This window comes from Narcine bancroftii, chromosome 1, assembly GCF_036971445.1.
Source record: "Narcine bancroftii isolate sNarBan1 chromosome 1, sNarBan1.hap1, whole genome shotgun sequence".
NCBI lineage: Eukaryota > Metazoa > Chordata > Chondrichthyes > Torpediniformes > Narcinidae > Narcine > Narcine bancroftii.
Window position 1 is genome coordinate 268,466,756 of NC_091469.1, and position 69,837 is coordinate 268,536,592.

Sequence of the window (69,837 nt, forward strand, 5' to 3'; positions counted from 1 at the left end):
AATATCGGACAACAGGGTATGCTCAAGGAGGACATCTGGTGAAACAAAAGACTCTCTGCTTGTTTACTTATTTTGTGAGAATGGAAATTCAGAAGCATCTGTTCATAAAAGATGGATTTTGCTTGTGGCTTCAGCAGATAATTCGAAACTGTATCAACTCATACTTTTGGAAGAGAAGAAACTTCAAAGGCAGCAATAATGTCATTTCATGTGATTAAAGACATTTGAAAAACTATATTTTAATATTGCACCAAGAAACATCTAAGGTCAGAAATGCAGTTGCCTCTGGTTGGAGAGGTACTCTTGTGTTGTATTCTCTTTATTATGAGAGATACACAAAATCAGTAGTAAAGAATAACCACTTCAGCTGTCTCTTTGAAAAGAGGACAGTTTCACCATGTCCATTTTTATATGATCACTTCATGTTACCCTTGTCTGGGTTTATGAGATAATCATGCAGAGATCACAAGTACTGCAACCTCCAGCAAGAGAGGGCAATCGTTCGTATGAAGAAACAATTCTCTGAAAAACAACTCTACAAAAATTTTGTGAGTTTTGAGAAGTCTGAGGCCTCACATCTACTCGATAATTACTTTTGAGCAACAATTTAAAGAATCTGAGTTTCAACACAAACTGACTGAACTTTAAAAATTGATTCTTTTTACAATAGTGCCTAAACTGCAATGGTTTGGGAACCTGCCATGTGCGCGCGATACACACACACACACACAGACAGACACACACACACACACACACACACACACACACACACACACACACACACACACACACACACACACACACACACACACACACACACACACACACACACACAGAGTGAGGTTAAGTTAGAGTTATGTAAGAAGCGTTATGTTATTAATAAAAATTATTGTTTTGAGGATACCATTGTCTTGGTGAATTTCTTTTGCTGCTGGTCCAGGTCATAACAGTCATGTTCAAGAGCAAATGGTGAGTGTCTTTTGAATGTCCCCCCTTGATTAGTAAGCAGATCATATTGACCTGGTTATGTCCATGACCTCTGCATTGAAGATAGATGGATTGACTTCTTCCCCTAGTCAACAGGAGCAAATGGAACTGGAACAACTGCTTACTGCACCACCTTGTGAAGTGCCAGCATCTTCTTAATCGAAGATAGCATCGGCACCATAACAATCAAACTTATTTGGAGCAGCAAATAGCAGCACTGTCTATGCAGGTCCAGGCTTTAACATACAATGGATCGAGGGTCTCAGTTTGAGTTGGTGTTGTTCCAAACTGAATAATCTTCTGGGCACTACCAATATTTGCACTACAGCTTACCATCTGCAAGACAACAGCCTTGTTGAGCATTTTCATCAACAAATGAAGGCAGCATTACAGGAGGTGGTGATGCATCTACATGGAACGAGCATTTGCTCATGGTTCTCCTTGGAGTGCGTACTGCTGTTAAGGCAGATCTTGGATGTTCTCTGGCTGATCTAGTACATGGCACTACATTAACTTTGCCTGGCGAGTTTGTGAATCTGAGTCCAGGCGCAAAGCTCGTTATGTTGATCATTTTCCGGAAAACATGAGATAACTCCAACCTACTCTATGCAGCATCATCACCTGTAGTGTATGTGCTAAATGATTTATAACACTCTACTCATGTGTTCCTCCGGTATGATGCTACTCTTTTTAAAACAACGGCACAACATTAGCCACCCTCCAGTACTCCGACACTTCAGCCAAGGCAAACAACTATGTCATTATCTCAGCAAGGGCCTTCTTAATTTCTTCCCTATGGATAGGAGCTGCTGTACCAGCAGCACTGACACTGGTAAGGACCCTCATAGAGAGGGGAAAGGGGACACAGCACTCCTCTACAGGGTTCTACTGCCAAGTCCAACTACCAACAGCTCCTCTCCGGTTTTAAGCGGATTGTTAAAGGAGCCAACGGCGGTTTATTTTAAAATCCTGTGTCTGCTGGGTCTAGGCCCAAGATGGCGGCACCTGTGTTTTGTAGTGACTTCAAGGGGCTACAGACTCTGAGGAAGCAGAGGACTGGTGCAGGACACCAGAAAACAGGGAGACTGAGGTCTGTTTGAGAAGGAGAAGCAGATGAGACATCCTTATGGGACAGTGACCAACACAGTGGATTAGTAAGGGGTTTTACTGCTGGAAAACACACAGGAGACAGAGAGGCTATTGGTGGCTCAAGGCGAGGAACCCACACAGGCTGCTGGGTACTGAGGTCAAAGGTCTCACACCAGGCTGTGGGCTGCTGGAGACTGGCTGAAGAGGTACCAGGTATCAGATGTGAGAGGATGCTGAGGGTGCTGAAGGCTTCCTGATTGAGTCGGCGGTTAGGAACTGGAGCTCAGGTTGCCAATAGTTTGGACTGAAGTCTGCGGCTGCAGAGGCTGTGAGAGCGCTGCAGGCAAATCCACAGACACTACGACTCTGAATGGACTTTCTTTTGCTTCTCTTTCTCTAACTGTTAGGGACGCTGGGTAATTTCTGCTTATGGCAAATCTTTGTCTGCCTAAAGGAAGATTAAAAGCAGTTTTGTATAAAATTACATCTGTTTTATCACATGATAATAAAAGAATCTTGAATTTAAATTTCAAATTTCTGAAGAAATAAATTTCAACGCATTTCTTATTATGGTCTTTTAAAAATCAATAAATAATGCAGATGTACCAAAAGTTGCTAAATTGATTTGAATTTTGCAATTACTTTTATCAAAATAAATGCTGTCTCACTGACTATGGCAATCCATCTGTCAGATGTCCATCTCTGTAAATGATTGGCTGCGTTGAGATGAACAGCATTTAGAATGTTGGAAGCAGCGATGAATTGGCCAGAGGACATGACCTAAAATGTAGGTATTTAAAATGATTAAATAGCAGCAGGAATCACATTCACTTTTCCATCTCTTGTGACAGCTCAGAAATAGTAACTCTACTGGGGTTCTCCAGCATTACCTGTTTCATCACATTTACCTGTTCCTTTTATTTCATTCTTTTCTCCCAATTTCCATCCCTTCCTCTGCTCATTTTCTTATGGAGGATATTCCAGCTAATTCTTTCCCTGCTTGACAGCTAAATTTTCCAAACTGTACAGCAACCTTTTATAGGAGCTCTATCAAGAGCATTCTTGCTGGCTGCATCATGGTGTGGTATGGTTGCTGCAGAGAAAATGGATCGGAGGTCAATCCACAGGACCAGAAGAGTCTCCCTCCCCACTACTGACGTGACCTACCATGATCATTGTCTGAAGAGGCCGGGCAAAATCATTGAGGACCCTGCACACAGCATCTTTCAGCTGTGTGATAGTACAGATCTATCACCAATGTATATAGTGTATATAGTTACAGTATCTAGACTGTGCTTACAGCGATTGGCTGAGAGCTAAGCCACGCTGGGCCTTAAAGGCCTTAAAGGGTTGTGTCCCTAGCCAGGTCGGATCATTCCGGACTGGTCGGCCACCTGTGAAGAGCTCCTGTCTTTTGCTAATAAAAGCCTTGGTTTGGATCAACAAGTCTTTGATTCTTTCAACGAGCTCTACAAGCTGCTCACATCACGAAGAAGATACAGGAGGATCAGAGCCAACACTACCAGGCTGAGGAACAGCTTCTTCTCACGGGCACTAAGAATGCTGGATGACCACTAACCATCCAAGACTCTCATTTGTACAAAACAATAATATTTATTTTTTAGAGATATAACACGTCCTGCATTTATATTATTTGCAGGGGGTCTAGGTCTAGTGCTGCAGGAGGGCACGGGAGCTTTGCTCCTGTACATCTGGAAAAAAAAACGGCAACAAAGAGCGGGGAATTTGAAGGAGTGTAGTGGGGATTGAACAGTGGTGGCAGCGGTTGCATCTAAAGCACAGCAGGAGTTTCAGGGAAGCAAGTGTTGGGGTGGGGAGGGGAAAGCGGGGTGCGTGAGGCACATGTGCGTGATGTCTGATCCACCAAGGTTGGTTCTACTGCGAGTTTAGCACCATCGTCATTTCCAGCTCCTCTGACGGAAGCACATGGTCGGCAGCGGGAAAAAGAAAAGGAAGGAACTAAAGAGGAAAATTAGCACTGCACCCTTGATTATTTGTCTGCATGTGTGTTAGGTCTGGTTGTGTGCCTGCATGTATTGCACCGAAGACTGGAGAATGATGTTTTGTCGAGTTTTACTTGTGCAATCAGATGAGAATAAACTTGACTTAACATAATTGTTCCTAACCCATCTCTCCCTTTAATCCCAGTTATTCCACAGACAATTTCGAAAGAACCAAAGACTTGTTGGTCCAAATCAAGGCTTTTATTAACTAAAAGACTGGAGCATATCACAAGTAGGTCGACCAGTCCAGAATGACCTGGTCTGGCTAGGAGCAATCCTTTAAGACCTGCCAGTAGGTGTGGGTACACTCTCAGACAATCACAGTCATCCTACACTACCATCTGTACTTATATACATATACACATTGGTGATAGAATCTGTACTGTCACACAGTTTAATCTAATGATTTAAAAACTACTGCTGGAATATTTTTGGTTGCCTAAAATAAAGGTATTTCTAGTTTGTAATCAAGAGAATGGAACAGAAAGTGGAAATAAATGAACCATATTCAGACAGTAATTAATAATGAACAGAAAGGATCAGAGGTGGAGAGGGTCAGCAAATTTAGGTCCTTGAGAGTCACTGTCTCAGAGGATCTTTTCTGGACCCAACACACCAATGACATCAGGAAGAATGCACATCAGCACCTCGACTTCCTCAGGAGTTTGTGGAGGTTTGGTATGACTCCAGAAATATTGGCAAACTTCTACAGATGTCTGGTGGAAAGTGTGCTGACCGGCTGCACCATGGTCTAGTATGGGGACTTTAATACCCTGAGTATAAAGACCTGCAAAAGAAAGTGGAGTGTAATGTGGATTGTGGAGGGTCATGAGATCTCTCCAGAGACCCTGAGATCTGAAGTGATCTCGCCTACCAATCAAGGGTAGATTCTGCCCACAGGTGAGGCTGACAATTCCAAGCAAGCTATGTGAATGGGCCCTGCATTCAAAAGCCGTACATGGAGCCTGTGTGTTCCCTTTTTGCTGCTGCTGCCTTGAGACCAGCACTAAGTCTAAGCTGCCAGCCATGGGTGGGGATCGGATGGCCGACTGCAGTGGGCCCGTCTAAGATTCCGAGATGAGGTCGATGCTGGAAATCAGGTTCATTGGATATATTTGTTAGTTGTAATTAATTTACTGTTCATAGGTGTGTTGTGCTTGAGGGTGGATGGGCACTGAGTGTTTAACCTTTGCATTCCTGATTGGGAGTTAAGAATGTTTAGCAGATATTTATTTGCACCCGATGTGTTGTTATTTGAGTATTATTTGGGGTTAGTCTGTGTGAGTGTGTGCCCTTTGTGAATTCCCCTGTGTGTAAATAAGTCTATTGTTTGTTGATCATGAATGTCCAGCCTTGATTCACTTTGAACCCATAAAACCTATTCTGAACACAATATTGACCCACAGCCCAGGACATCACAGGCAAAACCATTGAAAACATCTACAGGGAACACTGCCTTTGTAGAGCAGCAGTAATCATCAAGGATGCACACTATGCAGTACATGCTCTGTTCTCGCTGCTGCCATCAGGAAAGAGATATAGGTGCCACGAGAATTACATCACCAGGTTCAGGAACAGCTGCTATCCCTCCACCATCAGACTCCTCAACAATAAATCAATCAGGGACTCATTTACGGACTCTTAATTTATACTCTTTTGATTTTTTTTTCCCCTCGCTGTATTGCATAGTCAGTTTGGTTACATTTCTTTATTTGTTTACATGTGTATGTTGTGTACAGTTTTTTTTGCTTTACCAATAAGTGGTCATTTTTCCTCACCTGCCGGAAAAAGAATCTCAGGGTTGTATGTGATGTCATGCATATAGTCTGAAATAAATCCAAGAGTCACTGTTTGGGGCCCCAACAGTTCACAGTATATTATCAGTGATTTGGATAAAGGATCTACATGTAATATTTTCAACAGAAAATGCTTTAACATAAAAACACAGGCCAGATAGCATATGTGGTAAGAGCTACAAAGTTAAAATTTAAGTTGAAATCACTTCATCAGAACTGGGAAAGTGAGGAAATAGAGATGGAAACCACAAAGGGAATTCCTGAAGGTTGCAGAGGTGATCCCAATGTTTGTGGAGACCTCTAGTTAATAGCTGAATGAAAGAGAGAAGCAAAGCTGTGAACATTTAAGCCAGAACTATTGCTGAACCTTAAAATCAAGCAGAGAATGCTGGAAACATGCAGCACATTAGGACATCTCTGTAGAGGGAGAAAAAAATGAATTAATGTTACGGGAGAATATTCTGACAGCAGAGATGGTGAGTGCTGATTCAGCTGGGAAGATGAACTACTGGAAATTGTTGCCTCAAGGGCATAGAAGGAAGATGAAGGACTATTCCTTTAGCTTTCTCTGAGCTTGGTAAAAAGAGCAGAGTGTGGGGAGGCACCAACAAAAGAGACAGGCATTTGGAAGCACAAGATAAACACTGTGTTCTGATTGGAGATGATCTGGAAAGCAGCCACACAACCCAGATTTTATTTCTCCATTGTAGGGGAGATCAAATCAATACATGCAATTAGCAAACATGCAAATGAATTGAGATTTCACGTGGAAGAACAGTTTGACTCTCTGAATAGTTGGAATCAACAAGATTCGAGCACAGTTGTGCCACTCCCCAGTGACCTGGGAATGTGCTGTGAATAAGGGAAAGGTTGGTGAAGATAGAAGAGTGGATCTAGAAGTTGTGAAGAAAACAGTCCACACCCACTCTGGTCAACCTGTCTGTGGCCTTCTACGCTGACCCAACAGCCCAGCATTATCTTGAGGAACAGCATCATCCACCCACATTGTAGCCTCTGGGGTTCAATTTTGAATTCAATGCTTTTGCAATTGTATCAGAAATAGTGTTCAACTATTAGAATATTCTTTTGAAATATTAAGTCCCCCCCCCACCCCCCCTTTCTGCTGGACATTTCTGGTATTATCCTTTTGGTTCCAACAACAGTTCTAAATGACACTTCACAGCATTAATGTGTCCCTTTATTCATTTCCTTTCTCTCCATCTTTAATGAATGAACCTGACACCAAAGTAAACATTGGGATCACCTCGGTGGCACTGGGATCACCCTTTGTTCAATCCACCTGTACAACCTGAAACTATAACTTTATCCTAGCTCTAACCCAGGATCTTTGACCTGAAATGTTCCCTCATGTCAGAGATGCTGCGCAAATCGCTGGGTTTTCCCAGCATTTCCTGTTTATATTTCAGATTTTCAGCAACTGCTGCTTTAGATTTTGATTGAAAGTTGCACATGGCCTTGTGAAAGCAGACCTGGAATACTGTGAGCAATCTCATCCTTGTTTGAAGAAATGATAGATCTGTGTGAGAGGGAATGCAGCAACAGTGCATGGGCTGATCCCCAGGATATCCATTGCGGAGAGATAGGGTATTCTTGCCTGTGTTCACTCAAGTTTAGAAGGAGGAGAGATTTCATTGAAATATATCTTTCTTGGTTGGGAATCTACATGTTGCTTCAAGAAACTCTCCTGGGAAAGGCCTAACAAATTGTGCTCCAACTGAGCTTTTGGCACTAAGAATCTCCCAATCAATATTGGGAAAATTAGGCTCCTACTAATGACAACCCTGTTGCTTTTGCAATTTTCCATAATCTGTCCACAGATCTGTTCCTCCACCTCTAGTGGCTATCAGAGTTACTGCGTCTTTCTTATCTCTCTCCGTATTGCCTCAGAAGTTGAGCCCACCATTAGGCCTTCTCTAAGTGCAGATCTGACACCCTCCCTAATCAGCAATGCTATGCTTTCACCTCTTTTACCTCCCTTACCATTGTAATATGGGAGAACCATGAGAATCACACAACCGTACCAGCAGGTACCCTGTTAGAAGTTGCATCAACTCATGATCAAGGTCAAGCCCCACCCAAAGGTTAGTGCAAACCTCGTCACTGGTTCCTTTAAATACTTAATCAATACCTGGGTTGGACTCTCTAGCCAATGGCACTATAAAGTCCACCATGTGTAGACCATTGGTCCCTTTGCTTCTTCCTCTGGGATGAACCCAGCTCGCAGCACCAACAGACAGCATTGGAAGGTGGCGGTGCTCCACAGATGAAACAATCATGCAAGAGGGTGGGGTGGGGGTGGCAGGGGTCCAGCCAACTGGTACTCTCCTTAAAGGAAACTACTGGGCCAGTCCACATCCACACAGACTCCTGGGCTGCTCGAAATAGCATAGGAGTGTGGATCATCCAGTGGCAGGCCACTCTGGGGACAGCTGCACTAGCAGTTGATTTGGGAGATAGCAAAACAAAGAATGGTCATGGTCCACCACATCGATGCACATACCTCCAGGAACACTACTGAAGCTGCCCACATGCCTCTATGGACCGAGCTGCTCAAATCTGCTCTGCCACTATTCATCTCGTGCAGAGCAACCTCAGCGCATTGGCATCCTGGGTGCACTATAAAAGTGGGCATCTGGGCCAATAGTACACGACAGTGGGAAGAAGTGCAAGGGGTCATACTGACCCATTATCAAGCCAGAACCATGATTTTCCACTGCCGTACTTGTCAACGAATGAGACCACATGGGTGGCCAAATCTCTAGGCCGCATTTGCCGGGATACAGGGACAGGTCAGGTATGGCAGATGAACTATATTGGGCCTCTCCCACACCAAAATAAAAAATAATACATGCTCACAATGTCCATTTCTTACTGTGGTGTCCTGGTGGGAGTGCCCTGAAAGTGGGCTGACCGAGACAGTGCCATTAAAGGGCTACAGTACCTTTCCTCCATTTATGGAGTGCTGTGGGAGGTACAATCAGAGCAGGGTTCACATTTCCATCAGGCAAAAATTCAGGACTGGGCGGCAGACTCTGGCATCTCATGGCCTGCTGCATATTCCCCATCACCCACAGGCACCTGGCTTTATTGAGCGAATGAATGGCCAACTCAAAGAGCCGATATGCACACTAATGTCCACCAAGGCCCTGCAGGGGTGGCTCAGTGTGCTGCAGCAGGAAGTGGACAACCTCAATTCACGTTCAACTGGCCGGGAGAGGGGGGGGGTGGGGGTATCCCACTCTCATGCTATCTGGCAGCCTCCAACATCCCCAAGTTGGAAGAGGGTGTGGTTGAGCACACCGAAGAATAGAATAGAGGGTGGGTACAGCAGCCACAAGGTTCACCTCAAAGGGTGAACCCAGGGATACACAGTGGGTTGTGACACAGGGCAAAGGTAATATTTCATATCATTTATACCCGCCAACTAACAAGACGAGTGAGTTTTGCACTCCCTCTCCCCCCCCACCCCAAAAAGGAGAATGATGCTGTTGAGAATCATTCCTGATCATTGCTGCATCAATCGGCGTCGTGGAAGGCTACAACATGTTGCTCAAGGTGGCCTACGAATACAACAGCAGCACCAACAGATCAAACGGGTGGATCTGCATCAGAATTCTGGCACACACTGCTGAGGGACTTCCACTCATGTTGATCCCATTTGATAACACTGAAATGGACTGTGTTGCATGAACTGGTTGATTCCCTGGCCTTCAGTATTCTGATCTGGGGTGGGGTGGGGGGGGGGGGGGGGAAACAAATGGCACCTAACTCCCTGTCACACATCATCTCCAGTGACCTCAGATGGAGTGAATGTTTCTTTTCCTCCCTACAATCTGGCAAGCTCTAGAGTCTCGACTCTCAGATTGATTCCCTGAACGGTGGACAGGGCGAGGGAAGGAATGTTGCTGCAATCTGTCAGTAGGGCACAGCAAGTGTGAATGAACCGTAGCTCCACTCCAGGTTGTGAACTGTGATAATGCTGGAGAAGGTGTGTGCTGACAAAGGGTTTGGAGCTGTAGTATTGTGTGTCTAGGAATCACTGTCCCTAATTTAGTTGTGAGCCATACTTGATTGTTGTGGTGGTACACCACGGCCTACTGCAGGGGGAAACCTCTGTATCTGCAGGAGTGTAAGGGGACAGGACAACACCTGGCCGGCTGCCAATCAGTCGGCCTGAATGGATCAAGCCCCACCCAGTTGGATGTTAATCGCCCTCTGGGATATAAGCCTGTGCCGGCCTCCCGAGGCCTCACACAGAGTTGCTGCAGCCACAGCCAGCCTAGCTCTGTGGAAGTATTTGTGGATTAAAGCCTGTTGTACAGTCTTTAACTCTGTGTGTCTGATTCTGTCTAACAGCACACCACAATTGTAAAGCTATCTCTCCGTGGATGGTTGCTAGTATTGGGTAGTTGTTACTTCTGATGTGAGCGTGTCATACAATCATGTGTTATTCTTGTCATAACTTCCTTACATGTGCAAATCAAGATCACTTTTTAACTGGGGCAGCATGGTTGGCATAGTGGTCAGCTTAACGACTTGACAGCAATTGGGACATGGATTCGAATAACGTGCTGTCTACAAGGAGTTTTTACATTCTCCCTGTGCCTGTGTGCATTTTCCCCAGGTGCTCTGGTTTCCTCCCACTGTTCAAAACGTACCAGGGGTGTAGGTTTATTGGGTGTAAATTGGACAGCATGGGCTCGTGGGCTGAAATGGCCTGCTACTGTGCTGTATGTCTAAATTTTAAAAATTAACCTGCTCTTGTGTCCTGTCAAATTTGTCTTTCCACACACAACCATCCCATCTAAAATAATGAACCAAGCAACATTGTGCTGCCAATCCTGTCCCTCTGGCAGCCTTGTCTCTAATGGCCATAACATCATAATTCACAAATTAAGATGAGCAAGGCTGACAATGTTATTTATATGGATTTTCGTAAAACTTCCCAAGTGATTGGTGCGTATGGAAAGTGAGGGCACAGCAGAGAGGAAGATTCAAGATTCAGTTTATTGTCATGTAATAAAAGGCAATGCAATATTGCGGGGAATTTGTTTTCTTCTGTTGAAAGGCAGACAGATTTGCCATTGGCAGTAATTGCCTGAAGCACCTCTTGCAGTCAAAGAGAAGCAAAAGAGAGTCCCCCCAATCTCACCATCCGTGGATTCACCTCCAACGCTTCCACAGCACCCGCAGTCACACAGAGTCCAGTCCAAATCATCGGCAACCCGAGCTCCAGATCCGAACCTCCAACACGATCAGGAACACTTCAGCACCCTCTCGCATCCCAGTTCCAATACCCAGTACAGTCTCAAGCCTATCTCCAGCAGTCCACAGCCTGATGTGAATCTGACTGCAGTTATCAGCAGTCCACAATCTGCATCACCGCCAGTGGGCTGATATCGCCTCAAACCGTGCATCTTGGCGCCTCACAGTTTGGCGGGCAGCAACCTCCTTTGAAGAAGACCGCAGAGCCCACCTCACTGACAAAAGGCAAAGGAGGAAAAACCCAACACCCAACCCCAACCAACCAATTTTCCCTTGCAACCGCTGCAACCGTGTCTGCCTGTCCCGCATCGGACTGGTCAGCCACAAACGAGCCTGCAGCTGACGTGGACTTTTACCCCCTCCATAAATCTTCGTCAGCGAAGCCAAGCCAAAGAAGAGACAATCTGCATGGGCAGCTAGCCAACGAGATAAAACATTTGAGAGTTGTTGTAGAAGGCAGCTTTTAATACTGGAGAACCGTGACCAGTGGAGTGCTTCAGGGTTTGGCACTGGAACCCTTGCTTTTTGATATTTACATTAAGGATTTGGACAAGTATGTTTGTGGCAAGATAAGTTTGCTGATGACATGAAAATATGTGCTACAGTAGATAGTAAAAAGGTTATCTCAGTTGACAACAGGATCTAGAACTCGGCTAAGGAATGCAGATCCAGTTCAACTTGGAGAAGTGTGAGATGCTATATTTAGGTAAATCGAACCAGGACAGGACTTACTCTGTTAACAACAATGCCCTAAAAGGTGTTATGGAGCCCCAGTGAACAGAGTAGTGAAAATAGTATTTGGGTTGCTTGCCCTCATTGGTTGGGACATTGAATACAAGTATTGGGATATCAAGTTGAAATTATGCAAGTCATTTGAGAGGCCACACTTGAAATATTGTGCGCTGTTTTGCTTGCCTTACCAGAGGAAGAATATTATACAGCTAGGAAGGGTTTAGAAGAGATTTACAAAATTGTTGCCAGGATTAGGGAGTTATTATGAGAGACTGTAAAAAACTAGGGCAGTTTTCTTCAGAGTGTAGGAATATGAGAGGTGATCTTATTGGTTTATCAAAATATTGTGGAGCACAGATAAGGTGAATAGTGACTGTAGAGTAAAATGTAAGGGCACAACGAAAGGTGAGGTGACCTAAATTAGTAATGTGCAAATTTGTTATTTGAAAAACCGACTAACTAGTTAACAGAAACAGTTGGCTAAGAGATTATTTTCACTAAGTATAATTATTAATCACAACATGATTTTAGGTAACCGACATTTTATGCACACATTAATTTTCTTTGTGTGCTGGTTGCAAAATGTGTGCGCACACATACACGCACAGCTTAAAGGGAACAGTGCCTACAACCCTGGTTCTGGTTTGAATGGTGGGAGGAAACCGGAGCACCCAGAGGAAACACATGCGGACAAGGGGAGAATGTGCAAATTCCTTATAGACAGCACTGGATTCAAACCCCAGTCAGTGGCACTGTAATAGCATTGCACTAATGGCTACACTAACCATGTTGTTTCTTTAAGGGGGCTACAGACTAAAGTCCTTAATAAAGTGGGGGGGGGGCAAGGTGTAAAGGAAATGGAAGTTTTAATTGCCTTTCCCTCAACATACTTAATTGAATATGGACTCAGCAAGGCAAAATCTAGGAACAGACTTGATGTCACAAGAGGTGGCCTTCGACTATCACTAACCAATATGGAGCTTGACATCAAAAAATTTGTTCAGGAACATCAAGTACAAGGATCTCACTAAAATTTTCATTTTTTAATAATTATTTTTTAAAGTTATTTTTATTAAGTTTTCACATCCTCGAGTTATGCCCATTTTCCACTGGCATCCCAGTTAATCGGCCATGCAGTGCCTTGAGATAGGAAGCCCATTGTGCTGGGCCACCCTTAAGTGGGACACTAATTGCTTTTCCACTGAACATATGGGGATCAGAGTGTTCTACCTTCAACTGGAAATGGATGACTTTCTGCTGTCCCTTTTCCATTGGATTCTGTCCCAGTAAATTCCCACTGGATTCCTGGGGCAGGGTGACAGTGGAAAAGGGCCTATTGTGTACAAATCATTGTGCACTAAGAACCTTTAAAAAAAATTGTAATATACATGTTCACCTTTTCTTTCTTTTTAAGATATTTTTATTGTATTTTGCAGTAATGCAAAAATTAAACAATATTATTATATATTGAAATACCAATTACAAGAAAAAGAAAAAAATGTGAATTCAAAACCCCTATCACTATGCAAGATTGGAAAAAATGAACTAATGTGTGGGTATCAAGTGACGACAACCTGGAAATAGACAGCGCAGCATCGACAACCCTATAACTCTAGATTATGATAATGGTCCATAAAAGTGCCCCATGTCCTTTTTAGTATTTAAATCTTTAATAGCATATCTAATTTTTTTTTCTAAACTTAAACAAGACATACTGTAATATCACTTAACCATTGTGTATGTGTAGGTGGAGTGTTATCGTTCCATTTAATCAAAATTGTACATCTGGCTATCAATGATAAAATTTATCAAAGATAAAATTTGATATTGGGTTGAAGCCAATAAAATGTCATTATCTTAAAATGATCCGAAAAGAGCAATTAAAGGCCAAGGTTCCGATTTAATCTTCAGAATCACCAATAATGTTTGAAAAATATCTTTGCAAAATTTTTCTAAGCTAGGGCAAGTCCAAAACATATGAATCAAAGAAACCTCAGCAACTTTAAATTTGTCATAAAGAGGATTTATATCAGAATAAAAACAAGATAATTTAACTTTATACATATGTCCTCCATGAACAACTTTAAATACCAGTAAGCAATGTCATATTAAACAGATTACAAATAGAGTCCCAAACGTCATCAGAGAATGAAAGATTCAAATCCTGTTCCCAGTCTCTCTTGATCTTAACTAACAAGGCCATTCTTAAATCAAGCAAATTGTTATAAATAAAAGATAATGAATCAAAAAGTAAATTAAGAATGTTTGTCTCGGGAATTCGCGGTAAGTCAAGGATCTGAGATTGAAACAAATGTCTAACTTGTAAATATCTTAAAAAAAAGTGTTTGGTAAGTTAAATTTTACCACAAGTTGTTCAAAGGAAGTGAATGTTCATGTTTTCTTCTTTCCTACATGAGAATGTTTTCCCATTTGTCTGTTTGTTCTAGAATCACAAGCCACTGTTGTTATGCTCAGAGTAAAAACCTTGTTTCTTTTCACCTCACATAACTTTTTGTTTTTCTGCAGTTGCTAGGAGAGATGTACATAAGAAACCAACTAAATGTGACTGCTTCACAGGAAAGGGGGCCCATTGACTTTGCGCCAAGTCCTAAGGGGACCATAGCTAAAAACAAAGATTGAGAATGGCTGCACTGTTGTGTTATCTGCAAACTTACTGCCATTGCCATCCAAGTTGTTAATATAGATAACAAACAACAGCAAGGGTGAAGAAGCAACATAATTTAGAAGAAAATAAGTCATATGCCTAGAGGATAGATCATAAACAGTGTGAATATTGAATATACAATTTCAGATAATCATCACATTCTGTGTTTTCCACTCTCTCTGCTTTCACTTTACCTTTGGTCCTCCCCTTTCTCAGACCTACCCCAGAACCTCATCACACCTCTTCACCCCTCCCCTCCAACTTCCATCCACTGACAATGTACAAGCTTCACCCATGGGACATGCCCCACTTATCTGATTCATTATGCCCTTCAATAGTAGCCATATCATCTTCCTTTCTTCTCAGATTCAATCATTCGTATTCTTTGTGTCCCAACAACATCACCCACACATCCCCAACTTGATTCCATTTACTCCCTTTTTTCCTTTATTCTCAGCTGCTTCCATCCATCACCCACTTGTCTCTACCTCCAATCTCCAGCACTCCCACTTCTCCAATTGGTCAATCATTTATCCCTCCAACAAAGATCTCAGAGCCAGCTAATTCCAAAGTTTGGTTTCTGGGAAAACATCTTTGATCATAAATCCATCAGGCAGTGGTCAGCATGGAACATCATGCAGACACTGAGTGACAAGCACTTGATGGATACTGTGGGGTGGTTTCCCTGAGCAGGCTTTCCTGATCTTCTGACAGAATGTCTAATTGCCAGAATTCCTTAACAAACACCAGGACCTGGCCTGCATGGCAGTGAGAAGAGCCCTCCTGGTAAGATCCTCCTGTGCCAATGGCATATCTACAATGAATGTTGTCCGTGATGTGGGTATGATGGGCAGGAGACAGTCACCCACTGTAGAAAACGGATTTCTAAGAGTAAGGGTAAAGGTTCCATTATTGTCAACAAAAGACTCAGGCCCAAAATATTGTTTATCTTTTACTTTTTCTAGATGGTGTGTGACCTGGTGAGTTTCTTCAGCACTTTTGTTTATTGCAAAGGAAAAAAAAAATGAGAGATTTCATTTCTGAGGTGTTGGTTAGAATCTCAGGATGTCCCAGAACATGAATGTCATTGTCAAGATGCAGGAACTGTAGGAGTAAAGTTTTAGAGAGCAAGCTAATAACGAATAGATGGTCTCTGGGATGAACTTGGTCAATGGGGAATTGTTTGTTTTCTGAATTCTGGGCAAATTCCTCTGTGCTTGTTCAAAGCAATGGTGTTCTTTCTGTATACTCACTTGAAGTTGTACAGGAGTGCCACGTTACCTTCAGTCCTCTGGGGATTAAGTTTTCAACTTTTTGACTCATTGCTACTCACAGAATTAAATCCAATTATTTCCAAGAGGTAACTTGTCTGGCCATCTTTGGGTAGTGAGGCATAACCTGGAGGGACATACCACACAGTAACAGGCCCTTCCAGTCATACTGTACAGTAACAAAATTAAAATGCAAATATGACATTAGGAATATGAAAAGACCTTGCACAGTATATTTGAGTAAAACACGAAAGTCTGCAGACACCGTATTAGAAGTGTTGATCAGTCACTCTTTTCGTATCCCGTATATTCAGGTTACTGGGGGATTCTTTATGCTGGCACTTTCCAGTGGCCATGTTCTATTACTTCACATCCTCGATGTATATAATTAATAATAATCCACTTGGTTTCATTTATCTCAACTCACAACATGGTGTTAGAAGTGGAATGGCCCTGACTTTTCAAGATTAATGTTTTTCATCCAGGCTTTCTTTTTTTCAAGCGAGGACAACTAAGCCAACCATGACAGCACAGCTAAATGGTGAATATGGCAGATGGATTCTGGAGGCCCGACCCTCTTGTCTTTGACGGTAACATCACTAAAAACTGGCAGATCTTTGAACAAGAATATGATATTTTTGTTGTTGTGGCACACTGACAAGCCAACCCATACTCGAGCATACATTCTCCTCAATCTAGCGGGGCTGGAGACCATTCAACGTGAACAGACTCATGTACACAGGAGAAGTGAGAGATCTCACTGAGAGAGGACCAATCCTCATTCCCACGGAATCCAAGGTGGATCCTGAATGCCTCAAGAGAAAATTTAGAGAAATGTACAACCTTCAAACCAATGTTACTATGGAAAGACACAAGTTCAATGCACAAAATCAGAAAGCTGATGAGACAATTGACGAATATGTCAGTAATTTAAAAATCAAAGTGAAAAGCTGCAGTTTTGGAGTTATCTGTGAGGAGTTTATTAGAGATAGACTAGTCTGTGGTATTAATAATAACATAATTAGAAAACAGCAGGTATGGATGGAATCCCCCCCCAGAGGTCTGGAAGGCTGGCGGCAAAACTCTGCATGTCAAACTGCATGAGTTTTTCAAGCTTTGTTGGGACCAAGGAAAACTGCCTCAGGACCTTCGTGATGCCATCATCATCACCCTGTACAAAAACAAAGGCGAGAAATCAGACTGCTCAAACTACAGGGGAATCACGCTGCTCTCCATTGCAGGCAAAGTCTTCGCTAGGATTCTCCTAAATAGAATAATACCTAGTGTCGCCGAGAATATTCTCCCAAAATCACAGTGCAGCTTTCGCGCAAACAGAGGAACTACTGACATGATCTTTGCCCTCAGACAGCTCCAAGAAAAGTGCAGAGAACAAAACAAAGGACTCTAATCACATTTGTTGACCTCACCAAAGCCTTCGACACCGTGAGCAGGAAAGGGCTTTGGCAAATACTAGAGCGCATCGGATGCCCCCCAAAGTTCCTCAGCATGGTTATCCAACTGCACGAAAACCAACAAGGTCGGGTCAGATACAGCAATGAGCTCTCTGAACCCTTCTCCATTAACAATGGCGTGAAGCAAGGCTGTGTTCTCGCACCAACCCTCTTTTCAATCTTCTTCAGCATGATGCTGAACCAAGCCATGAAAGACCTCAACAATGAAGACGCTGTTTACATCTGGTACCGCACGGATGGCAGTCTCTTCAATCTGAGGCGCCTGCAAGCTCACACCAAGACACAAGAGAAACTTGTCCGTGAACTACTCTTTGCAGACGATGCCGCTTAAGTTGCTTGACGTCCTGTTTTGCGGAAACTGCCAAAATGTTTGGCCTGGAAGTCAGCCTGAAGAAAATGGAGGTCCTCCATCAGCCAGCTCCCCACCATGACTACCAGCCCCCCCACATCTCCATCGGGCACACAAAACTCAAAACGGTCAACCAGTTTACCTATCTCGGCTGCACCATTTCATCAGATGCAAGGATCGACAATGAGATAGACAACAGACTCGCCAAGGCAAATAGCGCCTTTGGAAGACTACACAAAAGAGTCTGGAAAAACAACCAACTGAAAAACCTCACAAAGATAAGCATATACAGAGCCGTTGTCATACCCACACTCCTGTTCGGCTCCGAATCATGGGTCCTCTACCGGCACCACCTACGGCTCCTAGAATGCTTCCACCAGCGTTGTCTCCGCTCCATCCTCAACATCCATTGGAGCGCTTTCATCCCTAACGTCGAAGTACTCGAGATGGCAGAGGTCGACAGCATCGAGTCCACGCTACTGAAGATCCAGCTGCGCTGGATGGGTCACGTCTCCAGAATGGAGGACCATCGCCTTCCCAAGATCGTGTTATATGGCGAGCTCTCCACCGGCCACCGTGACAGAGGTGCACCAAAGAAAAGGTACAAGGACTGCCTAAAGAAATCTCTTGGTGCCTGCCACATTGACCACCGCCAGTGGGCTGATAACGCCTCAAACCGTGCATCTTGGCGCCTCACAGTTTGGCGGGCAGCAACCTCCTTTGAAGAAGACCGCAGAGCCCACCTCACTGACAAAAGAGGAAAAACCCAACACCCAACCCCAACCAACCAATTTTCCCCTGCAACCGCTGCAACCGTGTCTGCCTGTCCCGCATCGGACTTGTCAGCCACAATCGAGCCTGCAGCTGACGTGGACATTTACCCCCTCCATAAATCTTCATCCGCGAAGCCAAGCCAAAGAATTAGAAAGGTGCTATGGTGTGATAGTGATTTTACATTAGTTAAGGCTATCTCCATCTGTCAAATTCATGAGATAATTCCAAAGAACACAACAAAACACTGGCTTCTCCACAGCACTCAGTCAAAAAAACGTTGATGCAGTCCAGGCTGGGTTCATGGGAAAACAAAAGTATGAGACAAAAATGAAGAACCAGCCAGGAAATTTGTGACACAGTTTATTGCTAACTGCATTAACTGTGGTGTTGATCATTTGGCTAAAAGAGTCAAATGTCCAGCTTTTGGTCAACAGAGCCATACCTGTAACAAATTGAATCATTTAAAAAAATGCTGCGTCCAAACAACGGACTTTCAGTAGGCAGAAACCTAGGAGAACTGTTCACCAGATAGAACCAGACCAAACTGATAGCGATACAGATGAAGGATGCTATGTCAAAGCAAATGGCTGTTAATTCAACTGATGCACAGGTAAAAGAAAACGATGAAGCTTTTTTACTCTGTGCAAGTTAGTGGGACTTCAGTTAAAATGAAAGATGACACAGGTGCCAAATATAATGTTATGAACTAATAACCCTTTTAAATTTTATTTGGGACTAAACGGACGTTGTTAGCACTAACACAGAAACAGTAATGAAAAATTTACCAGACAATAGTAAATTCAAAATAATAGCTTTTTAATTAAACTAGTAACGGTATAACATTTCTTACTTTTCTATAAACTTACTTAACTCTAAATTTAACCCCACTATGCATGTGTGTGTAATTAAAGTCCCACTCTGAAAAGTCGATCTTTAAAAAGTCAGCATCATTTTAGTCTTGCTTGAAGGTCTTAAATTCTCAATTCTAAAATAATTAAAAAGCACTTTTAAACATAATTTAAACATCAAATCTTCAGGCCTCTTTACTCACAATTCTGCTTTCCACACGAAGATCTCTCTGTATGTGTGTGTGTCTCTCTCTCTACCTCAGAGAGAAAAACCTGTTTGACTCTCCCTGCATGAAAAACCACAACCCTCTTAAAACAGCAAGTTCCACTCCAGACAGAATGCGGCTCCAACAAGTTCTTTCATCTGTTGCCTTTTTGTAAAGAACAATCCATTAGTGAAGTCTCTTGGGCACTCTCCAAAGCTTTTGCAAAGGCTGTTGGCCCTGACATGTCTAGCAGTAGCAGAGCTCCAGTATTTTAAATAAGATTTGTTTTAAAGTGTTTGTATATGACCTACACTAAGAATCCTGCCCCAATTTATCTCCCAAAAACATACCTATATTCAATTACACCTGTTTCTCAATTCAGTCATACTTTCTTCCATTTTCTGTACATGTGAAAAATCTGTGCCTCTCAAATGCCATGTTACATTTAGGTATGCAGTATGCCTCAAACTCTTCCATTATTTTATCCAGTTTCATTTTGTCTCCTTGAGCAACAAATGTGAAGTTATTGTACACCTCCAGGGCTTCATTGCCCATGTAAGAAAACTGAAGCTTTCACTTTATCACTTTTCCTGTCAGCTCCAACTACCACTAAATACAATTCAAAATGCTGTTTAAATCTGTTCCAATTTTCAGCCACATGACCTGCCAGCTGAAGTTTTGTACATGGATGTAATCCTTGCACTTTTCACTGTGTTAGCTTCTCCTCACTGATCAGTTTAGATTTTACCTTTTGTGGTGGTATGACCACCAGCCGACTGGAAGGGGTGATCTCTGTACCTGCAGGAAGACCACCTGGTCGCCTGTCAATGGATGGACCTAAATAGACCCCTTGGGGGGCTGACGCCACCTGGCCGGCTGTCCATCAGCCAACCTTAATGTAGACCTGAGCCAGTCGCAAGGGGAGCCACCAAGGCATGAACTGGTGTTCGGACTTTTACTGGAATAAGTTGCCCCATCTTTCGAGTTTTGTGTTTGCTTGCTGCTACCTCAGGGCGCCATTTCCTTCTAGTTTCCCCACATCTGACACCATGTTTCATCATATATTCCTGTGTGTGTGTGTTCTTAAGATAACGCAAGGATGAAGGAAAGGGTTCTTTACTGTAAACTTGATAATGAACAGGGTCATGAGACTAAAAATCTTCACTACAGCTCCAACACCCTGTGAGCCTCTAGCCCCTGGAAGCAGCCAAGTATAATCAAACAGTTAGGCATTGCTAATTGCTTTGCATCCTTGCATGTATATAGTTTTGCAATTAATCCGCTTGCTTTCATTTATCCAAACTGGCAACGGGAAGTAAAAATGTTTTGCTGTATAAAGTTTGACCTGCTGGACCGTATTGTGCTTTCATTGCCCCCCACCACCTTGTGAATAAAGCCTAATTTGAAATTTAGAAATAAAATCCAAACAGTTCGTGGAGATCTTTCTTTTTATGGCACTTTAATTTATTTTGGTGCATCAGACCGAGCCCGCCGCTCGCAGCTCAGCCCCGTCCCCTAGTGCTGAGTGGCGGCAATCGGGCTGCTTCCACACCCACTGCGGCCAGAACGAGAAGACATCGGAAGCGCTCGGCTGACGCAAGCTGGGTGAAAGTGAAAGGACATCGACGTTTGTGAGATGGCAAGGGAGGCGATCGTTCGTCGCTGGCGGGTGCGGTCCGGCTCGGCCACGGACGGCCGGTCGGGGATCCGAGGGTTCGTGATGCGGGCGCTGCTCGCTGGCTCCCTCGTCGCCCTGGCAGGTAAACGGGCGGCTCGTCCCGCTGGGGCAGCTCCCAAATGTGGGGCCCGACAGAGGCGGGGAGGGTGGGGTGATCAAGCTTCTCTTGGAGCAGCGTCCCCTGGAATCACTGGAGGTTGAGACCTTTGCAGCGAGTTTAGTGTCCACTTGCGATTGTTTCAATCAGACGTTAAAAGATGGTCTTGACTCCATCCGGAGGTCCCACCCATACATTTTATCTTCAGCTTCGTCAGAGGATCTTCAGGGGACACTTGGCGAAGTGGAGGAATGGGTTTAATACAGGACAAACCCGGTCATGAATCAACAATGGGCAGTCAGTCCCGACCACAGGCTTGGGGGCAGGAGAAGGGAAGGTTCTGCCTTATGTGAATCCAGTGCAAGATTTGGGGTGTCATTTGTGGATGCTCAACATGGTGTGGCTTTCCTGTGGTCACATGACAACCCTTCGTCCTAGCCCATATTGACCCAATTTTGGCTTGCCCTTTCATCAGGGGCTCGGGCGCGGCTGGCACGTTCAGGTGGCCGCGGAGAAGACGCCTTTCTGCCACCTGAACTGGCCAGATGAAGGAGAGCCGAGTCCGAGTGAACGCCGGCTCCTGTGGACTGCGGCCGTCGTCCCACTGCTGCTTCCAGGTGCCACCGGGGATTCTCCGAGCCGGAGATTATACCTACTGGAGGAGGGTTAGGTCAGAGCTCCGCCTGGCTGGGTTCTCCACTTTCAGGTGGCCTCCCGACAGCCACAATAGGCGGCCTGACAGTCGGGGTATTTTGTCCCTAATGTGCCACAACCCTTCTCAATACAATGCCTTAACTCCAAAACTCGAGCTTTTTAAAAGGGTCGAACATGACTTGTTTCTTATTTGTCCAATACAAATACAACTTTTAAAGAGCAAGTCTAAGTTCTGTATGCATGGTGAAAAGGCAGGAAAAACGTTAAAATTATGCAGCTAAACGACTTATTACTGAGGTTCATGGAGATGATGGTAAGGTTACTAATGATCATGTTGAAATAAATGACACTTTCTCTCGGTTCTATTATAAGTTGGACAGCTCTGATTTGATCAAAGACCGAAATTCTCTATAGCAATTCCTGGTTGGTTTGACTATTCCTACCGTTTCATCAGACAATAAATTAAAATTGGAGCAGCCTATCTCTGAGCAGGAGATTGCAGTAGCTATTAAGTCTTTGCTGTCTAGCATGGTCCCAAGTGCTTCCTTGTGGAGTTTTATCAATCATTTTCCCAGTTACTGATACCCCATTTGAGCTGTCTTTACTCAATCCGTAGTGGGAAATTGCCTGAAACTTTTAATGAATCCTCGATATCTCTTATTATTAAAAAGAATAAGGACTCTTTCGACTGCTCCTCCTATCGACTACGTTCTCGGCCAAAATACTCTAAGATTTTAGCTTGTAGATTTCAGAATATTATGCCTTTAGTTTTTTTCTGAAGACTAAACTGGGTTTATTAAGGGATGTTACTTACAATTTAATATTCGTCGGTTGTTAGAAATTATTTTTTCTCCTACAGTTTTGATCTCTGAATATATTATTTATTTAGATGCCAAAAAAAGCTTTTGATAGAGTAGAATGGGAATATTTATTCAGTGTATTAGGAAATTTAATTTTGGTCCCCAGTTTATAAATTGGAATAAGCTGATTTATTTATCTCTATAGCTTCAGTTTTTACTAATTCAAGTTGTATCATCAAACAAGCAGGGATGTCCTCAAAGCCCATTATTATTTAATTTGGCTTTAGAACCTCTAGCAGTGGCTTTTTGGCAATCAGCTGATATCTCAGGAATCGTGAGCAGGAAATATACATAAGATGTCTCAATGCAGATGACCTGTTGTTTATATCGAATCCTCACTGGTCGATCTCATCCATTTTATTACTTCTTTATCAATTCAGGCAATTTTCAGGATATAAATTGAATGCAGAAGAGTGAGATGTTTTGGGTGGTTCTTGCTCTCTATTTCCTTTTTAAAATAGCTAAAATCAGTTCAACTAACTATCTTGGAATTGCTATTACTAAGAAATTCAATAATTTGTTGAAAGAAAATTTTCTTGCTTTAATGAGTCATGTAAAGAGGTCCTTGACACAGTGGTCTCTTCTTTCAATGATATTAATTGTCAATATTATTAAAATGAATATACTTCCTCATTATTTTTATATATTTTTTCAAGCTATACTCGTTTTTGTTTCCATATCCTATTTTGATTTGTTGGATTCTATCATATCTTCTTTTATATGGAAAAATAAGTACCCCTGTCTTAGGAAAGTCTTCCTTCAAAAGAATTACCTAACTTTAGATTTTATTATTGGGCAGCTAATGTTAGATACATTACTTTTTGGATTCATCACAATGAAAAATTTAGGTGCTTCAAGTTGGATTAATATAGAAATTAAATCTACCAAAAAGTATTCTCTTCTTTCAGTACTTGGAGCACCTTTACTTTTTTTGGCCTCCAAATTAACTGATAATTTTGTTGTTAGACATACAATGAGTAAATGGTTTCAATTTAGAAAATATTTTGTGAACCGTAGATTTTTATTATTTTAGGTCATTCTTTCTTTTTACCTTCGGTTCAAGATATCGTTTACCTACATTGGTCAAATTTGGGTTTCCAATCCTATATAACCATATAACAATTACAGTACGGAAACAGGCCATCTCAGCCCCTTTAGTCTGCACCGATTTAACTGAACTCCTCTAGTCCCACCTACTCGCTCCCTGTCCATAACTCTCCAATCCTCTCACATCCATGCACTCATCCAACTTTCTCTTAAATGACAAAATTGACCCTGCTGCAACCACTGCTTCCGGAAGGTCATTCCACGCAGCCACCACTCTCTGAGTGAAGAAGCTTCCTCTCATGTTACTTCTAAACTTTTGCTCCCTAACCCTTAACTTATGATGCCTCGTTAATCTCACCTACCCTCAAGGGGAAGAACCTATTCACATCTACTCTGTTTGTCCCCCCTCATAATTTTAAATCCCCCCCCCCCCTCAACCTACGCTCCAATGAATAAAGACCCAGTCTATTCAATCTTTCTTTGTATTCTAGATACTGCAATCCAGGCAACATTTTAGTAAATCTTTTGTGAACCCTCTCTACCTTATTGATATCCTTCCTATAATTTAGGGACCAGAACTGCACAGTGTATTCCAAATTTGGCCTCATCAATGCCAACATCACCTCCCAGCATCTATATTCTATGCTTTGATTTATGAAAGCCAGCATACCAAAAGCCGCCTTTACCACCCTATCTACATGAGAATCCACTTTCAAAGAACGATGAACCGTTATTCCAAGATCTCTCTGTTTCTCTGCATTCCTCAACACCCTTCCCTTCACTGAACATGTCCTGTTTTGATTATTCTTCCCAAAATGAAGCACTTCATACTTATCAATATTAAACTCCCATCTGCCATCTTTCAGCCCACTCTTCTAAGCAGTCCAAATCCTCCTGCAGTCCCTGAAAACCATCTTCACTATCCACAACTTCCCCCTATTTTTGTATCATCTGCATATTTACTAACCCAATTTACCACTCCATCATCCATATCATTAATATAAATGATGAACAACAAGGGAACCAACACCAAACCCTGAGGCACACCACTCATCACTAGCCTCCATTCTGACAGACAGTTATCCACCATGACTCTCTGCCATCTATCTTCTAGCCACCATTGAACCCATCTGACTGTCTCAACATTTAATATCTAGCGCCTGAACTTTCCATGTGGAACCTTAACAAAGGCATTACTGAAATCCACATAGACTACATCCACTACTCTACCCTCATTGACCTTCCTAGTCACCTCCTCAAAAAATTCAACAAGATTTGTAAAACATGACCTTCACCTCACAAACCCATGTTGGGTGTCCTTGATCAAACCCTGCCCCTCTAGATACTTATACATATCTCTAAGAATACTTTCTATTAGTTTACCAATCACTGACGTCGAACTTACTGGCCGATCATTGCTGTGCCTACACCTGGAGCCCTTTTTAAACGGAGGAACCACATCTGCAACACGCGAATCCCACGGCACCATGCCTCCCTTTAGTGACTATTGAAAAGTCACTGTCTGAGCTATTCATAGATTTGTAAAAACCATTCAGATTTACTTTCACTCTATTTGCTATAGGCACCTTCTTTTCACTATCCTAATTTCTTTCTTAAGCTTTTTACAATTCATGTATTTTCCAAGCATCTCGTCCATACCTTGCTTCTTGTATTTAATGTAGGCCTCCCTTTTATCTCAAACCAACTTTCTAATCTCCCTTCAAAACCACGGCTTTCTCGAACTTTTGGCCCTGCCTTTTATCCTAACAGGAACATAAAGATTTTGCACCTTCAAAATCTTACCTTTAAATGACCTCCAATTCTCCTCTACCTCCTTCCCATAAAACAAATCAGCCCACACCATTCCTTGCAAATCCCTTCTCATTTAATCAAATCTGGCTTTCCCCCCACTCAAAAATCAGACCTATCCCTTTTCATAATTATATTGAAACTATTAATTGTGGACAAAGTTGTAAAAGGCTTTATTTCAGATATGTATAGGTTGTTACAGGAGAAAATGGAGAAAGTAGATATGAATAAGGTTAAAGAGAAATGGGAAAAAGATTTAGATATTGTGACCTGGGAAGAATGGTCAAAAATGTGTGTGGATAGTGTTACAAAGTTAATTAGCATGAGGTTTAATATGGTTAATTATAATTTTTTACATCAATTATATTTAACTCCTGAGAAATTAAAGAGATATGGATTTAGTCTAACAGACTTGTGTTTGAGATGTGGAGGGAAAAAAGGTACTTCTATACATTCAGTTGTACTTTGTCAAAGACCCAAACACGAACATACACTATTAGTTAAAATAACAACCTTTTCTCTTTGGCTTATATCATCAGAATTCCTTTGCCTATATATTGGCCACCTGCAGCAACATTAGTGGTGAAAGAAAATCCCCCTCTGAACGTATCTTCAGTTTGATCATGGGTTTCAATGGAGGTGGGAGGGAAGAGTTGACGTAATGGAAAATCACAATATAGATGGTTTTCTAGGAATGCAATCCCTCTGTAATGCAGGGATGCACTGTAATTTACTGTTAGCATTCAGTAAATGGGATGCCACTTCCATCAAGGTGATAAAATAATTGCCACCATGTGTGAGACCACAGCAAGCTGCTTGGAAGACCAAGATGGTATCTGAACTGTTCACAAAGGGGCCAGGCTCATTTGAATGTTGCTTATAGAACTTTCCTGCACTGTCCTCTGAGAAGGGCATTAGCTCTTTGAGACTTTGAAAAGGGCATAGAAGAGATTTACAAGGATGCTGTCTGGTTTAGACGGTACAAGGAGAGGTTGGACAAACTTCGCTTGATTTCTCAGAGGCTGAAGGGAGAACTAATGGAATTATTTTAAATTATGAGAGGCACATATGGGTAGAGAGAACATTTTTCTCAGGGTAAAATGCCACGTAGTAAAAGATATCAGTTTAAGGGAAAGGAGGTGGGAAAGGGGGGATTTTAAACGAAATGTACGGGGCAATTTTTTTTTCACATGGAGATTGGAGGTGTCTGGAAGGGGCTGCCAGGAAGACTGGTGAAAGATGATGCAGTTGTGGTATTTAAGAGACATCTAGGAGGACACACGACTATAAAGGGAATAGTGGGATACAAGTCAGGTGTAACATTTTAGTTTAAACTGGGCATCATGTTTGGTGCAGACATGAGCCAAAGGGCTTATTTCTGTACTCTACTCAGGAGGTTGTCTAACTTCAAGGATTTATGCAGTCTGATAGAGGTAGTGAAGGTGAGGTGGATATCAAATAAGTCCTATTTTGTGCCATGAATTGAATCGACTTAACTCCCAATTACAATTCTTGAATGGAGATTGTTTGATTTTTCTATTTACATTTAGAAACATGGGATGTGACAATTTTTAACGGACCAAAGGATGTATTATTGAATACAAGCATTTCATTGGAATGTAAAATTACTGGGTTCAACACACCAGTGCTTGATCTAAAGAATGTTGGAATCCAGTGGTTGTTTGGACCTCATCGGCAAGAAATCTATGTCGTTAATGCAGGAAGACATTCCTCCAGTAGAGCAGGAACAGAAGTATTTGAAACTCTTTTACAGAAAGGAGATGTTTCACTTCATCTTACAAACGTCCAATTAAAAGACGAAGGAGAATACACTTGCGTTGTGTTTATCACTCCTGAGAAGGTAGAAAGGAGTTCAAAGCTGCTAGTGCTTGGTAAGAGACTTCCAAAAAGTTACTTAATATGAATCTTTCTGTTAATATTGGATCAGAAGGAATACTGATTAGAAATTATGTCACATGGAGTTTCTAATGGTACACATACATGGACTACTGTATATGTCATAGTATAGGATGACTCGTGTATAGGACGACTACAAAATTTTCACCTAAAATGTTGGTTTTGAGCAAGACCCTTTGAATAAGACCCCCCCCCAAAAAAAAAACTGGCCCTTACTGCTTACCAGTGTATGCTGCTAAAAGCAAATCACAATATTTTTTAATAACAAATTATCATTTAAAGTTTAAATTTTATTTGGATATTTTAAAATAAACTAATGTTGGCTCATGTGACGGGGCATTTAAAGCCTGTACAGAGCCAACAGCAGTCGAACTGGGTGGATGGACCCTGCGGTGGAGCGCCGAGACTAACAGGGCATGTGCAAGATTGCACTGGAGCCAGTCGGAAGATGGAGGCGATGTTGCAACTTTGTCATCAAGTTAAGAATATTAGTCTCTGTATATTCCAGATTTTAAGGTGAAAATTTTGTTTTGAGGATTGTAAAGGCTTAAGGAAATCTTATAAGATCAATATTTGAAAGAAGAAATGTACAGTAAAATCCCTGCTTCCAGAATTCAAGCACTCAGCAACAAGGTTGGAGAAAATAAATTGGTAAAAAGTACAAAAATTTAAAATTGGTTAGTTTGCCAATCGCGCAACATGCCATCTCAAACAACTGGAAAATTCACTAATCCCCATAGGAGCAGGAAACAGGGGGATTTCACTTTAGTACATTTTGTATGAGCGCAGCGGTAGTTTAGAATTGGCTTTCGGTATTTATGATGATGTAATTCATCCTGACCGATGTTGCAATTGTTTCAAAACAGCACAGCCAGCAGTGCATTTATCTACAGAACGTGTTACTATTCAGGATGGTGAGGAAAAATCTGTGTTCTGTGAAGCATCAAGATTTTATCCTCAACTGCATGAGATGTTCTGGCAAATAATATCGAAGGGCGTAACAAAGAAAGTGAAAACAGATGTCCTGCTTGGAGCTGCGATTCTTAATCGTGATGGAACATTTAATGTTTCCAGTGGATTGAGAATTAAACCAACTCTGGATGATGATGGTAATCTGTACAGATGTACTGTGAGGCATCAGTCCTTTTCTGGCACTCGTTCAAAAGACGTGGAACTCACAGTGGCAGGTACTTTCTATCCTTTGGATCGGTTATGCTGCATACTTTTGTCAAATGTTTAATATTTATTAAATGGTTTATTCATATTTAACAAATAACTTCACCTGAGATTTGCAGCTTATTAAAATCAAAGATTCACTGTTTCTTATTGCACCACAAGAAGATAATTGGCTTAGAAGTTGGGTCATGTCTCAAAATGAACATTCGAATGGGGTTTGAGCAAGGATGTTTGGTGACTGTTCTCACTGACCTGGTCAGTAATTCATTCATCTTTCCATGCCACTGTCAGTGCTGTCCCTTCCTAGCTGCCTTGAGTATCTATTTTGCCATGAGTATTTTTTTCTATGTTCACTATTGTTCTGTCTCTAGTTTTTTTTTTAAATTTAGTCCATGCAGGGCCAGTTTTTAACCTCTTCATTCTAATTTTCAACGACCGAACCAATTACTGCTGTGACACACTCTGATGCACATGCAAATAAATTGAGTCAAACATTGAGCTACAAATAGCTCTCACAATTCTTCAGTTATTTCTTGTTGCATCAAAGTAATGGAATTGTTAAATTAAAATCTAAGTCCCTTAATTAATGCAAATATAAGAAAAATATTTACAGTGTTCATGTACTGTTATTCATATTTTACAAAAATGGATGAGTATCAAAGCATAAAAGCTTATCTCGCATGGGAATTTTTTGTGTAAATGCTCATTATTGTGTCTTATACATTTCAGAGCCATCGAAATCTTCAAAAGGACCTTTAATTGCAGTTATAATTGTTGCATTTCTGGTGTTACTTGCTGCCTGCTTATTTTTTTATTACTACATGAAACTGCGAAAAGGTAATTCGATGACTGGTAAAACCCCTTTCTTGTTTTGAAAATGCGTGGGTTAGATCAGAGAATCTAGCATGGATTCTGTCCATTCAGCTCATTGAGACCTTGCTAATCATCAAGCATTCATTTAATCAAATTCCATTTCATTTTCCTATCATCCACCCCAGATTCTATTGCTCACCTAAGCACCAGGGGTAAATCATAATGGACAATTCACTGGCCGACTAGCTTGGTTTTGAGGTGTGGTAGAAAGTGGAAGATCCCAGAGGAAACTCCCTTAGTAATTGTGAACGTGACTCAGGCAGGCACAGAAACACACGGGGCACAGACTCATACGGCATCATCTGGTCATTCGATTCCCACATTGTTGTTGGGCAGAAGACCTGGTTTGAGGATTTAATTATGAATGGAATTTGGCATTCTTGGCTCAACATAATAAAATTTGATATGCAATAGGCAAAATTGATGGAGACACTCAGCATCTTCAGGAAGTAAAGGATAACCAACATTTTGGGCCTGGGTCCTTCATTCATGTGTTGTCAAATGCCTCGGGCTGGAAACACCGGGTACCCATTACTCTTTAGATTTATTGACTAAGAGTACGTGCATGACATCACGTACAACCCTGAGATTATTTTCCTCTAGGTGAGGCAGAATTAGCACTTATTGGTTGTGCAAAAAAAAACTGTACCCAATCTACACAGGTGAACAAATAAGGTAATGTAAAGAAAATGCAATGCCGAGAGGAGGAAAAAAACAATAAAAAAGAAAAAGTAAGGAGTCCTTAAATGAATCTTTGAATTTGTTGTTGAGGAGTCTGAAGGCGGAGGGGGAGCAACTGTTTCTGAACCTGGTGATACGAGTCTTGTGGCACCTTTGCCTCTTTCCTAATGGCAGCAGTGAGACAGAATGTGTGCAGGGTGGTGTGGGTCCTTGATGACTGCTATTACTCTCTGATGGCAGAATTCCCCATATATGTTCTCAGTGGTGGGGGAGAGTTTTGCCTATGATGTCCTGAACTGTGTCCATGGCCTATTTGCAGGGCTTTATGCTTGGGGGTATTGGTGTCCCTATACTGACCGTGATGCAACTGGTCAGCATACTTTCCACCACACCTCTGCAGAAATTTGCCAGGGTTTCTGATGTCATACCAACCCTCCTCAAATTCCTGAAGAAGTAGTGTGTTGGGTCCAGGAAAGATCCTCTGAGATAGTGACTCCCAAGAACTTAAATTTGCTCATCCTCACCACCTCTGCTTGCCCAGTGATCACTGGATCATGTACCTCTGGTTTTCCCTTCCTGAAGTCAACAATCAACTCTTTAGTTTTGGTAACATTGAGTGCAAGGTTGTTGTTGGTGCACCATTTAGCCAAGTCTTCAATCTCCCTCCTGTATGCTGGCCTATTGCCCCTTTTAATACAACCCACTACTATGGAATCAGCAAATTTGTAGATGGTGGTGTTATAATTAATTTCTCTCCCCCCAAGTTTACCAATAAAGTCTCACTAATGTACTTAATAATATACTAAAAAAGACTCTTATCAGGCAGGGATAGGGAGACACTTTGGAAGAGTCACCCCAGTGACAAATGACATCGATCATCTCTTCATCCTGGATGCCAGTACTTAATTCAAACACAACTTTATTGAAACTTTATTCAAAAGCTACTTTGGGCTGGTCACAACTGGGGTGCTTGCAGGCTGAACGTTTGTTTCCAAGGGTTTTGTGTGGCTTTGGAGAACGTTTATTTAAAACTTTATTTAAATTCTTATTTATCTCAAATTCTATTTATTTATTTATTATTTTTGCTGGTTGTTTGAGATTCTGGTTGAATGAGTAACAGATAATGGGGATTTTACTGTATAACCTAAGGGAAATCCCCATCCTGTTTATCTACATGAACACAAATTGTACCTTCAAGTCGATTGTCATCTGATTGTACAAGTATAACCCTATGAAACAGCGTTCTCTGGTCCTCGGTGCAAAAGATGCAGACACACAACCAGGCATAACGTACATACAGACAAACAATACATAAGCAGTGCAAGTATTTCACCTATACAAATAAATCAATAAGAATTGCTTTTTGTACATATGGGAGTCTCGGATGGCTAGTGGTTGTTCGGCATTCTGACTGCCAGTGGCAGGAGCTGTTCCTCAGCCTGGTGAAGCTGGCTCTGATATTCCTGTATCTCTTTCCAGACAGGAGCAGCTGAAATATGCTGTATGCAGGGTGGGAAGGGGTGCTCAATGATTCTCATTGATTTTGTGCATCTTGGCTTAAAGATTGAACATACAAGGAAAACAAATGATTGTCAAATTTTAATTACTTGTTTTATTTTGACTAGTTGCTCCAGAAATTACTGGATGTGAGGACCGTAAAATCATGAAACATTTAGAAGAAGAAGTAGTCACTTGGAACATTAGCTCATTTCGACCTTGTGAGATTATAATTTGGTTGTATGTAAAGAGGAAGGAGAAGCATGCGAAAAGTCCAATTTTTAATTGGAGTGCCAAAAATCGTACTGAGAAAGCAAATGGATTAAAGGTCAAAGGTGATCATGAAAACGTGAAACTACTTGTGAATTCAGATTGGAAAGATGAATCATTTAAGCCTTTGGATCCTGAATTTGAAACTAATTCAGAAGGAATTTCCAGAGTCAAGATCAGTGTTAAAATATATCCTGATGTTATCACTGATGATGAGGCTGAATTAATTATAGAAGTTCAACATCAAGCTCTCAAGCAACCAATAACAAAGTCTTTAACATTGGATGTTAAAGGAGGTAAATTACAATCATTTACTATGACCATTAATCTCTTTATTGATTTCTTTCTGAAAATCTATGCTTAACATCTATAGTTTATGACATTGATGTGGATGTTTGTGTTAAATACAGTTCTGACATGGTGAACTAAACATTGAGAAATATTAAGACAGTAAAAATAATATTTTCTTGCTCGTGTGGTTGTCAATTAGCGTGATTACATTATTTTCTTTTTCTTTCCCAAAGTTCCACCTAAGGTTTTAAACATTTTGGTGCCACCTCACGTCAATCACAATGAATTTGTGGCTTTGGCTTGTACAATCACTGGATTTAAGCCAAGCCCACTAAGTATTATCTGGCAACAGAAGAGAAAGAACAGTGATTTGGAAGAAATTGTTCGGCTGGAGAGGGACAACAGAACAATCTTTTTCAGTGGCACAAGGGAAAAATATAATGAAAAACATTACATCTGTGAAGCACAGCATGATGACAAAACTTGGAGCAAAACCAGTGTATTGGTTATTGTGCCAGATATAAACCAAGACCAGGACTCGCAGTACCTCTGTCAGATACAGCACCCCTGCACTAACAGTAAACAAGAGCAAGAAATAATGCTAAAAATTGCAGGTATGTATACTTTTATCTAAGCCCTTGCATAGATAGAAGACACAGAATTAGAGGATACTCCAAAGAGCGCAGTGTCTTGAATGGCATATTTTACTAATTTCTGTCTGAAGGCAGAAATATGTTTACAAAGAAAAGGATTTAAGAACATGCAAAATAAATCAATTAATAGGATATGATTATACTGAAGTTAAAAAAATAATGTAATTTATAGTTTTATTTTTTATCTTTTTTCCATAGTTTTCAAAACCATATGTGATAACTTTTCTGGCTGTTGGCCATGTAAAAGCAAAATAGTTTCACCAATCTGCTTTGTTTTCTCTTTCAGCCACACCTAAACTGGGCACTATAAAATGTAGCTCAGAAAAAATAATTCTAAATGTACCCATGACTTTAAGCTGCTCAATATTTGGATTTTACCCCAAAGAAATCTTAGTAACTTGGCTCAAAAATGGTAAAAACATGGACGAATGCCCAACTGATAAAAAAATAATTGAACAAGATGGACTCTATGACTTGACAAGTAATTTGAAGGTTGTCCCCACTAACTCTACACTAAAATATACGTGCCAAGTAGAACATGTGAGCCTTTCGAAACCTATAAAGACTGATTGGGTACCTGGTAAAATGAGTAAGTAACAAACTTTCAATTTTGAACTTCTGAAAAAATAAGTAGCTGGTAATGAATGGATATCTGATGAAAGTGTTTAGAATTTCCTTTTTTTTGGAGAATTTTATTTATCGTTTGCATCAATACAAATACTAATTCAATAAAGATAATATCTTATAGCAACATAATACAAAATTTTTATCTATTTTCTCCCCCACCCCCTCCCTCCTAGCCCCCAAAGAAAAGAAAGAGAGAAAAACACCTAAATCTATACTTTGAATATTTATTTTACTATAGTTATTTTTTTCTAACTATTAATTGTTAACTGAGAGGACTGGGTGATGTGGAGAATGTAGATGGACTTTTATTCACGAAATCCATATACGTTTCCCAGATCTTATAAAAACTCCCAATATGATTCCTTAAACTATAAGTAATTTTTTCTAATGGTATACAGTTTTTCATTTCAGTGTTCCGTTTATCTACTTTTACACAGAACTAAACCGAATGTAAAAAAAAAGTCCTTTTTACATCAAAAGCATTTATCAGAATAATTGGAGTTAAGTCTATTTAATTTATGTAGTGTATAGTATAGTTGATGTAGAAAATTGTTTTGAACCATTTCATATCTGGCATTAATCGTATTTGTAACACTCGCTTGACCATATTTCTTCTTGAATTTGTAGACTTAAATCTTTTTCCCACCTTTGTTTAGATTTATATAAATCCTTTTTTCTCCCATAGTATCTTGCAATTTTATATACATAATAATCATATAACAATTACAGTATGGAAACAGGCCATCTCGGCCCCTCTGGTCTGTACTGACCTAAGTGAACTCCTCTAGTCCCACCAACCTGCATTTTGCCCATAACCCTCCAATTCCCTCTCATCCACATACCTATCCAACCTTTTCTTAAATTACAAAATTGACTTTGCAGTGACCACCTCTTCCAAAAGGTCATTCCACTCAGCCACCACTCTCTGAGGGAAGAAGTTTCCTCTTGTATTACTTCTAAACTTTTACCCCCAACTCTTAATTTGTGACCTCTTGTTAGTAATAAATTTCTTAATAAATGTACCTGTAATTAAATGTTCAAATTGACTTTGCTCTGCAAGTCTTAGATTCGTACCTAATTTCCTTTTTAAATAAGATTTGTTGACAATATGCAAAAATTGTGTTATTTTGCATGTCATATCCACAGGAAGCCCTTCACTGACACTGAGAGAGCATACAAAATCCTTATGGACAGCGCTAGATTCAAAGCTGAGTCTCTGGTACTGCAGTAATGTTATGCTATCTGCAATACTAACAATGCAGTGTGGAAATTATATCCATATAACAATTTTCAGTACAGAAACAGGCCATATTGGCCCTTCTCGTCTGCACCGATTTACGTGAAAGTCCACTAGTTCCACCTATCCACTTCCATGTCCATAACCCTCCAATCCCCTCACATCCATGTACTCCTCTTCTTCTTTGGCTTGGCTTCGCGGACGAAGATTTATGGAGGGGGTAAAAGTCCACGTCAGCTGCAGGCTCGATTGTGGCTGACAAGTCCGATGCGGGACAGGCAGACACGGTTGCAGCGGTTGCAGGGGAAAATTGGTTGGTTGGGGTTGGGTGTTGGGTTTTTCCTCCTTTGTCTTTTGTCAGTGAGGTGGGCTCTGCGGTCTTCTTCAAAGGAGGTTGCTGCCCGCCGAACTGTGAGGCGCCAAGATGCATGATTTGAGGCGAGATCAGCCCACTGGCGGTGGTCAATGTGGCAGGCACCAAGAGATTTCTTTAGGCAGTCCTTGTACCTCTTCTTTGGTGCACCTCTGTCACGGTGGCCAGTGGAGAGCTCGCCATATAACACGATCTTGGGAAGGCGATGGTCCTCCATTCTGGAGACGTGACCCACCCAGCGCAGCTGGATCTTCAGCAGCGTGGAGTCGATGCTGTCGGCCGCTGCCATCTCGAGTACTTCGATGTTAGGGATGAAGTCGCTCCAATGAATTTTGAGGATGGAGCGGAGACAACGCTGGTGGAAGCGTTCTAGGAGCCGTAGGTGATGCCGGTAGAGGACCCATGATTCGGAGCCGAACAGGTGTGTGGGTATGACAACGGCTCTGTATACGCTTATCTTTGTGAGGTTTTTCAGTTGGTTGTTTTTCCAGACTCTTTTATGTAGTCTTCCAAAGGCGCTATTTACCTTGGAGAGTCTGTTGTCTATCTCGTTGTCGATCCTTGCATCTGATGAAATGGTGCAGCCGAGATAGGTAAACTGGTTGACCGTTTTGAGTTTTGTGTGCCCGATGGAGATGTGGGGGGGCTGGTAGTCATGGTGGGGAGCTGGCTGATGGAGGACCTCAGTTTTCTTCAGGCTGAATTCCAGGCCAAACATTTTGGCAGTTTCCGCAAAACAGGACGTCAAGCGCTGAAGAGCTGGCTCTGAATGGGCAACTAAAGCGGCATCATCTGCAAAGAGTAGTTCACGGACAAGTTGCTCTTGTGTCTTGGTGTGAGCTTGCAGGCGCCTCAGATTGAAGAGACTGCCATCCATGCGGTACCGGATATAAACAGCGTCTTCATTGTTGAGGTCTTTCATGGCTTGTTTCAACATCATGCTGAAGAAGATTGAAAAGAGGGTTGGTGCGAGAACACAGCCTTGCTTCACGCCCTTGTTAATGGAGAAGGGTTCAGAGAGCTCATTGCTGTATCTGACCCGACCTTGTTGGTTTTCGTGCAGTTGGATAATCATGTTGAGGAACTTTGGGGGGCATCCGATGCGCTCTAGTATTTGCCAAAGCCCTTTCCTGCTCACGGTGTCGAAGGCTTTGGTGAGGTCAACAAAGGTGATGTAGAGTCCTTTGTTTTGTTCTCTGCACTTTTCTTGGAGCTGTCTGAGGGCAAAGACCATGTCAGTAGTTCCTCTGTTTGTGCGAAAGCCGCACTGTGATTCTGGGAGAATATTCTCGGCGACACTAGGTATTATTCTATTTAGGAGAATCCTAGCGAAGATTTTGCCTGCAATGGAGAGCAGCGTGATTCCCCTGTAGTTTGAGCAGTCTGATTTCTCGCCTTTGTTTTTGTACAGGGTGATGATGATGGCATCACGAAGGTCCTGAGGCAGTTTTCCTTGGTCCCAACAAAGCTTGAAAAACTCATGCAGTTTGGCATGCAGAGTTTTGCCGCCAGCCTTCCAGACCTCTGGGGGGGATTCCATCCCTACCTGCTGCTTTGCCACTTTTCAGTTGTTCGATTGCCTTATATGTCTCATCCTGCTCTAGCCTTAGGGGCTGTTGAGGGAGCTGGAGCAGGGCGGAATCTTGGACTGAGCGGTTGGCACTGAAAAGAGATTGGAAGTGTTCTGACCATCGGATGAGGATGGAGATCTTGTCGCTGAGGAGGACTTTGCCGTCTGAGCTGTGCAGCGGGCTTTGGACTTGGGGTGAGGGGCCGTACACAGCCTTTAGAGCCTCATAGAAACCCCTGAAGTCGCCAATGTCCACACTGAGTTGGGTTCGCTTGGCGAGGCTAGTCCACCACTCATTTTGGATCTCCTGGAGTTTTCGCTGAAGATGGCTGCATGCGCGACGGAAGGCTTGTTCCTTCTCGGGACAGGACGGCTTTGTAAGGTGAGCCTGGTAGGCAGCTCGCTTCTTTGCCAGCAGCTCCTGGATTTCCTGGCTGTTATCGTCGAACCAGTCCTTGTTTTTCCTGGAGGAGAAGCCCAGTACCTCTTCAGTGGATTGCAGTATGGTAGTCTTCATCTGATCCCAGAGGGTTTCAGGGGACGAGTCCGTGAGGCGGATTGCATCGTGTAAGTTAAAACATCATGAGATGGGAATGTGTAAGGAGTTACCCTGTACAGGGCTGTAACAAGATGTGAATGCATCCTTGTACTTACAAGATAAGAGAGACATTGATGGATTGAGAGGCAGGAAGCTAGCAGGGAAAGGATAGCAACAGTTTTAGTCATTGGACAAGTAATGATATGATGATGTTCTAAGCACGTATCCAAGGGTATAAAAAATCACCATTTTGCTGATAACGGCAGAATGCATTCTCCGACTAACATGGTTAGTCGCAAGTGTTACAATCCGGTAATAAAGAACAAAGAACCCTGATTTCGACTCAGTCTGGTGTTTGTCTCACTCATTCATGAACAAAGCAGACCTAACAATTTGGTGACCCCGACGTGATGGGTGAGTGAACACTGGACGACGGTTTCTGTTTTTTCTGACAATCATCTCAGCCGGCTGATAAAAAGGTCCAGAGAAGCCTGTTTTAACAAAATTCTCTTTTTTTTTTAAAATCTTTATGATTGTCAGTAAGAACTGGAGATCGGACAAATTAGACGACCACAATTGAAGGTCGCATGCCAGGATTGTAACACGTAAGTGATTACAGACAAGATAAAAGTCCTTAAGGTGTTTGAATGACATTTATTAAGTGCTTCGCAAGAAACTACTAGAGTTTAAAAGTCTTTATTGTGTCGTTGCAAAGTCCAATAGAGTGAGAAGGTGGTCTATAAACAATTGAGGACCTGAGTTTTCTGCCCTAAACTGGTTATTAAGAGGAGAAATCTCCCACGTGAAGGTTGGGCTTTGAAAGAAAACAAAGGTTCAGGCTTATTGGCCTCAATTGTATCTGAGAGACTGACTTATAAATGTCCGGTAGGTATGATAATGTCTGTACACTTGAGAAGTTAAGAATTTATTTCCCCAATTCGCCGTGGTGGAATACCACAGCAGACACTAGAGACCTTGAGACAACAAAAAAAGTACTCAGGGACGCCTGCCTGGTGAACAAGAACGACGACAGAAGGCTGCGACAGCTGTGTCCGGATCAGGTAGGAGATATTAATGAAAAAGTTGACAAACTCCTAAGAGACACCCAGTTTATTCGAAATACTTTTGATAAGTTAAATGAGGGTATTCCCAACATCACCAAGGAGATAAAGTTACGTAAATTCATAGATTGGTACAGGGAAACAGGACAAAAGTATAGCCCAAATATTTGGTTTTCTAGTTGTAATTTAACTTTCAGACCCCTTTGGGAAAACAGAGAGTGGAAAACGAGCAATCAGAGTATACAGGACAGTCTGAAGTCAATTGGAGGACAAGACTTAGAGACTGTTCCTTTAAAAGATATTAGTCATCCAGCTTGCAAGGAGACATTTTTAAAAGCAATTTTCGTTGACATAGATCCCCTAAATGGACAAGAACCTAAATTAAAACAGGCATTAGAAAGCGGTCCCGCAGCTTTGGCTGTACAGTTGCCTGCTAAGACTTTTGACCAAGTTATTAAGGAAATTAATCAGGAATTAGAGGAGCGAAATACCAGTAATGCGGCATTGGAAAAACAAAAAATGCTCCAAAAATGTGTAGACCGCTGGAGGAAGAGGGGTTGGTTACCCGGGGGCACTGAGATGTTCCTGACAGGTGAGGGAAACAAAATTCTAAAGCGTAGTGTCTTAGATAAGCTGGAAGAAACAAAACACAGAAGGGAAAGGAAAAGTGCCTGTTTCCAGTTTCCAGCCACGAAGTGTCCGGGTTTGCTCTCTCCCTCCCTCCTTTCACCCTCCCCTCTCTCTCTTCTCTCCCCTCTCTCTCTCTTCTCCCCCCCCTCCTCTCTCACCCACTCCCCCTCCCAATCCCAATCTGTGGCGGTGCTGCCCTGAAATCCCCAGGTTGGGCAGGGCAGAGAAATACAATTTGGTTTTAATTTTGTGCCCACAATTCCAGCTCCGCATCAAATGGGATCCTGTTTTATCCTCTCTCCCTCCCTCTTTCCCGCACCCCCACCATTGCGGGATCAGGGCAGACATTGTGGGCTGACGTGTAGCTCACTCGAGGTGGGAGGGAAGGAAGGAGTGATAGTTCCCAGTGGTGGGAGACCCAATCTGATCCAGACCAGTGATCACAGGATGAGAACCTTTTAAAACCTTTGAAACGAAAGTGTTAATCTGAAGACTTTTCTCCCAGTGGGGCCAGTGCAAGGCATTTTCTCTCTCTATCTCTTGTGCTCTGTGTATCTGCCTCTCTATCTCTTTCTCTCGCTATGCTCTCTCTCTCTCTCTCTCTCTCTCTCTCTCTCTCTCTCTCTCTCTCTCTCTCTCATAGTCTCTGGATGTATATGATGTCATGTATGTACTCTGACAATAAATCATTTATAAGTGAGTCTTATACAATTAAACAAAACGGGACACAGAAAACAAAATCTTTAATCGCGAGTCAGCAAAAAAGAGGGTGAGAGACAAGGAGATGCAGTACCGCGATGTCCTAGCTATATTCGAAGAATTTGGTCTCCCTGATAACCCACCTATTATGGCCCCTGTAGAAATAGCTTGTAGACCCCCGCCCTATGCATATGTGGAGTCACAAGGTGCCCCTGGCACCCCAGATGGGATCCTGGAGTCACGTCCCTTATATCCAGATATTGAGACACTGGGGTGTGACAAGAACCGCGGGAATAGGGACACATCAGACGAGGTACAGGCCCCTTTAATAAAAATAGAAGGGGGAGTAATAGATGTAGAGACCCCTCTGGAGTCCAAGAAAATAGAAAAGGAGTTAGAGATACAGAAATGGAACATGAAAAAGGTTCAGGATAACATTAAAAACTTAAACAGAGATATTAATGTGCTGGGGCAGATCAGTGAGGATCAAAAAGAATTAATGGTAGGTGTATTGAAGGAAGTGGAAAAGATAACTACAACACTGTCAGGAGAAATTAAAGCTGAAGGAATGGTAATAGGAGTAAAGGACGAAAAGTGTAGTACAGATGAGGAAACGAGATACGATCCACCATGGGAGGAAAGTAAAAGGAAAAGACTCGGGAGGGAGAAAAATAGACATGCCTATCTGGACATAGTTAGGACAAAAGAGAAAGATGTGAAACAACTAAACTATGGCTGAAAAGATTATCTTAGAGATGAACGTGACCAATATACCTTTGACCCTGAGACATTGGAAGCTGATAGGGACAGTGACAGTGACGAAGAAGAGTCAGAACAAGGTGGGATAAATAAATGCATGCCAAGAGTAAAGAAGGAGCAGAAATCCCCAAAATTGAGATATCAATGCCCATTACTGATCACGGGACGGGGAACTCAAAAATATGTACCCTGGTCACGAATGGACTTAGAGAGTTTAATGAAAAAACTACCTCCGTTGAGTAATGGGGCTAGTCCATGGATTTCTTGTTTTGAGCGAGAAACCTGCCAAGAACAATTAGCACTCGCAGATGTCAGAACTATCATGATAAGATTAAAGGCAGAAGGGGCCCTGAAGCAAATAGAGAGAATTGTAAGAAGCAGTAAATTGGGGGATGAAATAGAATTTAACCCACTTCGGAATAAATTTTGGGAAGCACTTAGAGAAACATTTCCTACACCCTATAGTTTGGATGCCTTGGTAACCCTTCAACTAAAGGAAGGAGAGACTGCACACGAGTATTTCACTCGAGCATGGGACTTATGGGAAACAGGGACTGGAGAAAGACCCGACCACAGCCCCTTAGGAAGGGCTCACTTTCGTAATGGGATAATAAACGGACTACCTGCTACGGTTCAAGCAAAATTAAGGGACATTGTGGGAGTAGAGACAATGTCAGAGGATTTGTGGAAAAGACACCTGACACATGCAATCAAACGACATCGTCAATCAGAGCATGCTAGGTCAGAAAGTGCGTCCCAGAAGGAGGTGGACAAGACAACCGATAAATTGGTGAGAGCCATAGAACATATAGGGGTTAAATTAGCGGCCCAACAGATAGTCCCACAGGTCATGGGGCCAGTGATAAATCCGGGACCCCAAGTAAGAAATGGTTGGGAAAGACAGCTAGGTACAATGTATAGAGGGGAACATGCAGTATGCTGGTACTGCCAAAATCCTGGACACTACCAGCGGAACTGTCCGGAGGCTGGGAGAGCAAGGGGAAAAAGATTACCCTCTATTAGAGGCTATCGGGGAAGAGGAGGAAACTTAAGAGGACAAGCAAGGGGTAGGGGTGGACACATTGATGGGCCCCAGAGAATCGGGGGGTGGCAGAGTGATCAACAAGTCCAGGCACCTCAGTGTAATGACTATATTGAGGAAGGTGCTGAATTTGATTATTGAAGGTGCCCTGGAGAATCAAAAATCACGCCTCCCTGGGAGCCACCAAAAATTTGGGGGACGGTAAATGGAGAAAAAATTGAATTTATGGTTGACACAGGGGCAGCAGTTACGACAGTGATTAAAAAACCCCCAGGGAGCACATTTTCGGGCAAAACATTATCTACAATAGGATTCTCCGGGATAAGGGAAACACAGCCCTATACAGATAACATCGACATGACATTTGGACGACAAAGGGTTAAAACGCCTGTCCTGGTTGTGCCAAGTTGCCCCATTAATTTATTAGCAAGGGACATTCTTACCAAACTAGGAATAACCATACAATGTTCTGAGAAGGGCCTTCGGTTAACATACCCAGGGGATACAATAAGAAGGGGAGGACAGTTTATAGTAATGACCCCATCTAACGCTTCAGAAGACTCTGTGGAGGTTAGTATTTTCTGGAGTCGGCTACTGTATGATGAACCAGGCCCAGGGCTGGTTAAACAGTTTTTTGAGTGGAGGGCCAGTATTCCTCGGTATGGGGATTACCATTCTCCACTAGATCCTATGCATGTTACATTAAACTACACCATCCACCCGGACCAGGAATATGAGGAGAGGTGGGACTCTCTAAAAGAAGGGAAGACAGAAACGATACATTGTCCATTTATCTTTGTAGGTAAGGAGGGAATAGCTGCTATGGTTGTCATGACAGAAGAACAAATGGAGTGGTTCTGCTTAGGAGTAGAAAGTGTGCCTCATGTGACCTTGGGTATTGCCAAAGATCATCACGCTCGACAGCTGGGTCCGATGGTAAAGGAAGCGATAGGGTGTGAATACAGGCAGACAGAAATCCCGGGATATTCCACCTCGGAGGGAGGAAAATTTGTCAGACTGAATATTGAAGCATGGGACCAGGTAGTGAATGAGAAAGTAGAAAGAGACCGAGCCATAGAAGGAGAAAATATTGATCACAGAGACTCAGACAAATATCTTTCTAATCTGAGTCCACATATATGGACAACGGGGCCCTATGATGTGGGAGTAATGAAAGGAGAGGTATTTCTAGAATTGGCCAACCCCGGGCAGAAACCAATATGGAGAAAACAATACCGCTTGTCGCCCAGTCAGGAGGAGGGTATTAAAGGAACGATAGAAGGGTTAATGGAGTCAGGGGTTTTAAGGGCAGCACCTGACAGTATGTGGAACACGCCCATCATGCCTGTTCCCAAACCGGGTAGAAAAGACTGGAGGATGGTACACGACCTCCGGGAGATTAACTTGGCTACCAAGACCATCGGGAGACCAGTCCCAGACCCATATGTAGCACTTAGGGCTCTGAGTCCGGAGCACGAATACTATACTGTCATTGATCTGGCAAACGCATTCTTCTGCTTGAAATTAGCTGAGGAATGCCAAGACTGGTTCACTTTCACTTACCAAGCACATCGGTACACATACACTAGATTACCTCAGGGTTATAAGGATAGTCCAGGACTGTTCAATCAGGCCCTTAGCGAATCCTAATGAAATTAAAGCTCCCGGAAGATGTTACACTGATTCAGTATGTAGACGACCTACTATTAGCAGGGAAAACGCCACATGAGTGCCTGACAGGGACAGCAGTTTTACTCAAGGGGTTAGGCGAGGCTGGATTTAAAGTAAAAAGGTCGAAATGTCAGATCGGAAGGAGGGTGGTAACTTTCCTAGGAAGACTCGTGGGTAAAAACGGTACGGCCATGTCTGAGGCACATAGAGAAAAGATACTAGGGTATCGAAAACCTACTACAGTACAGGTCATGCTTCCCCGGGCTCTGAGCCTAATTAAGGTGGCGGGCCATTCCCCAGATAACACAAAGGAAGGGAAGGGAAACACGGCGGCTGACAGGGCAGCCAAACAGGTTACTGGTTATCATGAACATATACAGGGGATGATTTTGAGGTCCCATAACAAAAAAAATGAATCTGAAACTAAGGAGACTTGTAGCAGATTGAATGACTACACAGATGAGAAGGGAGAGGGACCCCCACCGAATATTGAGCACCTAATAGAAATACAGGAAAAAGCTAGCCCAAGTGAGAAAGAGGAATGGATGAAACGCGGTGCCACTCGACAGGAGATCAGCTATGAAAATCAGACAGTACATGTTTGGCGCTCCCCTATAGGTACGATAGTTGCCCCTCGTCAATTACTCCCACTATTATTTGAAGAAGCTCATGGGCCGACTCACATTAGCGCCACCAAAACTTATAATACGCTTAAACAACATTGGTGGAATCCCCACTTACGCGAGCACATTGACAACTTTAGAGCTGAATGTACTATCTGCAACGGGGATAACCAAAGGATCACCTTACCCCACCCGCTTTTACGATTTCCAGTACCGACAGCCCCGTGGAAAGAGATCTATATTGACTATACAGATATGGGTACTGACCTTAGGACAAAGGAGGGTTACCGATATCTTTTAGTGGCAGTAGATAGGTTCTCACGATGGGTGGAGGCTATTCCAACAAAGAAAGAAGATGCGGATAGTGTAATAGGCTGGCTAACGCGAGAGTTAATACCCCGCTATGGAGTCCCCAGCAGGATATGCTCTGATAATGGGTCTCATTTTAAGAATGAGCTGATCCGACAGGTTGAAGAATACCTAGGGATCAAACATCGTTTTGGTAGTGTCTATAGGCCTGAGAGCCAGGGGTTAGTAGAAAGGGCAAACAGAATGATAAAATCTAAATTAGGGAAAGTTTTAGGGGGGACCAGGTTGAATTGGGTTGAGGCATTGCCATTAGTACTGATGTCTATGCGACAAGAGAAGGCCAAAGATACCTTCCTGTCACCGCATGAGATTCTAACGGGTTGACCCATGCCCGGTCCAAAGACTGATCCAGCATGGGTTAAGTTGTGGGAAGAAAGGGAAGTGGAACTAGATCATTATATGCAGATGCTGGGTAATATGGTTGCTTTAGTTTCACAACAGGTGGCGAATGCTAGTAAGGAGAACCCGGACACTGAAGGAGTTTCAGTAAAGGAGGGAGACCTGGTGTATATCCGTAAACCAGGTCTTTGCAGATGATGCCGCTTTAGTTGCCCATTCAGAGCCAGCTCTTCAGCGCTTGACGTCCTGCTTTGCGGAAACTGCCAAAATGTTTGGCCTGGAAGTCAGCCTGAAGAAAACTGAGGTCCTCCATCAGCCAGCTCCCCACCATGACTACCAGCCCCCCCACATCTCCATCGGGCACACAAAACTCAAAACGGTCAACCAGTTTACCTATCTCGGCTGCACCATTTCATCAGATGCAAGGATCGACAATGAGATAGACAACAGACTCGCCAAGGCAAATAGCGCCTTTGGAAGACTACACAAAAGAGTCTGGAAAAACAACCAACTGAAAAACCTCACAAAGATAAGCGTATACAGAGCCGTTGTCATACCCACACTCCTGTTCGGCTCCGAATCATGGGTCCTCTACCGGCACCACCTACGGCTCCTAGAACGCTTCCACCAGCGTTGTCTCCGCTCCATCCTCAACATCCATTGGAGCGCTCACACCCCTAACGTCGAGGTACTCGAGATGGCAGAGGTCGACAGCATCGAGTCCACGCTGCTGAAGATCCAGCTGCGCTGGATGGGTCACGTCTCCAGAATGGAGGACCATCGCCTTCCCAAGATCGTATTATATGGCGAGCTCTCCACTGGCCACCGTGACAGAGGTGCACCAAAGAAAAGGTACAAGGACTGCCTAAAGAAATCTCTTGGTGCCTGCCACATTGACCACCGCCAGTGGCCTGATAACGCCTCAAACCGTGCATCTTGGCGCCTCACAGTTTGGCGGGCAGCAGCCTCCTTTGAAGAAGACCGCAGAGCCCACCTCACTGACAAAAGGCAAAGGAGGAAAAACCCAACACCCAACCCCAACCAACCAATTTTCCCTTGCAACCGCTGCAATCGTGTCTGCCTGTCCCGCATCGGACTGGTCAGCCACAAACGAGCCTGCAGCTGACGTGGACTTTTTACCCCCTCCATAAATCTTCGTCCGCGAAGCCAAGCCAAAGAAAAGGTAAAGTACATTGGACTGAATTTAGGTGGTCTGGACCATACACTGTTACCGCCGTAACAGATAGGTCGGTAAGAATTGACAAACCAGGGGATCATAATTGGCATCATTTTGCCTACTGTTCCAAGGCAAAACAGCACGTAGCCAGCCTTGATAGAATTGATGAGACTCATGCAGACGATACCGGGGGCCCTATGGGCAGTACTACTAATGGGATGCCAGATAAGTCAGCAGAATAGCTCGGATTCCTGCGGGGCCAAAGTTATTCTAAAGGTAGACAAAGACAGGGATAACACCTTCCAGTTCGATCTATGCAGTATAATAGCGTGTGGTAAGAATGAGGCGTCCTGGAGAGGATATGATGTTTACATGTGTGCCTTTCAAATAGGATATCCTAAATGGGGTCTACATGTCTGTCCGTCTTGGGGTGAGGTTTGGTGGTGGACAGGACCCGACACTAGATGGATAAGAAAACCCCTTAACAAAGGGTCCAGCAAACCTTATTATAATTTTTTCACTAAAATCTCCCTGATACGTGGTGCTGTGACCTATTCAATGAAAGGAGAGAATCCCCTGATTTTGACAGTAAAGGCGGGGCTGCGCAACCCGTGGAATATGAAGGGATGGAGCTCTAAGACATGCGAGGGGGGCACAGGGAGAGAACATGGTGTCGGAGACCTCTTCTATCTAATGATTGGAGTGTCTATTAATGGAAAAGATCCTTGGGGAGTGGTGAGGTTCGACTTACTAACATACACAAAGGTCATAATTAAACCCACTTCGAAAGAGGGGGAAGTGAGAAAATTCGACAGTACGAAGATGTCCAGGGGAGAGAAGATAGCAATTGAGACAGGTATTGATGAGTCAAACTCCTGGATAGATCAGATGGGTAAATATGCGGACCAAGCAGGCTATGGGAACTGCTGGGTCTGTGCCCGAGGAAGGCCATTATTACGGATGAGCAGATCAATTTTTGAGGAGACAGATGCTATGGACTGCGCCTTGAACCTAATGTCTGATATGGGAACAGACGTTTCCCATAGCTCCGGCTAATGTAGCTCCCCCTGTCTTTAGATCCACAGGCATAACTAATGTTACTTGTTTTGCCAACAACAACACAGCAGCGCACGTTTTCCATGTGGGTTGGCTGCCCAGCGACTCGTGCAGGACTCATGTTGATCTCTCACATAGCAGTAGTGCAACCCGCTTGACCCAGGCTAGGGCGGATATTTGGTGGTTTTGTGGAGGAAGAGTGCTGTACAACTGGCTCCCCGCTAACTGGGATGGTCGGTGTGCTCTAGTAACCCTTAATGCGCCAGTGCTGATTGTCAAAAGGCAGGAGGGAGACGAGGATTCCCTAGAATTGCACCACACAGAGAGTTGGCTGTGGAGAAAAAGGAGGAGTGTTGGACTCTTGGGGCCGGGAGGAAGGAACCCTGATGGGGTATGGATTGATGCCATTGGCCAAGCCCGGAATATTCCGGACGAATTTAAATTAGCCGATGAGATTGCAGCTGGGTTTGAAAGCTTTCCTGTTTTTAGTGCAATTTTTCCCATCACTGTAAATAAGAATGTTAATAGGATCAACCTTATTCACTATAATGTCCAGCGCCTTGCAAATTTGACCAGGGACGTTGTTGAGGCAATACATCAACAACTGTCAGAAACTTCCCTTATGACACTTCAAAATAGGATAGCGATTGATATGGTCCTGGCAGAGAAAGGTGGAGTGTGTGCTATGTTTGGAGATCTATGCTGCACTTCTATCTCTAATAACACAGGGCCAGATGGATCACTCACTAAGGGGTTAACGAAACTTAGGGCATTGGCGAAAGAATTAAAAGCCCAGTCTGGAGTCTCCAATCCTGTTTTATCCTGGTTACAGGGAGTGTTTGGGAGATGGAGCACATTGTTAGGACAACTTTTGCTGGTTTTGTTCATTTCTGTATCAATTTTTATCACTTGTGGCTGTTGTTGTATTCCATGCATTCGAACGCTGGTCACGAGGACCATAGAGAGAGCCTTTGCTGACCGTGATGAACTGCCTCCGAAATATCAAGCTGTGCAGGCTGTGGAGCAAGACTATCTCACATTACAGGAGGCGGAGAAAGTTGCTGAGATCGATCTGGAGTCTGAAGGGGAATGTGATGGGAAGGAGGGATTGTGAATTAGATTGTTACACATATAATTTTAACCTTGCTTGTAACCTAAATATTATAACCTTGATTGTAGAACAAATATTATAACATTGATTGTAACACAAACATTATTAATCAGATTGTAGAACAAGTATTATGAATTAGATTGTAGACCATATGTTAACTTGGGAATTTACTAATGTACGGGGGGGTTAGCTAGTTTTTTGCTTGGGGGCAAATGGGATGAAACTTGTAAACGGGCAATGGGATCGGGGTGACGGATGGGGGATGTACGCAAAGGAGGGTTGGGGGAGCCCTCGCCCACCAGCCGAACTAACCTGTGAACAGAACCCGTATAGAGCTTGGCAATAATAGGCGAACTAATGTAACGCGGTGGTAGCATAGTCAGGGCGAGATTGTCCTCTAAAGAGGACAAAGGAGGGATTGTAAGGTAAAACATCATGAGATGGGAATGTGTAAGGAGTTACCCTGTACAGGGCTGTAACAAGATGTGAATGCATCCTTGTACTTACAAGATAAGAGAGACATTGATGGATTGAGAGGCAGGAAGCTAGCAGGGAAAGGATAGCAACAGTTTTAGTCATTGGACAAGTAATGATATGATGATGTTCTAAGCACGTATCCAAGGGTATAAAAAATCACCATTTTGCTGATAACAGCAGAATGCATTCTCCGACTAACATGGTTAGTCGCAAGTGTTACAATCCGGTAATAAAGAACAAAGAGCCCTGATTTCGACTCAGTCTGGTGTTTGTCTCACTCACTCATGAACAAAGCAGACCTAACAATTGTCGAGCTTTGCTTTGAGGTTTGCCTGGAAGTTTCCTCTCACTTCGTCTGACTGCAGGTTTCCAACATTGAACCTCTTTCTAGGGGCTCTACTGTTCCTGGGGTTTGGCTTGAAGTGAAGGTTGAGCTTGCAGCGAACCAGCCGGTGGTCAGTGTGACATTCCGTGCTGGGCATGACCCTGGTGTGGAGCACATCTCGTTTGTCTCTTTCTCTCACCAGGACGTAGTCCAGGAGGTGCCAGTGTTTGGATCGGGGATGCATCCAGGTAGTCTTCAGGCTGTCCCTCTGCTGAAAAAGGGTGTTTGTAATGACAAGCCGCTGTTCTGCGCAGAGCTCCAACAGGAGGCGCCCATTCTCGTTGCACTTGCCGACACCATGCTTGCCCAGGATTCCTGGCCAGGTTTCTGAGTCTTTGCCGACGCGAGCGTTGAAGTTGCCAAGGATGACAACCTTGTCGGCTGTAGGGGTGTGTTGAATGAGGTTGTGCAGGTCAGTGTAGAACTTGTCCTTTTCTGCTGGTTCTGCCTGGAGGGTTGGAGCATAGACACTGATGAGGGTGATGCGACGCTTGTTTTGAAGGGGGAGTCGCATGGACATGATCCGGTCCGAGTGGCCTGTCGGGAGGTTTTCGAGTTTGGAGGCAATGGAGTTCTTGACCAAGAAGCCTACACCAGAGAGGCGTCATTCATCCAAAGGCTTGCCAGACCAGTAGAGTGTGTAGAGTGTGTAGCCTGCGCCGCGTTCTTGGAGGCTGTCTACATCTGCCAGGCGGACTTCACTGAGAGCGGCTATGTCAATGTCAAGTCTGAGGAGTTCATGTGCAATGAGGGTAGACCGACGTTCAGGTCGGTGGCTGTCAGCCTTGTCTAGCATGGTTCTGATGTTCCAGCATGCTAGCTTGAGTTTGTGAGCATCTTTTGAGGGGGAGGACGTGGAGGGGGAGGACGTGGACCTGTCCTCGGGCCTGCGCAAAGGAGCTTTTAGGTGGAGTGCAGTGTGCGCAGTACTGGCCCCACCCTTTACACCCATGCTTCGTGTGCCGTGGCCAAGCAAGCTGGGACGTGGCAGCGATGTCCTTGGGTCGTAGGTTTTATATCGGAGTTGCCTTCTCCTATGCAGTTTTCTTACCAGGGCTGGAGGGGTCTGCCTCCCCTCCTAGGTCGGCCCATACTGCCTGGACTGGGGCCGCCGCCTCCAACTCTCTGCCCGGACCGGGGCCTCCAAAATACTCCTCTAACCTCCTCTTAAATGATAGAACTGACCCTGCCACAACTTCTTCCTCAGGTAGATCATTCCACTCAGCCACCACTCTCTGAGTGAAGAAGCATCCTCTTATATTACTCCTAAAGTTTTGACCTCTAACCCTTAACTTATGACCCCTTGTTCCAATCTCACCTACACTTAGGGGAAAGTGCCTATTCACATCTACTCTATCTATTCCCTTCATAATTTTAAATACCTCTCAACCTTCTACGCTCCAGTTAATAAAGTCCTGGTCGACTCACTCTTCCTCTGTATTCAAGATTATATGAAAATCTTGTTCTCTTTCGAGAATAAAGTGACGTGGTTTTCATCGTCTTCTGATGAATGATGCAGTATATGGGGGGGGGGGGGGAGGAGGAAAGAATCATGACAAATAACAAAACAATTAAGAACCATTATGAGAAAGAAAGAAAGTACTTTTCATTTTCTATTCATGACAGTCAATTGCCTGTCGCCATTGAATATCTATTGCCATTTTTGTCCTTGCTGTTTATTAACCAGAGATAATGTGGAATTTGTACATATCAGGATTACACCAACAGCAATGTATTAAATGAACACTTGATCTGTTTTGATGAATTTTGAGGGTAAAATAGTGGTCAAGACATCGGGAGAGCTATCTGTTCTTCAGATAAAGTGCAATCAAACTTTTGATGTTTACATGAACAAGTGGTCCAGAATCTTTTTAAGGCTTCAGAGTTCTTTAAACATTATTTTAAGGTCCTAATGTAAATTACTTCAAGTCCAACATTGTGAATATAATTCAGGCTTCATTTCAGGTACAGAAGAATTTCTGAATGTAGTTGGGTGGAAATATTTGTGCCCAACTCTATATTTGGCCAGTGAAAAAATCCATGTACGAAACTTTAAAGCTGCAGGCCTGACCTTTGAGTTAACTAATCTATGGCAGGGATAAATTGCTAAAATCTATCTCTGGCTTAGACCTTGGGAGATGAATTGTCGCGTGCGTGCGTGCGTGCGTGCGTAAAACCTCAACTATGAACTGTTCTATAGAATTTAAAAAAGAGAAAGGATAGCGTCTCATATTTTCTGAGCTTGACCACTTAAAAATCAGAACCAGAATTTATTGTCATGAACAAGTCATGAAGTTTGGTGTTTGTCAGCAGCGTCATAGAGCAAACGTACATATTATAACCATCTTACAACATTACTAAAATAAAATAATACTAGTGTACGAAAAGTAAGGTAGTACCTTTGGTTCATTGATTATTCCAGAATCTGATGGCAGCAGGGAAGAAGCTGTCCTTGTGCCGCTGAGTGCTCGTATTTAGGCTCCTGTATTTTTTCCCCGATGGTAGCAGAGTGAAGAGGGCCTGGCCTGAGTGGTGGGGGTCTTTTGAGGATAGAGGCTGCTTTTTTAAGACACTGCCTCATGACTAGTGTCAATTTTCGTTTAAATTGTCATGTTCTTTAAGTTATGCATTTAGTTGAACTTTCTTTTTTTCTCTCCCTTTTCTCTGTCCAGGTTCATTGCCGACGCTCACAGCAATTGAGGCAAATCCACCTTGCCCGGAACTAGGACATCCTTTAATACTTTCCTGCAAAGCTTCTGGATTCTATCCAGAAACAAATCAAGTACTCTGGTTCAAAGAATTTGATAAAATCACAGATGGAATTGAAACAGGAAGAAATGTTTTAGATACAGCCAGTGGTTTGTACTCACGATCATCCCAGTGGAGATTCAAACCAACTGTTAATGATCACGGAAAAGAGTACAAAATGCAATTCCTTCATTTTGAAACTTCAAACAAGCCTCTCACAGCCAGTTATGTTTTGAAATTGAAAGGTAAGCCCTGTTTCCACAAAAGCGTAGGACCAAAAGAACAAAAATGGAAGCAGGAAAGGCCCTTCATGGGTGGCCTGACATTCTGTAAGAGCACAGCTGAACTTTTACCTCAGTTCCATATTCTTGCCCTCGCCCACATCCATTAGATACTAAAGAGTTCTCAATCTCTGTCTCGAATATAAGCAGCCTTCACAGCCACCTTTATTCTCATCATTTTTCAGCCAGTTGAAATAACAATTTCATAATCGGCCTGGCCAGCCCCATAAGATTTATTTTTGTATTTTAGTGGGATCTGTTATAAAGTGAGTAGCATAAAGTTGTGAGGTGTCTGAAATATCACCAGAAGCAAAACTTGAGCCATTGATTTTGGATTTTATTTCATCTTAAATATTCATTACTGTAAATGACTGGTTTCATGAATTTCAACAGGAATTCCCTATGTTGAAGACATAAAATGGAAACCACAGAAAGCAATGTATGGCACAGAACTTGCTCTCACCTGTGAAGTAAATAACTTTATTCCAAGAGACATCAGAACACAATGGCAAAGAGGAAAAATTCCAATAACCAAAGGAGTTGAAATTGACGGTCCTAAGATGAACCAAAATCAATGTTTTCAATTGGTGTCCTGCTTGTATGTAAAGACAACTGCTCTGGATTTTGATGAAGACATTTCCTTTTGTGTGTCCCATTCTAAATTATCTGAGATAATAATTAAAAAGGCATCTTTAAAACTTCAAGGTACGTTTCACAAAATCTCCTTGGCTTTTTACATTTCCCATCCCACCCAAAGATTTGAATATGTTCACTTTATATAGGTACACAATCCTTTATCTGGACATCTAAAATCCAGAAGCTCAAAAATCTGGCAAATGGGGAGAGAGAAGGCAGCGCGAGTCAGGCAGGCGAGGGGGAGAGACCAGAAATATGAGTCAGGCGGGTGAGAGACCGGCAGTGCGAGTCGGGAGGGCAAGGGGAAGAGACTGGATGCGCGAGTCGCTTGGGCGAGAGACCGGCAGGACAAGTCGGGCAGGTGAGAGACTGGCAATGCGAGGGGGAGAGACTGGATGTGCGAGTTGCACGGGCGAGAGACCGGCAGGGCAAGTCGGGCGGGCAAGTGGGGGGGAAGACTGGCAGCGCGAGTCAGGTGGGCGAGGGGGTATGGAAGGGGGTGGGGTTGGATATGGCATCACAATTTGGTGGGCTTAAATCTGGCTTTCCAACATCCGGGAAAAATCCACAATTCAGAACACACTGTCCCCCAAGGGTTCCGGATAAAGGATTGAGTACCTATATTTGCACGTGGCACATCATGATTGATTGTTGAGTGAGAAAATCACTGATTTATGTCCCACTTTTGCAATAAATTGCCAAAAAAGTTGGAATTAGTTAAGTTTATTCATAAAACTGCAACATAAAGTTATTAAAATGGAGCATATATGGTTTAAATTTAAAATGTTTAAATTATTGATAGACAGCACGGTAACAGGCCATTTTGGCCCAAGAGCCTGCGCTGCCCAATAACACCCAATTAACACAGCGCCTTGTACGCTTCAAACAGTGGGAGAAAACCGGAGTCCCTGGGGTGGGGGGGGGGGGGGTGGAACTATGTAGACATGGGGAAAATGCACCAACTCCTTACAGACAGCACGGGATTCGTACCCCTGTCCATATGCTGGCACAGTAACACTAAATAATTGCACTAACTGCAGAGTTAACCGTGCTGCCTAGTAAAAGTTTAAGTAAATTGTAAAAAAAAAAGGATTTAAAATAAATGCATCTTTTAAATATTAATCAGAATAAAATTACATAAAAGATCAAAATATTTTAATTGATCAGATTCAGAATTGATATTTATAGTGGTCTGTCACCTTTGCTACAAGGTGGGATACTTTGAATAAAGTGATGAACTGGATATCTATAAAAATATTCCAGTGATTCAAACAAGTAATTTTCAAAATGGTTCATGTGCTTTTAACTTGTGTCTATTGCAAACAATTTTTTTTTCATGTTGTTTAAAATTAATTATCTTGATTCACTGGCTAAACATTCAACTTTTTTTTTCTCAGCTCTTGCTCCTGACATGTCTGATATTACAAGTAATCCAAAGATACTTAAGGTTAACCAGAATGCAGAATTCAGTGTCTCATTGACACATTATGTTCCTGATAAACTGCAAATAAAGTGGTTTAAAAATGAAAAGCTTTATGAAGATGTGGTTAAGAGCCCTCCTAAGATTGCAGATGATGGTTTATTTTCATCAGTTACAAGCTTAACATTTATGACAACAGAAAATGATCATGAAAATATCATCAAATGTGAGGTGTTTCATGAAAAGACAAAACGAAGACAAGAAAAACTTTTCAAATTACTTTTTGAAGGTGAATCTTGTTCGATAAATGTTGAGTTTAGCATGACACATTTTATTTAAGTTTTAACTGCATTGATGATTTCTTTAAACTTAAAAATATTAATTTAAATGTTTCACATCAAAGCTTCTCATTGAGTAAACTAGTTATTTACTGACGCGGAGAATAGATCATTTTGATGACTTCATTTGTTTAAAATCTGATGAGGTGAGATACTTAACCTTTCAACTGCTGATTTGATTTGACTAATGTCCGGCATAACTTATATCCTGTTTTATCCTACAGATGGTGGAGAAATTAAACCGGTTGCCAGTTTCGACAGTAAAGGTAAATTGTTCATTTTGAGAAGTTCCAGTTTTGTATATGTTCACTTAAATCTTTTGTCGCGTGCGTGAGATTTTAGACCCATGTATTACCATTTGAAATGGCATCTGTGAGTTGCCCTATGCTGCCTGCCAGCCTTCTTCATAGCTCAGCTAATCCATTGTCTTCATTACTTTAAAACAAAAAAAGGGTGGTAATGATGTGATAATTTTCCATTATTGATTTGATTTGCAGTCAGTTTTACCAATCCAATGAATTTCCACACTTTCTAGGTGAAAAATAGAAAAAATGCACTTATATAGCCAAATACAGCTGCAATAAAGACTTTGTAAAAAAAAAAATTATTCACAAATGTGTATATTTTTGTGTTTTTCCTAATTGAATTAGGAAAGATTAATGAAATGCTCCTCTCCAAATGGACTCCTATGCACCATGTATATAGAAATATGGAACATAGATATATCAGCGGTGTACAGGTACTTCGGCTCACGCACATGTGCCCACCCTATAAACTTACCAAAAACTCCTCCATACTTTGTAACCCTCTATTTTCATTTCATCCATGATCCTGTCTTAGTCTCTTAAATACCCCTATTGTTCCAGCCTTCATTACCACCCCTGGCAATGCATTCCAGGTACCCACAACTCTCTATGTACAAAAAAAAAGTAACCCCTCGTCTCTCCTAAAGTTTATGAGCTGCAATTTAAAAAGAACTGTTGACTCTTCCATGGGCTTTGTCCTCATCAAACATTCAACATGGATTGGATACTCATTCTGAATTTTTGTGGATTTTTTTGTGCAAATTTCAGGGTCTACAAAAGTGTGTAATATCCTGTGAGCATCTACTTTAAAACAAGAATTGGTGATCACGATTGCTTGCTTTTTCTGCCAAGATCTTCCTGATCCTAACTCAGAACCTCATTCAATATGGATCCCACCCTGGTCTTGATTGTACATTTGTGATCAGTGAATTAACCAATCAAGTCCCTTTTAATCTTAGCCCTAGTGAATGGTATGGTTCAGACTCTAGAGTGTAGGCGGGGCAAGATTAGGTATGCTGACATCTGATTTGCTGTGTTCAGGAGGAAAGAGAAATACAGTCAGTGTGTGCGGAGATGGCGTCAGAACAAGCCTAAGCGGGGGCATTAGGGTAACCATGGGGTGGGAGGAGGGGGCATGAACTGTTGTTCGAGAACACACACAATGCGGGGGGGAGGGGGAGAGCGGGTGCTCTGTGCACCACTGTCACACTTTGCCCTCTCCGAGGTAACCGACAAACATGTGCTTATAGCACATGGAGACGAAACCACGTGATTCATTTTGGTGACATCTCCTGGTGTGGTCTGCAACCCCCAGTGATGGGTGGGGGGGAGGGCTATGGCCCACGGATGCCATCCCCCAAAGACCCTGACCCTGTGTATGTGTCTATGGAGTGGATGTGATATTTTGTTGACACGAAAGCTGGTGATTTATAGAAAATCTTGTTGAAGAGTCTTAATTTTAAGAAAATATTTCAGAAATCAACATTTTTGAAATGTCATGAAGATTTTCAAGTTATTTATTGTAAATTATATTCCAACAGGTACAGTTGAAGTGGTATCAAATGTGACTTGTCAAACAAAAAATCCTAAAGTTGGACGACCTGTTACTCTTTCCTGCGACGTTTATGGACATTTTGCAGAAGATGCTCATATCATTTGGTACAGAGCTGCTTATCCTTTTGATGAAAGAAAATTTGTCACAAACACACCATTCAAAAATAATAAAGGATTCACTACAGCACTCACTTATACGCCGAAAGAGAAAGATAATAGCATCCAAGTTTTTATTGATATTGATATGTCGGAACATATCAGAAGTTACAACTTGCAATTACATTGAATTGATATGACATCTTCTGATGAATGTACACTGAATTGTAATTTGCAATTGAAGATCAATCTTTCTATGTGAGTGTGAAACGATGAGTTGTCATCTTCATGTTTACTTTTCCATTTTTACCACTCAGTATATGTTGATTTAATTGTGAAAAAGAAAATAATTAAGAGTTCCACAATGCCTCAGGAACTCTAGTACAATGGGCGTTTCCTGATTAGCCACTGAAATTTAATTAATTGTTTCACTCTAGCCAGCCAGTCAAATTCTTCCAAAAAAAAATCTATTGTAGACAACATGTACTTCTACCTGCAGCGGAAGGAATCTTCCCCCAAACAGGTGACTTCAGGGGATAATGATTGTTACACCCTCTCTTCTCAGACTTTTGATGCAGCTAAACTACTGGATCAAAAGCTCCTACCAATTTTTTGGAATTTTCATATCTGTTTGCATGTGTTGTTTGTACAAAAATAACATCCTTGTTACCTTAACAAAATGTGTGAAATGAAATGTTAACTCAATAACTCCCACAATTACCTAGACTACATTGCTTCATACTCAGTCCTCTGCAAGGATTCTGTTCCTTTCTCCCGTCTCCACCATATTGGTTCCCAAGAGGAGGTTTTCCAATCTAGATCATCTGAAATGTCCTTCTTCCACAAACGTGGCTTCACCTCTCAGCCCTCACCCGCATTTCCTCCATTTTTTGCTCATCTGCCCCCTCTGCCTTCAGACGTTAATGAAGTATTTCCCTTTTTCACACCTACCACCCTACTGGCCTCCGCTTCCAACACATTATCCACCATAATTTCCGGCACCTTCCACACAATCCTACCCCTCTGCCTTCTGTTGGGGCTGCTCGCTCCATGACTCCCTCATCCCTTCCTACTAATCACCACCTTTCTCTGCAACCGCAGTAAGGGCCATGCCTGTGCCCACATCTCCTCCCTTTCCAGACCCCATCACCATTCCAGGGGCCCCAAACAGTTCTTTCAAGTCAAGCAAAACTTCACTTGTGTATCTGCAGGAGTTATCTACTGCATCTGGTGCTCCCGCTTTCTCTACATCTGAGATAACAGACACAGACGATGAGATTGCTTCACTGAGCACCTTCACTCTGACCACATCAGTGACAGGGATCTCCCAGTGGCTAACCATTTCAATTCTGTTCCACTGACATATGTGTCCATAGCCTCGTGTACTGTCCCTCCAAGAGGACTTGTAATTGGAGGATGTGATAGTACAGATTCTATCTCCAATGTGTAAATGTACAGATAGTAGTGTAGGATGACTGTGATTGGCTGAGAGTGTAGCCACACCTACTGGCAGGTCTTAAAGGATAGCTCCTAGCCAAACCAAGTCATTCTGGACTGGTCGACCTACTTGTGATATGCTCCAGTCTTTTAGTTAATAAAAGCCTTGGTTTGGATCAACAAGTCTTTGGTTCTTTCAACGCGCATTACAGAGGAGCAACACTGAATTTTTTTTGTCTGGGCCCTCACGCTCCAACCAGATGGCATTAACATTGCTTTCTCTGGTTTCTGCTAGCTTACTCTCTGTTCTCCCTCCCTTTTTCTCTTTTCTCCAACTCTCCACTCGCCTTCACAGAGGAGAAGGGAAGATGTGCTTTGGATTTGCTGTTGTGCCCTCCCTCCCTTATCCACCTATTACTACTTGCCTTGTGAACCGTACCACTGGCCCTTCCTCACCCCCATCACCGTTATATTCGGGTGTTTGCTTAGCACCTTTTGTCATACCTTGATGAAGTAGAGGTAAGATTAGAGCAAGTGTTGGTGATGAATAAACAATTGCCTGAAAAAGCGGATTCATTGGAAGATTTTAGTCGAAATAATATTAAGATTATTGCTTTGAAAGAAAGAGAGGAAGGAGACAATATTCAATTTTTACAACTTTTGATCCCTCAGAGACTTTGGTCAAGGGTATTTTAAAGGGGATATAGAGATTGAGCAAGCTCATAGAGCCCTTCAACCTAAACCTCAGCTGGATCAAAAACTGAGGCCCATTTTGATTAAATTTCTTTGTTATCGTGAAGGAAAAAGTTTTGGAATTAACAGCCAAGTACGCTAAAGAAAAGAACCACTGGAATTTTATTTTATCTGGACCTAAGTTTTATTGGACTAATATATTTTATTCAACAGGTAATATACGTTAAGTTCCTGAGAAATCCTATGTTTTTTTTATTTTGGTGTATATATCACCGATTAGTCCAAATTTAAAGTTAGATTGGTTTCAAAAGGAATTTTTAAAGATCGCGCTGACAGTTTCCTGAAAATGTATAGCTGTTTCATGGAAAATGGATATGGATTTGGTATTAGATAGATGGCATGGTGAAATGTGAAGTTGTATACCTTTGGAAAAGATCACATCTAATTTAAAGAACAAATTGATAATTTTTTTTGAAAATTTGCATAATGTTGGTGTTATAACTTTATCAGTAATTATATTATGTCAATTGGTAGAATTTGGTATGAGTTTTGTCACTCCCTGGCCTCACCTTAATACTTTATTTTATTATTTTTGTTAGCTGTTTTATTAGCTGTATGTTTTCTTTTATATAATATACTTAAATTTTGACCAAATGCTATATGTTATACTGCAGTGTTTTATTGTATATTTTCTACTTAAAAGATATAATGATAGCTATAAGTATTAGAATAATTTAGTCACAATTTATAAGGTAATATTCAGTATTGGTCTTTCTTCCTTTCTTCGGGGGTTTTTCTGTGAGGGAGGGAGTGGGTGGGGGGGGAAAATTATTTTTAAAAAAGCATGTATTGATTCTGATAGAGTGTAACTTTGGTTCCTTATGTAATTTTTAAATATGTGGTAATAAATAAAAATTAAAAGAAAAGAGAAACTTGGCACATCGTTTAGCATCTAGCAGAAGAAAGGGTAACCAGTGTTTCAGGTCCTGGCCCTTCAACAATTTATGAGCAATGAGGGGGAGGCACCAGGGGAACAATTAATTGGAAGAGATGAGTGGATGAGGGTGTCCCGAAGGGAGAGGTCCCTATGGAAGATGAAGAGGAGAGGGAAAATGTGTCTGGTGGTGAGATCATATAGTAGGAGGCGGAAATTGCAGAGGTGTTGGATGAGAAGTCTGGTGGATCATAGGTGAGAACAAGGGTAATCCTGTCCTTGTTGCATCTTGGAGCAGAGGAGGGGCCAGGGCAGATGTGTGGAAACTAGAGATGTGGGTAAGGTCTGAGCTGATGGCAGTAAAAGGAAAAATTTTTGGAAGGGGGAAGACATCTTGGATGTTTTGGAATGGAACATCTCATCCTGAGAGCAGATGCGAATTATGGTGGGGCATAAACAACAATCTGATTAGGGTGAATAACCTGACTTCAGATTTATTGTCAGAGTACATACATGACATCACATACAACCATGAGATTAATTCTCTGTGGGTGAGAGAGAATTACTAGTTATTGGTAGTGCACACAAATTGTACACAGTGTATGCATGTAAACTAATAAAGAAATAAACAGATAACAAATAGAAACAAATTGTAATAAAGAGAGAATAAAAAATAACGTGCACAAGTGAGAGTCCTTAAATGAGTCTGTGATTGAGTTTGTCATTGATGCATCTGATGGCGGAGGGATAGCAGATATTTCTGAACCTGGAGGTGAGAGTCTTGTGGCACCTATACCTCTTTTCTGATGGCAGCAGTGAGAACAGAACATGTGGTGTGGGTCTTTGATGATTGCTGCTGTTTTCTGATGGCAGTGTTCTCAATAGTGGGAGGGTTTTGCCTGTGATGTCCTGGGCTGTGTCTACTTCCTTTTGGAGAGCTTTATGCTCAGGGGTATTGGTGTCCACATGTCAGACCATGATACAGCTGGTCAGCACACTTTCCTCCACACATCTTTAGAAATTTGCCAGGGTTTCTAGTGTCATACCAAACCTCCGCAAACTCTTGAGGAAGTAGAGGTGCTGATGTGCTTTCTTCATGATGTCATTAGTGTGTTCAATCAGGAAAGATCCTCTGAAATGGTGACTCCCAAGAACTTAAAATTTGCTCAACCTCTCCACCTCTAATCTCCCAATAATCACTGGATTGTGTACCTCTGGCTTTCCCTTCCTGAAGTCAATCAGCTCCTTAGTTTTGATGACATTGGGTGCAAGGTTGTCATTGGCACCTACCGGTCTTGGGCAAGAGGCAAAGGAGCAGCAAAGAGGAGGAGGAGTGAATGACGGGGTTGGTAAGTTAAAAGGCGCACTTACCAGTCTTGGGTTAGTCGGGCGAGAGGAGAAGGAGCAGCGAGGAGGAGTGAGCAACAGAGAAACTGGGTTAATTGGTAGGGACCAATAAAAGAAGGGAAGGTTGAGGAGCAGAGCACAAGCTTTGGCTTGAGAGACTTTGGTGCGAAGAGGCTGAGGCACAAGTAAAAGGGGTAAGTTTTTATATCATTTAGAATAATCACTGTGTTCGTTTCAGGCATGGCAAGTGAGCTCTGACCCATGTCTTGCACCTCCTGTACCATGTGGGAACTAAGGGAAACTGACATTGCCCCTGAGGACTATGTGTGCAGGTAGTGTGTTCAACTGCAGCTCCTGATTGACCACATGACGGCACTGGTGCTGCACGTGGACGGACTTTGGAGCATCCGGGATGCGGAGAATGTGGTGGATAGCACCTTCAGTGAGTTTGACACAAGCAGCTTAAGAGAGCAGAGAAAGATAGGGACCAACAGCAAGAGCAGTATCAGGAAGTTGTACGGGAGTCTCCTGCGGACATCATCCTCCAAAACAGATGTACCACTTTGGATATTGTTGGGGGAGAATGCCCACTAGGAGAAAGCAGGCAGTAGCCAGGATCATGGCACTGTGAATGGTTTTTCTGTGCAAGAGGGCAGAAAAAAGAGGGGTAGGGCAATAGTTATAGGGGATTCTATAGTAACGGGAACAGACAGAAACTTCTGTGGCTGCAAAAGGGACTCCCAGATGGTGTGTTGCCTCCTGGGTGCAAGGGTCAGGGATGTCTCAGAACAGCAGCAGGACATTCTGAAAGGGGAGTGTGAAGAGCCAGCTGTGTTGGTCCACATTGGTGATATGATATAGGAAGAAAACGAGATGAGGTCCTACAATGTGAATTTAGGGAACTAGGAGATAAATTGAGGAGAAGGACCTCAAAAGTAATATTCTCCAGATTATTACTGATGCTTGGGCATTACTACCTGTGGGTAGTTTTTTTTTGGGTTAGTAATTAAAATCTTTTCTCTCTCTCTCTCTCTCTCTCTCTCTCTCTCTCTCTCTCTATATATATATATATATATTCTTTTAAAAAGTATTTAGGGGAGGGAGAGTGGTTTTTATTTACTAGAAGGGGAGTGATATTTTGTAGTAAGTGACTACATTGTTAGTTTGTAAAGATGCCTAGTTTGAAATTTGCAACTTTTAATGTTCAGAGGTTGAATAATCCGATTAAGTGAAAGTGAGTTTTGGCTTATATTAAGAAAATGAAAATTGATATTGCTTTTTTACAAGAAAGAAGCACATCTGACTGAAAAAGAACACTTGAAATTGAAGAGAGGTTGTGTTGGGCATGTGTTTTTTTCTTCATTAAATTCTAAGGCAAGGGGTGTAGTAATTCTAATTCATAAGAATTTGTCTTTTGAGTTGCATACTATGGAAGGAAATGCTGGAAGGGTTTTAAAGGTGAATTGTAAATTTTTTTACTGAATTTTGGACTTTGCTTAATATTTATGCATCTAATGTGGGTGCTGAGTGTTTTAGTTTGGATGCTTTTTTGTTATTAGATAAAGCAAATTAAAATATTTTAGTTGGAGAAGATTTTAATTGTGTCTTGGATCCTTTGTTGGACAGATCCCCAAAAAGTATAAAGAAATCAAAGATGGCGATACAAATTGAGGCCTTGATGAAGGATTTAAATTTAGTGGATATTTGGAGAAGGGTTAATCCTGCAGAGAAGGACTTCTCTTTTTATTCATCTCGACATGATTCATTTTCTAGAATAGATTTTTTAGTATCGGCACATTTACAAGGAAGGGTATCACAGGCAGAATATAAAAGCAGGGTTATATCAGATTCTTTAATTTTTTTCTTATGTAAGTTCAGAAGTGGTACGTTTAATACAATGTTGTTGAAAAAAACAGTTTGTTATTTTTGTTAAAGAACAGATTACAATTTTTTAATGAAAATGCTAATTCAGTAATAAGTGATTTTGTGTTATGGGACACGTTAAAAGCTTATTTAAGAGGGCAGATTATTAGTTATACCACTAAAGTTAAGAAACAGTATATGGTTGAAAGCTTTGAATTACAAAAGAAAATTGACGAATTGGAGAAGGAATTTCAGAAGGAAGTGACAGAAGATTAAAAAAGTGGCTTTGACTAAATTGAAATTACGTTATAATACGTTGCAGACATCAATTTGAATGTTTAATTAATTGACCTAAGCAGCAATATTATGAGTTGGGTGAGAGGGCACATAAAGTACTTGCATGGCAGTTAAAGAAGGAACAGGCTTCATGGGTTATTAATGCTGTAAAAAAGAATTCAACAGTTACCTCTAAACCTCAGGAAGTTAATGACCAGTTCTATTCATTTTATAAAAAAATATATACTTCTGAGGGGAAATAGGATAATGGTTCTATTGATTCCTTTTTATCTAAGTTAACGTTATTAGCATTAGAAGAGGAGGATGTTATGGATTTTGAAGCTCCGTTTACAGAATTAGAGATTAAGGAGGCTATGTTGGAAATGCCCAATGGAAAGTCACCAGGTGATGATGGGTTTTCGGTGGAATTTTATAAAACTTTTTATGAAGATTTTTCTTCAGTGTTCGGGGAGGTATTACAACAAGTGACTGAACATTATGAGTTACCAGAATCTTGTTCTAGTGCTTTAATTACTTTAATCCCAAAAAAGATAGAGACACGTTGAAAAGTGTCTTCATATAGACCTATTTCTTTATTGAATGTTGATTATAAAATAATAGCAAAAATGCTAGCAAATCGACTTGCTGAGTACTTACCTAAATTGATGCATATTGATCAAACAGGTTTTATTAAAAATAGAAATGCTTCAAATAATATTCTTCGATTGACAAGTTTGGTCAATGCATATCGACAGCAGCCCAACCACCCAATGGTGGTTGCGATTGATGTGAGTCGAATGGGATTTTAAAAAAATTTAAAGTACTGGAGAAGTTTAAATTTGGCCCTTTTTTATTGGTTGGGTTAAAGCTTTATATACAAACCCAACTGCTAGGGTGGTAACAAATGGTCAAGTTTCATCATTGTTTAAATTGACACATTCAACTCGACAAGGTTGTCCATTGTCACCAGCCTGTTTGCATTGGCTATTGAACTGTTAGCTCAAACAATAAGGCAGAATGAACAGATAAGAGGGATGAGGGTTATGGATGAAGAGTATAAGATTAATTTGTTTGCAGATGATGTTTTGATATATTTAACAAACCCAGAACGATCATTGCCACATTTACAGGAATGTTTATTACATTATGGAACATTATCTGGATATAAAGTTAATTGAGATAAAAGTGAAATTTTACCAATTGGAGAAGCAGGTTATTCAGAGTATAAAAATATTATAAAATTGAAATGGTTTGATAAAATTAAATATTTAGGAATAATTATAAACACTGAGTATCAATCTTTATATAAATTAAATTATGTTCCATTATTGAAAAAGATTAAAGCAGATCTAATTAAGTGGAAAGATCTTCCATTAACTTTAATTGGTCAAGTTAATTGTATTAAGATGAATATTTTTCCTTGTATTCAATATTTATCAATACCAATATCATGTCAATATCAATACCATGTTCTCTTACAGAGTTTCTTTCAGGATTTAAATAAAGTTATGAGAGAATTTTTATGGAAATGTAAATTACCACAGGTAGCATTAAATAAACTCACTTGGAAGTATGTGTTAGGTGGGCTTCAATTACCTAATTTTCAGAATTATTATGAAGCAGCCTAAGTTGAAATTTATTAGTAGATTGATGGATTTGGACCACCTCCAAGTTGGGCTAAAGTTGAGATGGCCTCTATTCTTGAAGTTGAGGTGTATCAATTTCTATTTTGATGAAATGTAAATTTGTTGAGGGAATATAATATGCCGATATTAAAACATTTATTAAAATTATGGATTAAAAAAAAGATTTTAGGATCAAAAGGTAAATTGTCAATTTTAACTCCATTATATAATAATCAACTTATTTCTTTTTCAATGTTTAATAGTCATTTAAAGAGTTGGGATTTTAAGGGTATAAAAACATTACAGGATTGTTTTGTAGAAGATCAGTTTCTTTCTTTTACTCAATTGAAAGAGCATTTTGATATTGCTGAAAATTCTTTATTTGTTTATTATCAACTTCAATCTTTGGTGAAAAATATGTATGGTGGAGAGATGATTTTTACCTGTATTGACAGAATTCGAGTCTTTGATTTCTTCTATACCAAAAAGGGGTTATATTTCTGTTATGTATCATGTATTTGTCGATGCTGTCACGGTGGCCAGTGGAGAGCTCGACAGCATCGAGTCCACGCTGCTGAAGATCCAGCTGCGCTGGATGGGTCACGTCTCCAGAATGGAGGACCATCGCCTTCCCAAGATCGTATTATATGGCGAGCTCTCCACTGGCCACCGTGACAGAGGTGCACCAAAGAAAAGGTACAAGGACTGCCTAAAGAAATCTCTTGGTGCCTGCCACATTGACCACCGCCAGTGGGCTGATAACGCCTCAAACCGTGCATCTTGGCGCCTCACAGTTTGGCGGGCAGCAGCCTCCTTTGAAGAAGACCGCAGAGCCCACCTCACTGACAAAAGGCAAAGGAGGAAAAACCCAACACCCAACCCCAACCAACCAATTTTCCCTTGCAACCGCTGCAATCGTGTCTGCCTGTCCCGCATCGGACTGGTCAGCCACAAACGAGCCTGCAGCTGACGTGGACTTTTTACCCCCTCCATAAATCTTCGTCCGCGAAGCCAAGCCAAAGAAAGAATCATGTATTTGTAATGGAGGATTTAAACTAGCTTATGAAAGAAGGGATGCAGTTGCATCAGAAGACATAATCTCAATTCCACTATGAGGCCCAGGATGCATATTTAGTAGACACACCTAAATTCCACCATGGGGCCCACGGATGCAGTTAAATAGGAAGACATTATCTAAATTTACACTATGGGGCCCAGGGATGCATATGAATCAGTAGACATTATCCAACTTCCACCATGAGGCCAAGAGATGCAGTTGTCTTTTGTTGGTCGCAGACTGTCAGGAGACCTTGAAGATAATTAAATCATTTGTTCAAAGAGATAAGATCTGAAGTAAACAACTTTTGGGTAATATAAGCCATGATCCCACTGCTGAAGTTTGAGACTCTCCAAGAGGTGGCAACATCTCTCAGCAAGAAGAACTTCAAGATTCCAAACCAACATCCCGGTCCAGGGAGGTGGAGAAGCTGCTACCGGCGCCCCGACAACCTACTACAAGTGTGCAGTCATCGCCTCGCTTTGGCAGTTGGGACCAGTCCAGGCATTGATAAGTATAATTGGGAAGGGCTTGCATATTGTAGTGTGAATTCAGCTTTAGATTTAGTAATAAAGACTTGTATAAACTGAACTGCTCTCAGTGTGTGTGTCTATTTTCTTTCGGTAGCTTGAACACTGTGACCAATCTAAAATGAACAAAGTGAGAGGTACAAGTTTACCCAAGATAATTGGCGTAGTCGGCAGGATTGGTCTCAAGATGTTTCGCCGAAAGAAGGAGGTGAACCCTGATTCCGGGATGGACTTCCAAAGACAATGGGGTTGGCATGTTGGCCAATACCCTGTCTTTGTTGGGACCACCCCTCAGTTGGGATGAGAAGTTAGATCCATCAAGTGCGCCTCTGGGAGAGCGGGTTGCCGCTCTCCTTCGAGAAAGTAAATTTCCTGTTAAAAAGGGGACGCTGATGGACGGTTTTTGGCTGCTGGCCACAGCCTTATGCCACTCTGTTCAGCGTGAAACAGAATTAGTTCAGTGAGAAGTAGAATCTCAGCGTAAGAGAGAGCAACTAGAGGAGGAGGTAGAAGCCCTGCGACAACGCTGTTCCATGATGAGTAAGATTGTTTGAACCAGTCAGGACCGAGCCAAAGAATGGGAGGATAAGCATGTCCAAACTATCTGCCGTAATATTAAACTCTGGCAGCAGCTCTGTGCAGATAAAGAAAGGCATGGAGTAGAACCCGATCCATATCGTATACGTGCCATGATAAGGAATGGCGACGATCCTGATGTAATTGATGAATGGGACGGGAATATCTGGAAAGATGTCCATGGTAATAATGCAGATACTCCTCAGCATGTGCCTAACATACTACCCTCTCCACCTGCTGTTCACGCCCGCCCCATAAGGCAGCAGACTTCCCAAACAGACAAAAGGGGCGATGATGTAAGGGAAGAGATTGAAGGGATAGATACCCCGATCTCCCAAGAGGACCCAGGGGAAAATACCCAAACCCCTGCTTATGCTCAATGGCCCACCCCCTCTACGGGATGGCCTAGGCCTTGTCCCGTCCACTGGGCAAAGGACCCTGTGGGCCAAAGTGGGAGCAGGGGTCAAGAGCAGTCAATGATCCGTGACTTCTCTGTAAAAGAGCTGGCTGCCATTGGAGATCGATTTAGGCAAAAGGCAGGAGAAACTCTGGAGGCCTGGCTCCTGCATGTTTGGGAGCAAGGAGGGGGTAATGTATATTTAACCCCTGAGGAATCGTTGGATTAGGAACAATGACTACTGATATCCGGGTCACTGCTGAGCTGCGGGGTAGAGGAAGAGAGGTGGATTACTTACTTGCCACTCTTGGGGATGCCCTGCTACGAGTATACCCATCACCAGTAGATTGGGATTTACATTTACAGAACAATTGGAGATCCCCAGAGGAGGGTATAGCAGTAATTCGTCAGCAGGCCCTGGCCTCTGCCTTGTATGCAGGGCGTTTGAGGCTGTGGGTACGTGGGGGGAGCCCTGATGAAGAGATATTCACAGCCGGAATGCATACCAGATTGGTTTGTTCTGCCTAACCCACTGTACAGGGACTGGTTCTGTCCGTAACTAGTCCGCTAATTGGACACCCTGTGTCCTAGGCGGTGCACGCCTTATCTGGGCTTAGAGAATTAGAGTTGGGAGGTAATATCCACTCATGTACAACCCAGGTTAAATCAGACAAGCAGGATGAAAGGAGAGGGGCTGCTGTTAATAATGGACCTACAAGAAAGGACCTTTTTCTAACCTTGTTAAAGTTAGGCGTACCTAAAAGCGATATTGATGGGAAACCTACCGCAGTCCTTTATGCCCTTTATAAGAGAAAAGCAGGGGAACATCATCCCCAGCTGCTGAGTCCTCCTGGCCCAGCTGTGCCTTCTGCTCCCACTGCTGCTCCCACTGAGCCAGCTTCTCTTGCTCCAGTTATCCGTGATGAGATACAACAAATGGTTAAAAAGGCTCTTATGGATAATAGTGGCATGTGGGCCTGGAAGCCCTCGAACCCTACTAAAGCATGAGGGTGTAGGCAGGGCCCCCGTGTCTACTCCATTGAGATACGGCGGATACACGGGGACCCACGGCCCTACATACCATTAATAGTCCATTGGGGTGGGGATAATGACCCCCAATATTTGGCCTTGGTCGATACCGGTGCGGAGCACTCGGTGATTCCAGGTAACCCTGACCTCTGGACTGGACCAACATTTCGAATAGAGGGGATGGGAGGAGCGATCACCCTGGCGAAGGAAATAAAAGTCTGCGCCACGGTGGGTGATGGCCCTTCCCCTATATGGTTACATGCCTTGGTGGCTGCCACTGACGAGTGTATCCTGGGTATTAATATGTTGGCCGGTACGGCCCTTAATACTAACCAAGGGAGATTTGCATTTGGAATTCGGACTATTACTAAAAGACTAGTGGTGAGTTGGGCTAAGTGGGACCCTGTGATGGTGCCTCCCCCCCAAAACCAGTGTGCATTCCATAATATCGCCTCCCTGGGGGGCAGGAAGAGATTACTGCCACCATCGATGCTCTGCAAGAAGAAGGGGTAGTGAAGCCCACAACGTCACCCTTTAATAGCCCTGTTTGGCCGGTTCAGAAGCCGGACGGCTCCTGGAGAATGACAGTTGACTATCGTTTTTTGAACAAACATGCCCCACCACTTGCTTTGGCAATTCCGGACATTGTTACCCTTATTGAAAACATTGCTACTGGGAACTCAGGAACATGGTATGCTGTCATTGATCTCGCTAATGCCTTCTTCAGTATTCTTATAGATGAGGTCTCACAGGATCAGTTCGCCTTTACCTGGAAGGGGCGCCAGTATACCTTCACCCGCCTCCCTCAGGACTATGTACACTCTCCCACTATTTGCCACAGCCTAATTGCCCGTGATTTGGAGGCGGTGCCAGTATCACCTTCCCTCTCAATTCACCATTATATTGATAATGTGATGATCCAAGGGGCCACAGAAGAGATGGTACAGGAAGGTATGGAGAGTGTCCAAGATACCCTGATGCAAAGAGGGTGGGCCATTAACCCCGCCAAGGTACAGGGCCCGTCCCAGACAGTTATCTTCCTTGGAATTCAGTGGCGTGCTGGAGAACAGGTGGTTCCCGATAAAGTTCGCAATAAGATCGCAGTCTTGGCCACTCCTACTAACAAAAAAGAGACCCAGCATTTCCTGGGGTTATTGGGATACTGGTGATGCCATATTCCACACTTGGCATTGCTTTTACGTCCTCTATATAAGGTTACCCGAAAGAAAACAGACTTTGTATGGGGTGGCGATCAAGAAAGGGCGTTCCAGTCTGCCAAGCAGGCTATTCTTCAGGCCCTGCTCCCCGCATCCCAGATACCCCCTACGAACTACAGGTCTCCGATACTGATGATATGGCATCCTGGAGCCTCTGGCAGAAACAAGAGGGCCGCCGAGTCCCACTGGGATTCTGGTCACGTACCATGCCTGAGGCTGCCACTCGTCATTCTGCTTTTGAACAACAGTTACTAGCCTGCTACTGGCATCTCTTGACCTCATGGTGGAAGTTGGATAATGTCTACTGATTCATATGCATCCCTGGGCCCCATAGTGTCAATTTAGATAATGTCTTCCTATTCAACTGCATCCTGGGCCCCATGGAGGAATTTAGGTGTGTCTACTAAATATGCATTCTGGGCCTGATAGTGGAATTGAGATTATGTCTTCTGATGCAACTGCATCCCTTCTTTCATAAGCTCGTCTAAATCCTCCATTACAGTATTACAAGACAATATGGATAAGTCGGAATGGGAGAAATCTAAGCTTAAATAGGAAAATGATATAGCTTTTGTTTTTCCTGAAGATTATTGGGTAGATATGTGTCATGACAGTGTTACTAAAATGACAAATGTACGGTATGGAATGGTTAATTATAACTTTTTACATCAATTGTATTTAACACCACAGAAATTGAAAAAATATGGTTTTAGTAATTCGGATTCTTGTTTT

At 42.4% G+C, this 69,837-nt stretch overlaps 1 protein-coding gene across 2 annotated transcripts; it reads left to right on the forward strand.

Moving 5' to 3' along the window:
- The first annotated feature begins 21,046 nt into the window (after positions 1-21,046).
- LOC138743276 (uncharacterized) lies at positions 21,047-57,744 on the forward strand. 2 transcript variants are annotated; one of them, XM_069898350.1, is made up of 12 exons: positions 21,053-21,259; positions 27,195-27,536; positions 28,428-28,748; positions 29,467-29,574; positions 31,917-32,354; positions 32,583-32,963; positions 33,289-33,591; positions 51,419-51,739; positions 52,169-52,480; positions 53,809-54,120; positions 54,394-54,435; positions 56,016-57,744. In XM_069898350.1, the coding sequence occupies exons 1-12, from the start codon at positions 21,136-21,138 to the stop codon at positions 56,312-56,314; spliced, it is 3,303 nt and encodes a 1,100-aa protein (XP_069754451.1). In that variant the 5' UTR covers positions 21,053-21,135; the 3' UTR covers positions 56,315-57,744. The 2 variants fall into 2 exon arrangements, with proteins under 2 accessions (XP_069754453.1, XP_069754451.1); XM_069898352.1 differs by lacking the exons at positions 51,419-51,739; positions 52,169-52,480; positions 53,809-54,120; positions 54,394-54,435; positions 56,016-57,744 and adding an exon at positions 38,308-43,121 and having other exon boundaries at positions 21,047-21,259.
- Positions 57,745-69,837: the final 12,093 nt, after the last annotated feature.

What these genes read in the sequence shown, in the direction of transcription:
- LOC138743276 (XM_069898350.1), top strand. Translation starts at nt 21,136, where the DNA reads ATGGCAAGGGAGGCGATCGTTCGTCGCTGGCGGGTGCGGTCCGGCTCG. An exon ending in CTCCCTCGTCGCCCTGGCAG is followed by an intron (nt 21,260 to 27,194) that starts GTAAACGGGCGG and finishes ATTTACATTTAG; the next exon opens with AAACATGGGATGTGACAATT. An exon ending in TTCAAAGCTGCTAGTGCTTG is followed by an intron (nt 27,537 to 28,427) that starts GTAAGAGACTTC and finishes GTTTCAAAACAG; the next exon opens with CACAGCCAGCAGTGCATTTA.